This window comes from Salvia splendens, chromosome 19 (assembly GCF_004379255.2).
Source record: "Salvia splendens isolate huo1 chromosome 19, SspV2, whole genome shotgun sequence".
Lineage (NCBI taxonomy): Eukaryota > Viridiplantae > Streptophyta > Magnoliopsida > Lamiales > Lamiaceae > Salvia > Salvia splendens.
The window spans coordinates 6,161,938-6,216,401 of NC_056050.1; the positions used below are offsets into that span (position 1 = coordinate 6,161,938).

The 54,464-nt window shown below is 34.7% G+C and overlaps 3 protein-coding genes across 4 annotated transcripts; 2 read left to right on the plus strand and 1 right to left on the minus strand.

Annotated features, from left to right (window-relative positions):
• The first annotated feature begins 9,914 nt into the window (after positions 1-9,914).
• On the plus strand, positions 9,915-11,688 carry LOC121778722 (aldehyde oxidase GLOX1-like). The gene has a single exon (XM_042176125.1). The coding sequence runs from the start codon at positions 10,028-10,030 to the stop codon at positions 11,534-11,536; it is 1,509 nt and encodes a 502-aa protein (XP_042032059.1). The 5' UTR covers positions 9,915-10,027; the 3' UTR covers positions 11,537-11,688.
• A 22,311-nt stretch (positions 11,689-33,999) lies between these two features.
• On the minus strand, positions 34,000-36,549 carry LOC121778926. Its single transcript, XM_042176310.1, has one exon. It carries the CDS (start codon positions 36,547-36,549, stop codon positions 34,000-34,002), a length of 2,550 nt encoding a protein of 849 aa, XP_042032244.1.
• Positions 36,550-47,378: 10,829 nt separating this feature from the next.
• Positions 47,379-51,762, plus strand: LOC121778533 (probable 1-acylglycerol-3-phosphate O-acyltransferase). Of its 2 annotated transcripts, none has more exons than XM_042175907.1 (9): positions 47,379-47,741; positions 47,823-48,059; positions 48,284-48,330; positions 48,461-48,579; positions 48,695-48,855; positions 49,955-50,064; positions 50,166-50,241; positions 51,274-51,397; positions 51,502-51,762. In XM_042175907.1, the coding sequence occupies exons 1-9, from the start codon at positions 47,554-47,556 to the stop codon at positions 51,625-51,627; spliced, it is 1,188 nt and encodes a 395-aa protein (XP_042031841.1). In that variant the 5' UTR covers positions 47,379-47,553; the 3' UTR covers positions 51,628-51,762. The 2 variants fall into 2 exon arrangements, with proteins under 2 accessions (XP_042031841.1, XP_042031840.1); XM_042175906.1 differs by having other exon boundaries at positions 47,380-47,741; positions 50,142-50,241.
• The last annotated feature ends 2,702 nt before the right edge of the window (positions 51,763-54,464 follow it).

The following is a 54,464-nucleotide window of genomic DNA, read 5'->3' on the forward strand; positions in this document are numbered from 1 at the left end:
GAAACTGAACTTAAAATTACAACGGTAAATCGAAACAACTAAACCGTGAATTAGACAAGTCGAGGAGGCCTCTTCCCACAAGACAAAATGCGCCCCGGTAGTGCTCTCGGTTTGGCGTGTCGTCCCCAAAGGTAAAACGGCTACGTCTCTGGTGAAGCAGCACCGCAATCAACAAAGCTCCGGCGAACTGGATGGAGAAGAGGGCAGAGCTTTCGATAGAAAAACAATGCAGAGAGAGGGAGAGAGCTTATGAATCCAGAGAATGCTTGTTTGTGTGTAGTAATGCAGTGGTATGGCTGGCCTATTTATAGGCCAAGCGACCATGCAGGGTCAACCAAGCCATTGAAGGCTCATCATGGCAGATTCGTAACCGTCGTCGGTTACAGGCGTGTGGCAAGAGTGTGCCTTTCGCATGTAGATTTCTTATGTGGCAGCGTGACTGTGTCTCGCTTGACGATGTGTCAAGCCACTTGGACGGCTGACTCGGCGGTGGTCTAAAAAGATTAGTTTGGGCCAAGTACTAAGCCCAAAGACCACACAAAGACCAATTGCCAAGATCCAAGTCCAAGATCAAGATCAGGATCAGGATCGGACCCAGGCTCAGGCAGGCGGGCGGCGGCGGCGGCGGCGCGCGCGTGTGCGCGCTTGTGGGCTCTTTCACCCATCTTGGTCCACTATAATTATTAAGTAACATAAAGTCACTTAATTTATACACATTAAAATATGTGTTAATCCTCCAATGTGGGATAATTAACACTAGTTAATTATTCCCTAAGCTCCAACTCCGAGCTTTAATTAAAAGCTAATTATGCCCAACTTTAATCCACTATTTCTCACTCACCGGAAATCGGATTTGAGAAAGTGAATATACTACATTTATCTACGTAAAATGTAGATCGACGCTATGTCATTTAATTTCACAAAATTAAATGTCTAGTCACATTTATTATTTGGTCAAAATTCATTGACCAGGCATATTTAATCTATGATTTTTACAATTACTTGGTTGCACCTGATTTACGGGAGATCCTATTTCATGTTCTTGTTTAGGGGTCAGCAAAAAACTGAAAACCGAATATTCGAACCGATCCAAACCAAAAATTTGAAATTCGGTTCGGTTTTTTTTTATTTTTCGGTTCGGTTCGGTTTTGAAATTTTAAAAATTTTGCTTTTTCGGTTAGGTTCGGTTTTATAAAAAAGTCAAACTGAAAAACTGAATTATATTTTAATATTATATATATATATATATATATATATATATATATATAGAGAGAGAGAGAGAGAGAGTTGTGATCATATAATAACCATCAAATCACGTAATAACCCTATAACCAAATCTGGACCGCACATATTTTCTAATCTTGTGGTTCAGATTCAAACTTAGATTTACTTCATAAAAAAACGCGGGGTAAATATGTCATTTCCCTCATTTAATTTCTGAATTTCGCCAAATATCACGTAAAATGATAAAATGATATATGTTAGGTTTATTGCATAGAATGATAGTTTTGCCGGATAGAATGATACTCTGAGTTGATAAAATGATAATATGTCATTTCCCTCATTTAATTTCTGAATTTCGCCAAATATCACGTAAAATGATAAAATGATATATGTTAGGTTTATTGCATAGACTGATAGTTTTGCCGGATAGAATGATACTCTGAGTTGATAAAATGATACTTTTTGATTGACTGATAAAATGATATATGTTAGGTTTATTGCATAGAATGATAGTTTGCCGGATAGAATGATACTCTGAGTTGATAAAATGATACTTTTGACTGAATGATAAAATGATAAAATGATATATGTTAGGTTTATTGCATAGAATGATACTCTGAGTTGATAAAATGATACTTTTGACTAACTGATAAAATGATAAAATGATATATGTTAGGTTTATTGCATAGAATGATAGTTTTGCCGGATAGAATGATACTATGTGTTGATAAAATGATAATATGTCATTTCCCTCATTTAATTTCTGAATTTCGCCAAATATCACGTAAAATGATAAAATGATATATGTTAGGTTTATTGCATAGAATGATAGTTTTGCCGGATAGAATGATACTCTGAGTTGATAAAATGATACTTTTGACTGATAAAATGATAAATTGATATATGGTAGGTTTATTGCCTAGAATGATAGTTTTGCCGGATAGCATGATACTCTGAGTTGATAAAATGATACTTTTGACTGATAAAATGATATATGTTAGGTTTATTGCATAGAATGATAGTTTTGCCGGATAGAATGATACTCTGAGTTGATAAAATGATACTTTTGACTGACTGATAAAATGATAAAATGATATATGTTAGGTTTATTGCATAGAATCATAGTTTTGTCGGATAGAATGATACTCTGAGTTGATAAATGATACTTTTGACTAATAAAATGATAAAATGATATATGTTAGGTTTATTGCATAGAATGATAGTTTTGCCGGATAGAATGATACTCTGAGTTGATAAAATGATACTTTTGACTGATAAAATGATAAAATGATACTTAAATAAGATTTTACGTATTTAAATGAGCGAAATTTGTATATCATGGGAAATAAGATTTTACGTATAACTGAACCTCATACGTACGTGTAACTGAACCTCATACATCTATATGTCATGGGAAATAAAATTTTACATATTTAAATGAGCGAAATCTGGATACGTAAATTTTATCATGAGAGAAATTCAGAAATTAAATAAGCGAAATGACATATTTACCCTCTGCGCCTTTTTTATGAAGGAAAGCTAAGTTTGAATCTAGACCACGTGATTTTAAAAATGTGTGGTCCAGATTTAGCAATACCTTGTGCAATCATCTATGAAAGTGATAAAGTACTTTTTACCACCTCTAGTTTGCACCATCTTTAAATCACATACATCCGTGTGAATTAATTCAAGGGGTTTTGTGCTTCGTTCAACTGAGTGAAACGACAACTTAGTCATTTTTGCTTCAAGACAAATTTCACATTTATCTTGGGTATCCACTTCATTAGCCTTTAGTAAATCTAAATTCACTAATCTTTTAATGGCTTTTGAATTTACATGTCCCAATCTACAATGCCATAAATTTGAAGACTCGGTCAAATAAGAGGAAGTAGATGCTTTATTATTATTCGCCAATGGCTTTGCAACACTGCGAGTTGCCACACTAAGCTTGAAAAGCCCATCGGTTTATTACTTCATTCTTTACGTAATACCTTGAAACTACAACATGTTTTTACTTTCTTCCAATAGGTTTTGAAATGATTCAACATATGTTCTATTTGAATTCATTGACCTGAGTTTTTACTTTATTTACATTAAAAAATGCAATTTATTTAAGTGCGTTTATTACTTCATTCAGAAACGTTATTACTTCATTGGATAAGGTTTTTACTTCATTCCAGTAGGACTTCAAATGCTTCTACACATACTTCATTCCAATAATTTATTACATCATTCCATGTGTTTATTACACCATATCAGCGTTGTGGTGGTGGTGATAGATATTGTAGAGAGAAAGAACGGCACGCGACGGCGAAACCGCATTTACGTACTGGAATGAAGTAAAAACCTACTGGAATGAAGTAAAAACCTACTAGAATGAAGTTAAATCTTCGTAACATGTTAGTATGACTTATTTACCTTCGGATGAATTAAAATAGGCTCGTAATGAAGGCGAAAATAATTGATAAATTTGTGTCTCTCATCCATAAAAAACTAGATCTAAAAACCCTAATTTGGTATGGTTCGGTGGTTCAGTCTTTAAGAGTGGATTTGTGAATAATGAGACTCTATATATATATATATATCGGCCAAAATTAGACTCCATCTGTAAATTATATTTAATTTATTACGTATGAAAAGTGGTTGTAAAAGGTGGCATTAAAATTTGTAGCTCTACAAAAAGGGGTATTATATTAACAAAATTTTATATACTGTGGTATTTTTTAGTTGCTTAAACAATATAAAAGCAAGATATATGGCAAAATAAATTGTTTGGGTGGCTGTGACTTATTATCATAAAATTATCTATCTAAGATTAAATTATAAGATTCAATCTCATAAACCAAACATAATATATATATATATATATATATATATATATATATATATATATATAATTATGATATATAATTGTGAAATGGTACTACTAATCTTTCAAATCAAATGGATATATGTTTATTTGAAGACATCTGATTAAACATAAACTTGAATATTTGGTAACATGATCTGATTGCTTTGTGTGCATGTGGCATTAAATTTGAAAAACAAAGACATATTGTAATGATCCAAACTAAAAGGGACCATTGAAGAAGTCATTCTCATATAGATGTGCTGGTTATTGTCAATAAAAACACATTTCGCAATTCGTTATTCAAATATTCATTAAAAATGGCTTGGCTGTCAACCGGCTGGCGATATGGATTTCATTTAGTGACTCTATTTTCAGCCACCCTTCTACGTCCACTTTTATTGTTTAGTTATTTTCATGTTTTAATGTGGACTATTTTTTTTTTACCATAATTGGGTTGGTGAAAACAATTTTTGGCCTATACCTTGTGTAATTACAATCAAACATTGTAGATAAAATCCGTAATGTATGTGTTTCTAATATGTATGGGATGTGATGCGTTATAATGCTAACTTTTTAATTTGCTAATTCTGTTAACTCATTAATGCAGTATATTAAAAATGTCAACACGATGACATTAAAATATCAACACATAATGTCAACAAAATTATGTGTTGACATTTTAATGTCATTGTTTTGACATTTTTAATGCATTTTGATTAGTTAGGAGATTTAGCAACTTAAGAAAGTTAGCAATTGATCACACTCATATATTTGACGCTTTTGGTTAAAATTAAATGAGATTGTATGATAGTAAAAACAAATACTATCTTCTATTGCGAGAATAAAAAACACTACATTTGTCATATATTTTGTTTGAAACTATTCCTTGGATGAGTTAACATGCAACTATATTTGTTCTGAGAACTAAATTATTATTAGTAAACGTATAAGATTGTTGTATTCACGTAGAAATAAAATGCACTCCTGAATTTCTTTAACGATAAATCAATTATTTTTATTTCTCTATATATTCGTGTGTTCTTATCCCTAAAAAAAATAGTCTTAGTTATGTACGAAACGAATTTTAATACAAAATTGGTGATGTTTGAGAAATATAAATAAAACAATGGTTAAAGTGTTATTAATAAAAAAATTAGACAATCTTGTTAGAGAGAAAATACTAGAGACTAATTTTAATTGTTTCGAATTAGAACTCAAAATAAAAAATAAAACTATTTCCGTCTCAGTTATTCGAACAAATCAGGAGTGTTTGGCATATAAAAGCTAACTGTCTCAATTAATTAAATTTCCTAACGATAATCAATTCTTTAGAAAACATTTCGGTTGTCTATGAGAAAATAATGTGGCCAAAAAATGTCTCAATTATTTATTCTCTATCATATTTAGCCAAATTATTGACATGACGATATATACATCAACCAAGTTTCTGGCAGCATTGCATTAATTTGATTAGAAGAGCATGTGTATCCAAAACTTTGGAATTTAATCTCAACTTTGTTTCCTAAATAAAATAATTTCTTCTGTTCCAGCTAGCTACTTTCGTTGTGTAAGTATTTATGCTCTTGTATGTAGATCGATTTATTCATCACGGACCGAATAATCCAAAGTTGCAAACATTTAATTAAATTAAACTATTTACTGCTAATATTTTGTCACGCAAATAATTGTATACTTGTATTTTTTATGGGTGAATAAACATAACTACTGAAGGTCGTGTCACGGTGAACTCAGACTCGGTCATGAGCATTAATTACTACGTCTGTACCGCTTGGCCAACACACATTGTACCCCCGGTAATTATATTCAATTTAATTTTCGTCAATTACGAATTTCTCCTTCGAAGAAAAATAAAAAAAAAATCTAAAAATATGCCCATTTATACTTAATTGGCTCACACTATCAGTAATGTTTCAACAATTTTTAACTTTTAATTCTCTATTTTTTTGAACTCGTTGAAATTTTAACGACGGGCCATTATTAAAATCAAAACCAGTGTTGCTTCGGTTTTTTATTTATTGGAGAAATGGAAACGATGTGATAAACGTTAGTATGGATGTTTTATTGAATTAATGTATTTCATTTGGACGTATTTTATAATAACTCATATACATGTAGAAATTTTTCAAAATATTTTAAAAATCATAATAGCTATAGTTTTTATAATAAAAGGGCAATTCTGATACGTACATTAATTTCCACAAATTTTGTCTATATATAAGTTTGTTTTTTTCTTTGCATGACCTTCAATCGCATGTTAAATAACAATCATACAGAAATATTGACAAAACACATACACTAAAATTGAAGTAAGATATGTTCCTTGGGAAGTATAAGAAACATAGACAAAACACATATACTAATAGACAGTGGCGGACGCAGAAAAAAATATTCGCAGGGGCTTTACTGTATACTCCTTTTGTCCGTAAAATGTTGATTCATGTTTGACTCGGCACGAGTTTTAGAAATATGAAGAAAAGTAAGTAGAAAAAGTTAGTAGAATGTGGATTCCATAATTATATACTCTCCGTCCCAAGATAAGCGAGTCATATTCCTTTTTGGATATCCCACTATAAGTGAGTCATTTTCTTTTGGGAAAAAATCTTCTGTCTTTCTTTATTCTCCATGTACTTTATTCTCTCCACTCCTCTACTTTTCTCTCTCTCATACTTTATTCTCTCCATTTTAACTATTTAAATATCAATTCATTAAATTCCGTGCTCAAAAGAAACGCTTCGCTTATCTTGGGACGAAGGGAGTATTTGTTTTATAATAGAATATGAGTATAATGAGTTACTAGAAACTGAAGTACATCTACTAAAAATGAAAAAAAACAAATATGAATATTATTTTATAGATGGACCGAAATAACAAATATGCTATAATATTATATAGACAAAAGAAAGTATACTATATCTGAAAACATTAATATACCATACAAATAATCACAATTACAAGGATGACAATTAAATTCTATGTGTTCTCGTCTATTAAAAGAACAAAACATTTCATATTATAGGTGTGTTTATTTTCATGAAGTGATGACAATTAAATTCTATGTGTTCTCGTCTATTACAAAATTGATGAATTTTTTTATTGTTAATAGTTTGAAAAATATCATTATTGACATTCACAATTAGAATGTCATTTTTTACTCAGCTTCCATTATACTTTTTTCTCTCTCATACTTTATTCTCTCCATTTTAACTATTTAAATATCAATTCATTAAATTCCGTGCCCAAAAGAAACGTTTCGCTTATCTTGGGACGAAGGGAGTATTTGTTTTATAATAGAATATGAGTATAATGAGTTACTAGAAACTGAAGTACATCTACTAAAAATGAAAAAAAAATATGAACATTATTTTATAGATGGACCGAAATAACAAATATGCTATAATATTATATAGACAAAAGAAAGTATACTATATCTGAAAACATTAATATACCATACAAATAATCACAATTACAAGGATGACAATTAAATTCTATGTGTTCTCGTCTATTAAAAGAATAAAACATTTCATATTATAGGTGTGTTTATTTTCATGAAGTGATGACAATTAAATTCTATGTGTTCTCGTCTATTACAAAATTGATGAATTTTTTATTGTTAATAGTTTGAAAAATATCATTATTGATATTCGCAATTAGAATGTCATTTTTTACTCAGCTTCCATTCAATTTTAATACGAAGAATTTCTCAATAAAATTTGATAAGACTTGATAAAAAATTAAATCTTCAATTTCTCAATAAAATTTGATTGACTTAATAAAATATTAAATCTTCATTAATTTTTTGACTACTTCATAAGGAAATAAGGTGTAACTTATTAAGAGAAAGAAGGTGTAATTTTTTGACTACTTATTAAGAGATAGAAAAACATTTAATAAAAACGCTATCCACTTGATGTTTCTTCGCTACTTTTTAACTTTTAATAATATTTTATTAGTTAAATTTTTGTTCTCTCTCGTCTTCTTCAAGCATCAGGCAGCCATGGCTTATTTTTCTGCAAAAAATTTAATTTGAGCCCCTCCACATCATTTAATTTCCTACAATTTAGTCTTCAACAATGTTAGATTGGCGAGGGCCGAAGGTAGTTTTCCAAACTTTCAAAAATTTTAGAAGTAGAAAAAACAAAAAAAAAAACTTCTTGGGAGGGGCTTAAGCCCCTTCCCTCTCCTTACTGTGTCCGCCACTGCTAATAGAGATGTTTCCTTAAATTTATTTTATTTTCTACGTTAAAAACTCATAAAACTAATTCATACGTAATCATTGAATCAATTCATGATGAGTTAAATTGAGTTAAATGTTAGGAAAAGAACTGGAAGTTTGGAGACCAAAATATTACTAATAAATAGGGAAAGAGTGAAAAAGAATATTTTCTCTAAATATTTTCTACTCCCTCCGTCCATGAAAAATAGTCTCATTTCTAAAAATAGAAAGTTTCTCTCTCATACATTTTCTATTTTTTTATCATCCCTCTCATATTTTACCCATTTTTTCTCATATCTCTCTTACTTTACCTACTTTTTCCCCAATCTCTCTTAATTTACTAATTTTTTTTATTAAAACTCATGCCGTCCACAAATGAGACTATTTTTTGTGGACGTAGGGACTATAATAGAGTCTCGCTAATCTCGGTAAAAAAATGTACTACTATTTTCTTCGTCCTCAAACAATAGACACCTTTTTCTATTCTTGTTCCATAAAATTAGTTGATTTCCATTTTTGACACGTTTCTCTTTTATGGGTGAGCTTCATTTTCCATTATCAATACTCTAACAATTTTTTCTTTCAATAACTTTCCTATTTAACTTAACTAATTTTACATTAAAATCCGTAAAATATCAAAATTATACTCTCTGTTTCCTTAAAATAGAAACTCTTTCTTTTTTGGTTCGTTTCTTCAAAATAAAAAGTTTCCATTTTAGAAAACTTCTTTCTCTTTAATGAGATGAGATTCATTTTCCACTATCATGCTCTTTCTTTCTATCTCTCTTACTTTATCAATTTTGCATTAAAACTCATATCGTTTTAAAAGATTCTATTTTAAGGAAACGGAAGAAGTATATATTATGTGACAGAGAGATTAATAAATACACACATGTTTAGGGGCGAGCTATAATTGTGATGACCACATAGTGCGTTAATAGAATTAGTAGAGCCACTCATTGTGCTGAAAATTCCTCATAGTTTGACCCCAAAATTTGTAGTACTACATTATATGAAACAGGGAAAACAAATTCATTAAGACCTCATTAGTACCCTAAAAACTCTTTACTCCCTTCATAACTGAATATATGTTGACTGCATTATTACAAATATATAACCAATAGAAGACTATACATTAAAATTAACTGCCCAAATAGTATATATATAGTCACACGTGATATTATATATATGTATTGAGAGTTAGAAGATTCAAATAGTATAAAGGACAAAATGAAAGCCGATTTTGTATGCAAGCAATACTGCCCCAATTTTGACCCAATACTAATATAATATTTTTGATGAAATCCATTTTCAACATTCGAAAATTAATACTCCCTCTGTCCCGCACTACTTGCACGTATTTCCTTTTTGGGCGTCCCAAGTTACTTGCACTCTTTCCATTTTTAGTAAAAATTTGCACCTATAGCCGTCATTTTTGACTTTCCTATACCCTCATTCCTTAATCTCCGTGCCGAAAAGGAAATGAGCGAGTAGCTCGGGACGGAGGGAGTAATATCCACTCATTTTGCTTTCGTGTGGGAGTCTTTTATTCTCAATTTAAACCCCTGGCCGGTGACCACAATTCTCACTACCACTCTCCAAACATGACCACTCCACTTCTTATTCTCTCCTTCTTCCTCCTCTGCCTGCCGCCACTTGCCTCCGCGGCTGGCGGCGGCAAGTGGGACTTACTCCTCCCCAACATCGGCGTCTCCGCCATGCACATGCAGCTCCTCCACACCGACCGCGTCGTCATGTTCGACCGCACCGACTTCGGCCCCTCCAACATCTCCCTCCCCAACGGCCAATGCCGCCGCGACCCCAACGACAACACCTTACACGTCGACTGCACCGCCCACTCCGTCGAATACGACGTCGTCTCCAACTCCATCCGCCCCCTCACCGTCCTCACCGACGTCTGGTGCTCCTCCGGCGCCGTCATCCCCGACGGCACCCTCGTCCAGGCCGGCGGCTTCAACGACGGCGATCACGCCGTCCGCATCTACAAACCCTGCTCCGACAACTCCTGCGACTGGCGGGAAATCTCAAACGGACTCACCCAGCGAAGGTGGTACGCCACCAGCCAAATCCTCCCCGACGGCCGCCAGATCATCGTCGGCGGCAGGGGGCAGTTCAACTACGAGTTCCACCCCAAAAAATCCGCCTCCGAGGGCCCCTACAATCTCCCCTTCCTCGCCCAGACTCACGACCCTCGCATCGAGAACAACCTCTACCCATTCGTGTTCTTGAACGTAGATGGAAATCTATTCATTTTTGCCAACAATCGAGCTATATTGTTCGATTACAAGAATTCAAAAATCATCCGGACCTACCCGGTGCTACCGGGTGGGGACCCGAGGAGCTACCCAAGCACGGGCTCCGCAGTATTGCTCCCATTAAAGAGCAATGCCGGAGCCCAAGTCTTGGTATGCGGCGGTGCGCCAAAAGGAGCTTTTGTTAGAGCAAACAATCGTGATTTTGTGAATGCTCTCAACACTTGTGGGAGGATCCGAATAAACGACCCGAATCCCCAATGGGCTATGGAGACCATGCCCTCAGGTCGGGTCATGGGTGATATGCTGTTGCTGCCTAATGGCAATGTCTTGCTCATCAACGGTGCTGGCGCGGGCACGGCCGGGTGGGAAATGGGCCGGAGCCCCGTTTTGTCACCGGTTATCTATTACCCGAATAAGCAGCCCGGATCGAGATTCGAGGTTCAGAACCCGACCTCGACTCCTAGAATGTATCACTCTGCTGCGGTGTTACTTCGCGATGGTCGAGTTCTCGTTGGTGGAAGCAATCCTCATGCATATTACAATTTCACTAAGATAATATTTCCAACGGATTTAACTCTCCAATCATTTTCACCGTCATATATGGATCCGCAATTTGAGAATATACGGCCGAAGATTCTTTCGCCCGTATCTGGATCCAAAACCGGGTACGGGCAGCAGATTCCGGTCCGGTTCAGTGTTGCGCCGGGTCAATTGGTTAAAAGTACAATCATGGTAACAATGATTGCGCCGTCATTTGCAACTCACTCATTTTCGATGAATCAAAGATTGCTGGTTCTCGACCGTGGGGATGTGATGCCTGTTGGGGGATCCGTGTACCAACTCAGGGCCGGAATGCCGGGTTCGGGTAATCTTGCACCAGCTGGGTACTACCTTCTGTTTGTGGTTCACAAAGATATTCCGAGCAAGGGAATGTGGATCCATATCCATTGAGTTATTCGGGCTGACCCGGTTGGTTTGGATTGTTGTTTGGATGATAGATACGCATTACTATTATTTGTGTACAAAATGACTTGTTTATAGGGAAAATATATGTATACTTTTTTATCAAGATTATATAAATGAACATGTACGTATCCAACAAACGCTTATATATCAATAAAATTTCATGGTATATACTATATAGGCGTGAAATTGCATTGGTTGGCTTCCTACTACCACTAAGTTGAATTCATGACGTTTCAAACTTAAATTTTGAATATTAATGGTGAGATAAAGTGGTTATAATTTGTATTCTAGGTTATACATTAATGTCTAAAAAGAGAGCTAGTGGAGACTATTTGGGTAAGGATGGGGTTGCTGTAACTGGTAAAATTTAGTCAATGTATATAATTCGTTTCGTTAAAATATGTCAAAGTGTGACTTCTTTAGTTGTTTTACAAAATATAGCAGTGTTATTAATTTTTGTCAAACAATCTTTGTGCACCCACCATTACGAATACCCACCAAAGGTATGGTTAGTATAAGTAATTTTTTGGGATGAAAGTAATTATTATACTATCAAATTAAAGTGAATGAAGTGTATTTTATATAAAAATCATTGTCTTGCAATTTTAAAATTTATTTTACAAAAAAAACTAGATCGGTCGAGTGTCACTCACACAAAGTGCATGAAAGTGTGCACTCAAATTGCATCTCCTAATAATCAACATCGAATTAATGATTTGAAACCCCATGAGAGTTAGTTTTAGGTGCATCTAATTGCACTATGTGGCCGGTCCATACTCCATACTCCCTATATTTAATTAATTACGGGGTACTTATTTTCACTAATTAAGTAATTCAATCATTTTTAACAATATTTAGTTAAGTTAATTAATTTTTACAATTAATTATTAATAAATTATGAGTGTAATAATAACTTTTAATCAAGGAATTTTGAACCCTAATTAGAGATTTAAAAATTATTACTTATTCCAATGGAATAGTAGTACTTGAATATTGTACATAGAGCATCAAAAAATTGAAAAGAATTTAATCTGTAGTGTTTAAACTTAGAAGCTAAGAGCATCCCCATCCATGCTCTTGCCAAAGAGCACGGATGTTGGTCCAGACTCACTTTTATTCATTTTTTACTACCTGCTTTTTGTCAAAGCACAACACTCACATCCATGCTCTTCCGTAAGGACATGCTCAAGGTCCCACCATTCTATTATTCAATTTAAATAAAAATATTTTCAAAATATTAAAATGCATTAAAAATACCCAAAATACTATTACTAATTATTAAAAAATTAAAAATTACATAATTAAAATCTTAAAAATTAAAAATTTCATAATTAAAGTCCTAAAAATTAAAAATTACATAATTTAAATCCTAAAAATTAAAAATTACATAATTAAATTCATAAAACTAAAAAAACCCACTACTCGTGGCCGAATTTTGCCCAAATGGAAGATGAATGTGTGTATTTATAGATGATTTTGGGATTAAAAAAATTTAAAAATAAATTAAAAAAAATTTCAAAAAAAGGTAATAAAACGGCTATATTTTTGGGAATCCGATTTTTTTTTTGGTATTATTTTTGATTTTTTTAAAAAAGAAAAAGAAAATGCCAACGGCCAATAAAAACGCGCCACGTCGCCCTGCTCAGCGGCACGGTCGTGCTCGATGTATCGAGCAGAGCCGTGCCGTTGGTAAGAGCACAACAGCGGACAGGGGCGTGCCGTGCGAGCGGCATGAACGTTGTCCTCCGCATCGAGCACCGATGCGGATGCTCTAAAGAAGATGAATTTGTTTGGTTATTTGAATGCATTTATTGTTGCTTGTGATTTAATTATGTTACTGCTTATCATCATTTTAATGGGCATCAAATGCCAATTACATCATCTTCTTTGTTTAGGTAGGTCTTAGTTTAGTAATCGAGACCGATGACAGTAATGTCATTCATGGGTATGCTGCTATTGATATATTGTTGGATTTATATAAGTATTTTGTTTCTTTTAAGCAATGTTTTAAAAACCGGACTGGCCGGTGAACTGGTGAGGCTACTGATTCACGGTTCAACCGGTCCGACCAATTCAATTACTGGTCGAACCATTTTACCTTGTAAATATAAAATTAAATATACTCTTACAAAATATATTAAATTTAGTGAGTAATATATTATAATTAATAGTAACATATAACAAAAACATATATTAAACATTTTAAGTAAATTAAATATTAAGAGTATTTAAAATAAGTGAATGGTAAAATTTAAATAATTATTAAATACATAAATTTGTAATTAGTGTAACCCAAAAAATATATATTTTACATATATAAATAGATAAAATTCATATTATCTCAAAAACATTTATGTGGTGAAATAATATTATAGACAATATATAAAACTAAACATGATTTTTAGTTAATTTGGATAAATATATACTATAATAGTATTATTAGTTAATACATAAAATTAAACTTGAATGATTAGTAAGTTTGGAGTAATATTTAGTAAATATGGAGTAATAAACTATATTAATAATATATATAATATTAAATCTTAGGTAAAATTATTTTTTTCATATATATATATGGGTGCATTATAATGATAACCCCAATTTCCGTAATAACCCTATAACTAAATCTGGACCACACATTTTTAAAATCACGTGGTCTAGATTCAAATTTAGATTTACTTCATAAAAAAAAGCGCGAGGGTAAATATGTCATTTCGCTCATGATAAAATTTACGTATCCAAATTTCGCTCATTTAATTTCTGAATTTCGCTCATTTTATCAGTCAGTCAAAAGTATCATTTTATCAACTCAGAGTATCATTCTATCCGACAAAACTATCATTCTATGCAATAAACCTAACATATATCATTTTATCATTTTATCAGTCAGTCAAAAGTATCATTTTATCAACTAAGAGTATCATTCTATCCAGCAAAACTATCATTCTATGCAATAAACCTAACATATATCATTTTATCATTTTATCAGTCAGTCAAAAGTATCATTTTATCAACTCAGAGTATCATTCTATCCGGCAAAACTATCATTCTATGCAATAAACCTAATATAATCGGCACAATACATAATATACAAACCTACAAAGCAGTAAACGTATCATTTTATCAACTCAGAGTATCATTTTTATAAGGTTACTGTCATTTTATCTGCTTAGATTATCATTTTATCAGGTAAAAGTATCATTTTATTAAACAAAAATGTCATTTTATACACCAAAAATACATATCATTCTATCGGCTGAAAGTATCATTCTACCCGGCAAAACTATCATTCTATCGGCTGAAAGTATCATTCTATCCGGCAAAACTATCATTTTATGCAGTAAACCTAACATTTATAAGCTAAAAGTATCATTTTATCAACTCAGAGTATCATTCTATCCGGAAAAACTATCATTTTTATAAGGTTACTGTCATTTTATCCGCTTAGATTATCATTTTATCAGGTAAAAGTATCATTTTATTAAACAAAAATGTCATTTTATACACAAAAAATACCTATCATTCTACCGGCTGAAAGTATCATTCTACCCGGCAAAACTATCATTCTATCGGCTGAAAGTATCATTCTATCCTGCAAAACTATCATTTTATGCAGTAAGCCTAACATTTATAAGCTAAAAGTATCATTTTATCAACTCAGAGTATAATTCTATCCGACAAAACTATCATTCTATGCAATAAACCTATCATTTTATCATTTTATCAGTCAATCAAAAGTATCATTTTATCAACTCAGAGTATCATTCTATCCGGCAAAACTATCATTCTATGCAATAAACCTATCATTTTATCATTTTATTAGTCAGTCAAAAGTATCATTTTATCAACTCAGAGTATCATTCTATCCGGCAAAACTATCATTCTATGCAATAAACCTATCATTTTATCATTTTATCATTTTACATGATATTTGGCGAAATTCAGAAATTAAATGAGGAAAATGACAGTTTTACCCCCGCACTTTTTTTTATGAAGTAAATCTAAGTTTGAATCTCAAAACTATCATTCTATGCAATAAACCTATCATTTTATCATTTTACGTGATATTTGGCAAATTTCAGAAATTAAATGAGAGAAATGACAGTTTTACCCCCCGCGCTTTTTTTCTTATGAAGTAAATCTAAGTTTAAATCTCAACCGCATGATTAGAAATATGTGTGGTCCAGATTTGGTTATAGGGTTATTACGATATTTAGGGGTTATCATATGATCACGACTATATATATATATATATATATATATATATATATATATATATATAGGGATGTATTCATTTCTTTTTCCTATATTTCCTCCCTTTTCCTTCTTAATTTCAGCCATTAGATTAGAGAAATGGACGGTCAAGATCAACATTGGGTAATTAATTCCGTGTTGCATTATTTGTCCTATTTTGTGCATTATGAGGGTACAATAGTAATCTAATAATGGCTGGAAACCGCTACGAATAATGCACCACATGGTCACGAGTAATGCATATAATTGGCTATATAATGCACAATATGTAAACTGCAATACATACGAACAAGATGTGCTGTGTTATGATGTTTGACACACGTTTCTTGTTTCCCCTAAGGGTTTAATAAGCTTAGGGGCTAGGGTATAGTACGTAGACATGTATGTAATCTTCACATGGTAACGAGTAATGGATATAATTGACTATATAATGCACAATTTGTGAACTGCAATGCATACGAACAAGATGTGATGCGTTATGATGTTTAACACACGTTTCTTGTTTCCCCTAAGGGTTTAATAAGCTTAGGGGCTAGGTTATAGTACGTACGCATTAATAACAAATTATAAAACGATACGAATAATTCACCAAATTGTCACGAGTAATGGATGTTTTTAACTATATAATGCATAATATGTGAACTGCAATGCATACGAATAAGATGTACCATGTTATGATGTTTGACACACGTTTCTTGTTTCCCCTAAGGGTTTAATAAGCTTAGGGGCTAGGGTATAGTACGTAGACATTACTAAATGCACGTATGTATTCTTCAATCCGTTGAATAACCCATATACACAATACCTCTAATAATGCATAATATACTGAGATAATGACAATTAACAGCTACATAATGCACTACCTAAACCAAATAATGCACATACGTATATTCCAATAACAACAATTTGTTAGTAATGTCTACGTACTATACCCTAGCCCCTAAGCTTATTAAACCCTTAGGGGAAACAAGAAACGTGTGTCAAACATCATAACATGGTACATCTTATTCGTATGCATTGCAGTTCACATATTGTGCATTATATAGTTAATAACATCCATTACTCGTGACAATTTGGTGAATTATTCGTATCGTTTTATAATTTGTTATTAATGCGTACGTACTATACCCTAGCCCCTAAGCTTATTAAACCCTTAGGGGAAACAAGAAACGTGTGTCAAACATCATAACACAGCACATCTTGTTCGTATGCATTGCAGTTCACAAATTGTGCATTATATAGTCAATTATATCCATTACTCGTTACCATGTGAAGATTACATACGTGTCTACGTACTATACCCTAGCCCCTAAGCTTATTAAACCCTTAGGGGAAACAAGAAACGTGTGTCCAAATATCATAACATGGTACATCTTATTCGTATGCATTGCAGTTCACATATTGTGCATTATATAGTCAATTATATGCATTACTCGTGACCATGTGGTGCATTATTCGCAGATACCAAAATGTGGCAGTTACTTTTCCGTCAAATGTCAATAATAACCATGTAATGCATACAAACACCTTCTATAATGCAACACGGAACCAGTTTTATAGAATCAATCTGATCTGTTGATGCCTTAGATCTAACGCGTAATATTAAGAAGGAAAAAGGATCTAAGATGTGATCAATTGAGATTTTTTAGCCTAATTGAGAATTGAGATGCATTATTAGCCACTCATTTTTATTAAATGAGTGGTCCAGAATTTACCACATGGAAAATATTTTTACATTAATTAATTGTGAAAGGGCAGAATGGTAATTTCATCATACATTTTATTTAATATATATTTTTTTATTTTTTAAAAAAAAATAATTTTTTTTTATTTTTATTTTTTTGTCAACTACATATACAATTCATGTCAACTACACACATATAATGTCAACTACATATACAATTCATGTCAACTGCACATATATAATGTCAACTACATATACGATTCATATCACCTATACACATATAATGTCAACTATAACCTGTTGACATTTGATGTGCAGACTATTGACATTTGATGTGCAGGGCTATTGACATTTGATGTGCAGGCTACACATCGTAGTTGACATCGCGTGAAAATTAAAAAAATTAAAAAAATTTAAAATTTTTTTTTAAAAAATTTTAAAAAAATAAAAAAAAAATTTAAAAAAATAAAAAAATAAATTTTTTTTTAGTTGTTGACATTTGATATTCTGGCTATTGAAATGAAATGACAATAATACCCTTAGTTGATATAATCTACTTGTAGTTGACATTTCAAAATGAGTGGCTGAAAATGCATCTCAATTCTCAATTAAGCTAAAAAATCTCAACCTAACAAGACCCTATATATATATATATATATGAGAGCGTTATTCTCCTATTCATCCCTTAGATCCTTTATTTTTCTTAATATGAGCCGTTAGATCTCATTCATCAAAGGTCCAGATGATCTGCATTATTACACTATAACTAGTATTAACACCCGAGCTATGCACGGGACATAAAAGTTTCAAATAATGAATATAAAATATAATAAATATATAGAAAATCAGAATCGAAAGAAATATGGAGATTTAAAAAAACAGAAATGCACTTATCTTGTCTCACTCAAAATGAAGAATTTACTACTCCCCAGTGAATGAAACATTTATGCAATTTTAATTTATAATCTAAGTGAAGTAAAAACAATAAAATTAATGACAAAAATAAGATGTGTGACTAAAGATCAAAGAGTATGAATTAATTAGAATAAGATATACAAATAAAGAAAATATGTGTGAGTAAAGATGTTTATTGAAAGTGCTATGCAAGTCATTAATCCAAATAAAAGGTAAATTAATATATAAATTTAATAGCTTAATTTATAAAAAATTAATTTGAAAAAAATATATGAAATATTAAACATATCCACATTAAATATATGCATAATTTAAATCATATAAATTTAAAACTTATTTGAGAAGTCAGGTTAGAAAATTTGTATTATCCAATAATCACATTTTAGTTGACTGTTTATTTCTTTCTTTTAATTTCAGACCATAGCATAACTTGATATACATTTCCAATGACTAAATGAATTTTTTATATTGAAAAGAATAAATTTCTTACTTCCCGCCACATATACATATAAAAAGTAAATTACTACTATCACTTAAAATAACGATAATATTTTATGCATCTTGTTTGTTTTGAATAATGTGAGAATTTACACTACTCTTTATATTAAAAAGTATTGCAATAAATGATTAAATCTCAATTTTAACCTAAATAAATGGAAGACAAACTAACTCTCTAGCACAATTCCAATTTAACTCAAATATAAGGCTAATTAATATATAAATTTAATAACTTAATTATAAAAAAATTTAATGGTAGTGCACTATTTAAATGTGTTTTAACAATTCTTCAAGAAGTTAGCATTTTATTGGGCTATTATTTGTCCAATTGTTTTTACCTTAAAAAATTATTTTTTAATAGAAGACACCTCATCTTTCCATTTTCCCTCCAAAAAGGGTATTAAGGACTTTTCATGAAACTTGCACTTTAGATTAGTATAGATGGTGCATTATTAGCCGGTGTGCATTATTCAACTGAAAATCTGCATTATTACACTATAATGGTGCATTATTAGTCGGTGTGCATTATTCAACGGAAATTCTACATTATTAAATGACACGTGGCACTAATCTAACCGTCGGATGACAAAATCGTGGGGCTGAGATCAAGAAGGAAAAAGGAGAAAATATGCAAAAAGGAAATAAATACATCCATATATATATATATATATATATATATATATATATATATATAGAGTTGTGATCATATGATAACCCCTAAATATCGTAATAACCCTATAACCAAATCTGAACCACACATATTTTCTAATCTAGTGGTTGAGATTCAAACTTAGATTTACTTCATAAAAAAAGGCGTGGGGGGTAAATATGTCATTTCCCTCATTTAAATTTCTAAATTTCGCTCCATTCTTTCTCTCTTTCTCATTTCGATTCTTTCCTATTCTCCGCGATTTGGTTTCAGATTTCCATAATCTCTAGATTTCCATAATCTCCAGATTTCCTTCCGATTATTTCCATAGAGATTTCCTTCCGATTATTTCAATAGACTCCAGATTTTCTTCCGATTATTTTAATAGACTCCAGATTTCCTTCCGATTTGGTTCATTATTCCATAATCTCCAGATTTTCATTGATTATATGTTCAATAGCTGTCAGAATTTGCTTCGATGGAGAACGTAGCAAATAACGATGGTAACAATCATTATCTATTATTTAGCTTATTGATTGTGTTCATATTTTAATTTATTGATTGTTTTGATTCATGTATTGAATTTGATTTTTGATAAATATTAGTTGTCGATTGGTTTATGTTTCTGATGTACTGAAATTCTTATTTAATTAAATTATGTATTGCCGTTTTTGTGTTAAGATGATAGTTTTGGCTTATAAATTTTAGGTTTGCAGCATAAAATGATAGTTTTGCCGGATACAATGATATTCTGAGTTGATAAAATGATACTCTTTCTGATGATAGTTTTGCCGGATACAATGATATTCTGAGTTGATAGTTTTGCAACCTGTGCTATTAACAAAATGTTGCTTTCAGCACATAAAATGATACTTTTGTTTATAAAATGATACATTTGTCATAAAAATGACACTTTTACCTGATAAAATGATTAAGCGGATAAAATGACATTAACCTTATAAAAATGATAGTTTAGCTGACGAAATGGCATATAAGCTGATAAAATGATACTTTAACGTGACAAAATGACATAAAACTGATAAAATGATAGTTTTGCCGGATAGAATGATACTCATAGTTGATAAAATGATACTTTTGGCTTATAAATCTTAGGTTTACTGCATAAAATGATAGTTTTGCCGGATAGAATGGTACTTTCAGCAGATAGAATGATAGGTATTTTTTATGTATAAAATGACATTTTTGTTTAATAAATGATACTTTTACCTGATAAAATGATAATATAAGCGGATAAAATGACAGTAACCTTATAAAAATGATAGTTTTTCCGGATAGAATGATACTCTGAGTTAATAAAATGATACTTTTTGCTTATAAATGTTGGGTTTACTGCATAAAATGATAGTTTGGCCGGATAGAATGATACTTTCAGCAGATAGAATGATAGGTATTTTTGGTGTATAAAGACATTTTTGTTTAATAAAATGATACTTTTACCTGATAAAATGATAATTTAAGCGGATAAAATGACAGTAACCTTATAAAAATGATAGTTTTTCCGGATAGAATGATACTCTGAGTTAATAAAATGATACTTTTTGCTTATAAATGTTAGGTTTACTGCATAAAATGATAGTTTGGCCGGATAAAATGATACTTTCAGCAGATAGAATGATAGGTATTTTTTGTGTATAAAATGACATTTTTGTTTAATAAAATGATACTTTTACCTGATAAAATGATAATTTAAGCGGATAAAATGATAGTAACCTTATAAAAATGACAGTTTTCCAGATAGAATGATACTCTGAGTTAATAAAATGATACTTTTTGCTTATAAATGTTAGGTTTACTGCATAAAATGATAGTTTTGCCGGATAGAATGATACTTTCAGCAGATAGAATGATAGGTATTTCTGGTGTATAAAATGACATTTTTGTTTAATAAAATGATACTTTTAACTGATAAAATGATAATTTAAGCGGATAAAATGATAGTAACCTTATAAAAATGATACTCTAAGTAGATAAAATGATACGTTTACTGCGTTTGTATATTATGTATTGTGCCGATTATGTGTTAAGATGATACTTTTGGCTTATAAATTTTAGGTTTGCAGCATAAAATGATAGTTTTGCCGGATACAATGACATTCTGAGTTTATAAAATGATACTTTTTCTGATGATAGTTTTTCCTAATAAAATGATACTCTGAGTTGATAAAATGATACTTTTACTGATTTGTAGGTTTGTACATTCCTGTTTGTGATGATGCTTTGAAGCTAATGATTGGTATGAAATTCAATACATTAGTAGAAGCATCTGGTTTCTATGAACACTATGTCCGTTCAGTTGGTTTTGGCATTCGTAAACTGGGCAACAAATCAGTTCATGGTATTATTAAGTGGCAGTATTTGGCTTGCAGCAGACAAGGCTCTAAGAGTTTTATACCTGGTCATGCATCCAAATCAACTGAAGTGTCTGTTAAGAAGCGTAGGTGTCGGTCGTTTAGGTGTGAATGTCTTGCTAAGCTCAACTTGAGATATTTTTTAGATAGTATTAGCAGCGGGTATGAGTTTTCAGTTTGTTGAGTATCATAATCACTTAATGGTTGCGGATGAGCATAGGCATTTTATGACGGCCAATCGCAGTCTGGATCCTATCCATCGAAGTTTTATGGAGGACTGTGGCAGGTGTAATATTGGTCCCACTCAAACATTCAAACTTTTGAAGGAGATAATGGGTGGACCTGGAAATGTTGGATGTGATATTATTGATATTAGAAATGGTTATCGTGATATTATGTCCAATATTGATGGTTCAGATGCTCAAATGATTTTTGATTATATGCGTTCTCAGAAGGAATTATCTGATGCCTTCTATTATGAAATTGAGATAGGATCTCATGGAAAATTAACTAAACTCTTCTGGGCTGATGCTATTTCAAGACGAAATTAACATATGTTTGGAGATGTAATTTCATTTGATTCAACATACAACACTAACAGATATATTACTTTTGTTGCTAAAAGACCTAAAATGATACGTTTTGCTGATACAATGATACTTTTTGTTGATACAATGATACTTTTTTGCTGATACAATTATATTTCAGCGGATACAATGATACTTTTTGCTGATAAAATGATAGTTATATCTGAGAACTGATACTTTTCTGTATGCATGAAAATATAACTCATTTTTATGCTATGTTTTGAAGGTATTGCATGATTTTTGCTCTATTCACTGGAAAAGATAACCATTCCAGAGCAGTTACATTTGGAGCTGGATTGTTATCAAGTGAAGGTAGAGACTCATATTCTTGGTTATTTGGCTGTTTTGTTCGATGTATGGGGGTTGCACCCAAAATTATTATCACCGATCAAGATTGGAGGATGAAACTTGATGTTCAACAAGTACTTTTACAAACAAGGCACCGATGGTGCATGTGGCATATTATGGTTAAGGTGTCAGATAAGTTGCCCAAATCCTTGCTTGGTAGTGAAGATTTCAAAAAAGAGTTTAATGCATGTGTTTGGCCTGATTTGTTAGAGCCTGATGAGTTTGATATAATATGGAATGATATTATGGAACGGTATGGATTAGAAGACGTCCACTGGTTTGGATCGATGTTTGAAGATAGAGAATTCTGGGTTCCTGCTTATTTTCGAGATTTTCCCATGGGGTTGCTTCTTAGGACTACATCGATGTCTGAATCAGAGAATAACTTTTTTAAAAACTACACAAAGCCTCGTGCAAATCTTGTACAGTTCATCAATTTCTTTAACTGTGCTGTGGGAGATCAAAGGAATGCCAATTCACGATTGAACTACTTGGATTACTCAACTATTCCTGATTTATCAACCCAATTGCCTATTGAGAAGCATGCATCTACAATCTACACTGATTCTATTTTCAAACATGTACAAAAGGAAATAAGTATGGTATGTGAGATTGTTTCGATAATTGTTGAGGATAACATCAAGATGCATAAGGTCAAGGACCAATATGGTAGAACATGGGATGTTAAGTATGATTGTAAGCAAGACACATTCGACTGCAGTTGTAAGAAGTTTTCCAGAATTGGTTTGTTATGTTGTCATATATTTTGTTTGTTGAAGAATAAGTCTGCTAATCTCATTCCTGAGAAATATTTTGGTCGAAGGTGGTTGAAGAGCTCTTTACTAAAGGCAGCCCATGGTCTACCATTTGAACGTGAGCTCCAATTTTAACCTTATTTGTAAAAACTCTATTTTTCAGTCATTGAAATGATAGTATTTATTGTAATAATGTTATCTTTTACCTTGCAGATTTGGATGAAAAGCAGGAAGTTAAGAAAAAGTTGTTGGGAAGTATGGATCATCTGTCTTTGTTATGTGCTGGTCTTGATGATTTGGAAGAGCATATATTTGGAAATTGTGCAACACCTTCAGTCATCGAAAAGAAAAAGATGATTGAGAATTTTTATGGAATGGCAGTACCTGATGTAATTGATGTACATCCTCCAGATGTTATTCGTACCAAAGGATCGGCTAGTGACAGGGTATCAAAGAGGGAAAGTGCAATAAAGAAAGCAAATAAGCCAAAACGACGGTGTGGTAAATGTCATGAGATGGGTCATCATGATTCAAGAAATTGTGGTAGATTCAATGAGAAGGCAGATTGAAGCCATTTGATATAAACTGACACTTTCAGCCGATAAAATGATAATTTCAGCAAAAAATGATAGATATTTTTGGCTTATAAATGTTAGGTTTACTATATAAAATGATAGTTTTGCTAGATAGAATGATACTCTGAGTTTATAAAATGATAAATGTTACTCGCAGTAGATAAAATCATATTTCTAACCTATAAAATGACAAAATGATACTTGCAGCCGATAAAATGATATTTCTGACTGATAGAATGATACTTTGAGTTGATAAAATGATACTTTTGTTTATAAATGTTAGATTTACTGCATAAAATGATAGTTTTGACTGATAGAATGATACTCTGAGTTGATAAAATTATACTTTTGCCGATAGAATGATCCACTGAGTTGACAAAATCATAGTTTTACCGGATAAAATGACAAAATGATACTTGCAGCCGATAAAATGATATTTCTGACTGATAGAATGATACTTTGAGTTGTTAAAATGATACTTTTGTTTATAAATGTTAGATTTACTGCTTAAAATGATAGTTTTGACTGATAGAATGATACTATGAGTTGATAAAATGATACTTTTGCCGATAGAATGATACTCTGAGTTGACAAAATCATAGTTTTGCCAGATAGAATGATACTCTGAGCCGATAAAATGATATTTCTGACTGATAGAATGATACTTTGAATTGATAAAATGATACTTTTGTTTATAAAATATATAAGGGAAAAATTGTCATTTCATTTACAAATTGGCGCGTTGGTAGAAAACGTGAACTAGACGCTAAATTTAATTTCTCTAACACTCAAACCCTTCGAATCGCTTCCAACCCCTCCGAATCGCTTCCAAACTCTCCGATCGCATTCAAACCGTAGTTTCTTCAGTTTCAAAGGTAAATCCATCCAAATTCTATAATATGACGTCGGAAAACGCTCAAGGATCATCGAAGAAAGGTTGGATGAAGTTTTTTACTTATTTCACTTTTGTTTTTGCTCGATTTTATCATTTTGCCTGCGATTATCCTTTTTTTTAGATTCTATAGTTTTTTAGTGTAGATTTATAGTTACATATGACAACATGATGAATTTTCTTTAAATTTACTTCATACTTGGTTTTGTATCATCAATACATACCTTGTTCCATATCCTAACTCAGCGGTTTTTAGATTCTAAATCAGCGGTTTATGCGAAGAAGTTTATCATTATTTAGTATCTCAGTGAATAATTTTGAGCTATATTAAGTGTGTATTCATTAATTTGACCACTTTTTTTGTATGTCTTCCAGCCTCAAAGCGTGGGAGGTCACAAACCAACGATGAAGAAGAAATGCTTGCCAGAAAGAAACAGGATAAAGGAAAGAGCGTTAAAGATATTAGTTATAAAGTTCCTTCGTGTGATGAAATTAAAAGTTCAATTAGGGAGGCTGCAGATGCTATTAGTAAAATGATGAGGTATATAAAGGATGCTCCAGCAAATACCAATGACACCAATTGCTTCAAAGTTGCAGCTATAAATGCACTAAAGATGGTTGGTGTGGAGGTTGATCAAGGGGACCAAGCTGTGTCTAAGCCAATTGAAAACATGACACAAGCTATGGAAGAGGATCAAGAAGATGATCCAGAATGGATTCAGCTTATGGAAAAAATGATGGAAGCTCATGATAAAAAATGCAAATTAGTGAATGAAGGCACATCAATTTTGCCTGATATTAACTTGGGAAAGAAAACAGTAAGTTGAAGATTTGGGAAACAATTTATTTACTTTTTTGAGTTTTTATTCTTATGTTATATCACATTTCACTATTTGCAGGAGACAAATGATTATAATCCGTCAACCAAAATAGTAGTTTCCAATCCAGACATGGTAAGTGTTAAGCAATGATATATCTCATCCATTCACCAACACTTCTAACAAACACGAAGTGAACTATATGTCTTATATAGTGAAGTTTTCATATCATTCTTGCCTTGACAGACAACTGCTAGGATTGAACAAATGGAGAGGATGGTCCAGGCCAAAACCAAGTTTACCTTGAAGGAGTCACAAATCTTTTTGTGGATTATGACAACATATGAATTAAATGAGTAAGATTTATATTATAGTTCTGATTTAGAAGAAAAATATACAAAAGATGTGCTAACACACACACATCTTTGAACAGGGACGCCATAGTGTATGATAATAATGTCATAACGGTAACAAAAAGAGAATTCTGTTCACTATTGCCACGTACGCTAATAGAAGTGGGTGCGATCAGTGCATGGGCTTCTTATTTGAATAATATGGAAGGATACATGGCTCTATCTTTATCACGACGCCTCTTTTTCACAACATACCCATCCGTAAGAATAATATAAATTTTGAAAAATAAATTGCATGGTATATGTTCATTATAAAGCATGATTATATATATGCTTGTCTATCATCTTCATCAGCAGCAACATTAGGAAGTTTCTCTCCTAATACACAAAAGATTTCAGTGTGTTAAACGATTTATGTCATTATATAAAGTCAAAGTATCATTTTATCCCCTGAAACTATCATTTTATCCCCTGAAACCATCATTTTATCAAGTACAACTATAATTATATCAAGTGCAACTAGTAAGTTTATCATTTTACCCACTGAAACTATAATTTTATTCCCAGAACCTATCATTTTCAATTATTTCCATCCAGATTTGACTTGTCTCATCTTTCAGCTGTATACAATTGTTGACCGGCCTTATGGGGCCGACCTCATGACTCTATTTGATAGATTCTGTGACAATTTACAAACTAAGGTTGAACAAATTCCGTATTTCAAATGGGACGATGTAGATTTGGTAAATACTAAACACAATTGATTCTTTGTTATATTACTAATTGTTTTTATTCTGAAATTATTATTATTATCTATGTAGGTGTTCTTTCCAATATGTGCTGTAGAACATTAATATACCATATGCTTCAGATTCAGTACTAAAAGTATAGTGGTGATTGACAATTCGAAGAATGCTGACGATGAGGACGTATTAATCAAATATGGTGGCATACCTGGAAATGTGGTAAGTATACATGATATATAGTAAAGTATTTTTGTGATTACAGTGAAGTATAGCACTCTTTATAGTGAACTACATCTGATATTCATAATGATATATTGCAGAGATTGTTTTTTTGTCATTTTTTGACAAAAATGGGGTATCACAACCAAAGCAAATCAATAAAGTATGCGAGCATAGTAATGCTCAAAATTCCTTGGAGAACAACATCAAATGTAGAAGATTGTGGAGTTTATTTTATGCGACATTTGGAATGTTATTATGGTGAGCGTGAACAAGATTAGAATTGTGGATTAACTGCAAGAAGCAAGGGAATACTCCAAAGACTGAGAGCAAAGTATTGCAGCGCATTATTATTGTCGGAAAAAAACCATGAGGCATTGAATATCTTGTCACTAGCATCAAAGCATTATGAAGAATATGGGAAAACAAATAACACAGATGTGGAAAAAATTATTGTAAACTTCAAGCGTTCATAAACTATTGTAGAAAACTTCATTTAAATTCAATAGCAAGTACTTATTGTACATTAATATCTTGTTTACTATTTAATTCACTGTTGTGTTGTATCTATTTACTTCACTGAATAAGGAACTAGTGTTTTGTGAACAAGAGTGAAGTAAAATCCAAATAAGAGTGATGTGTTTTGCTTGATAAAATGATATTTTACTGATTTGTAGGTATGTACATTCCTGTTTGTGATGATGCTTTGAAGCCAATGATTGGTAGTTAAGATGATACTTTTGGCTTATAAATGTTAGGTTTACTGGATAAAATGATAGTTTTGCTTGATAGAATGATACTCTGAGTTGATAAAATGATACTTTTGCCGATAGAATGATACTCTGAGTTGACAAAATAATAGTTTTGCCGGATAGAATGATACTCTGAGATTATAAAATGATAAAAGTTACTCGCAGCAGATAAAATGATATTTCTATCCTATAAAATGATAAAATGATACTTGCAGCCGATAAAATGATATTTCTGACTGATAGAATGATACTTTGAGTAGATAAAATGATACTTTTGGTTATAAAATGATACATTCGTCATAAAATGACACTTTAACCTGATAAAATGATAATCTAACCTTGTAAAATGATATATAAGCTGAAGAAATGGTATATAAGCTGATAAAATGACATAAAAATGATAAAATGATAGTTTTGCCGGATAAAATGATACTTTAAGTTGATAAAATGATACTTTTGGCTTATAAATGTTAGGTTTACAACATAAAATGATAGTTTTGACGGATAGAATGATACTCTGAGTTAATAAAATGATACTTTTACTGATATGTAGTTATGTACATTCATGTTTGTAATGATGCTTTGAAGCCAATGATTGGTAGTTAAGATGATACTTTAGTCTTATAAATGATAGGTTTACTGTATAAAATGATAGTTTTACCGGATAGAATGATATTCTGAGTTGATAAAATGATACTTTTGTTTATAAAATCATATTTCTAACCTATAAAATGATAAAATGATACTTGCAGCCGATAAAATGATATTTCTGATTGATAGAATGATACTCTGAGTTGATAAAATGATACTTTTGAAAGGATTGAACTTTTGACAAATCCAAACTTTTAAAGGATTGAACTTTCATTTTATACCTAACACTATTTTTTTCATAAGTTGGAGTATTTTGTGATTACTTTAATAAAGTGGGGATAAATAATTAATAAAATATGTAAGGGCAAAATTGTTATTTCGTTTTCAAATTAGCGCGTCGATAGAAACGTGAACTAGACGCTAAATTTGATTTCTCTGACACTCAAACCCTCTGAATCGCTTCCAAACCCTCTGAATCGCTTCCAAACTCTCCGATCGCATTCAAACCGTTGTTTCTTCAGTTTCGAAGGTAAATCCTTCCAAATTCTGTAATATGACGTCGGAAAACGCTCAAGCATCATCGAAGAAAGGTTGGATGAAGTTTTTTACTTATTTCACTTTTGTTTTTGCTCGATTTTATCATTTTGCCTGCGATTCTCCTTTTTTTTAGATTCTATAGTTTTTTAGTGTAGATTTAGAGTTACATATGACAGCATGATGAATTTACTTCGAATTTACTTCATACTTGGTTTTGTATCATCAATACATACCTTGTTCCATATCCTAACTCAGTGGTTTTTAGATTCTAAATTAGCGGTTTATTCGAAGAAGTTCATCAGTGTCTATAGCAAATGTGTGACTATAGCGGCAAAACTCATATTGATAAAGCGAATAGTTGAGATCCGTTAGTTTATCAGTATCTGCAACCATATCCTAACCTCCTGACCTTATTAAAACGCTTTGGTTTAGAAAAATGTGTGCATCAGTAATGCAGATTCGAAGAAGTTTATTTGAGTGCTGATTTTGTGAGTAGTGTTTTGTTCTACTTAAGTGACAAGTTTTATTCTCTCTCCTGTTTTGAAGTCATTGAAATTTAGTAAATGATAGTTTCAAAAGGTAAAATTATATTTTCAGGTGATAAAATGATATTTTCATGTGATAAAATGATAGTTTCAGGTGCTAAAATGATACTTTGACTTTATATAATGACATAAATCGTTTAACAGACTGAAATCTTTTGTGTATTAGGAAACAACATTCCTGATGCTGTTGCTGATGATGATGTTAGACTCTTAATGATGGTTTCAGAAGGTAAAATGATAAATCTTTTGTGTATTAATGATACATCTCTAAATTGAAAATGATAGTTTCAGGGGATAAAATTATAGTTGCACTTGATAAAATGATGGTTTCAGGGGATAAAATGATAGTTTCAGGTGATAAAATGATAGTTTCAGGTTATAAAATGATAGTTTCAGTGTGTAAAATGATAGTTTCAGGGGATAAAATGATAGGTTCAGTGATAAAATGATACTTTTACATCATAAAATGATAGTTTTTAAATGATAAAATGATACTTTTGCATAAAATAATGATAGTTTCGGAGAATAAAATTATAGTTTCAGTGGGTAAAATGATAAACTTACTAGTTGCACTTGATAAAATTATAGTTGCACTTGATAAAATGATGGTTTCAGGAGATAAAATGATAGTTTCAGTTGATAAAATGATATTTTTACTTTATATAATAACATAAATCGTTTAACACAGTGAAATATTTTGTGTATTAGGAACAAACATTCCTGATGCTGGTGTTGATCATGATGATAGACATTTAGTGATGGTTTCAGAAGGTAAAATGATAAATCTTTTGTGTATTAATGATAAATCTCTACATTGAAAATGATAGTTTCAGAAGGTAAAATGATAGTTGCACTTGATAAAATGATAGTTGTACTTGATAAAATGATAGTTTCAGGGGATAAAATGATAGTTTCAGTGAGTAAAATGATAGGTTCAGTGATAAAATGATACTTTTGCATAAAATGATAGTTTCTTGGAATAAAATGATAGTTTCAGTAGGTAAAATGATAAACTTACTAGTTGCACTTGATAAAATGATAGCTTCAGGGGATAAAATGATAGTTTCAGGGGGTAAAATGATAGTTTCTGGGGATAAAATGATACTTTGACTTAATATAATGACATAAACTGTTTAACACACTGAAATCTTTTGTGTATTAGGTGATGCTGATGCTGCTGATGATGATAGACTATTAGCAGATGAAATAGAAAGTATAAAAAATAATAAGAAAAGAAAGAATGATGATGCAAGTAAGAAGAAGGCAGCTGCAAAGAAGTGCAAGAAAATAGTTGTTCAAGATGATACAACCATTCACTCACCGACTTTGGCAGGAAGAAGGAATACTGACTTCTTCGTAAACATGCTCGAAACTCTAAACAAGAATAAAAAAAGAGCTGTTAGAGAGATTGGGTTTGGCGCACTCCTAAACTTCAAAATAAGAAGTTTCCCAAGATCATTGGCTTATTATCAGATTTACAACTTTAACCATAAAAGTTGTTCAATTAAATTGAACAACGAGGAATCACTATTTTTAGATGATGAAGATGTTCATATTACTCTTGGGTTCCCGATGGGATCTTTACCTATGAGTAGGATCAAATTTTAGAAAAATATCAACATCAAAAGTGAAATTGCTAGATTCTGTAAAGGTGGAGAAAAAAATATGGTTCCAGCGTATGTTGTAGAGCAGATGATGAAAGACGAAGAAGGTGGTGAGTGGTTCAAAAAGAATTTTATGATTATGGTGGAGTATGCCTTGATCAACACCCCTGCTGATGGAAATCTGAGCCCACAAGTTTTAGATTACATAGCTGATGTGGAGAAGATCAAAGAATACAATTGGTGTAGCTATCTAGACAAATCGAAGGTTTGATTTGATTATAAAAAAACAATTAAACATAAACAAGTTAAAAGCACGCAACAAAGGATATGTTTCAAATAAGAGAGTGAAGTAGAGCTTTGGATCCAACTACAACGAACACAATGTGAACAATTCAACAACTTCTATTACTAAATTGAAGTCTCTAGGATTACTAGGAAAGCCGCTAGTCAAGGCTAAGCCCTCTCTCGAGTGCACCCAACCCGTTGATTAACCATTAACATTGAAGTCTCCTTCTAATACTTCACAATTAACTCCTTAAAACAAAAGGCTCAAGCCCTCACTCTAGAATTCCTTCTCTCGAATGCAAATTATCTAGGTGTTGTTCATTCTTTTATCAATCCTAATTAGGTATCTCTCGATTACTCAAAACTAGGTCAACAAACTCAATTGGTAGCTAAGCAATTGAATTGAAAAAGCTCAAGAATGGAACAAAGGAATCACAAGAGCATAGGTAATCAAAAGTCCTTAAATTAATCAAAAGTGTTCATTGTAGTCTTCACCAAAACTCTACAAGAGATTTAGCTACTCATATTCAATGCAAATTCACAAGATAAATCCATGGAAAGTGAACTAAACATAAGAAAACTAATAAAGATACTCCCAAAGGTGGATTGAGTGGGCAAATCGTCTTCGTCTTCGTCTTCAACCTTGTTGATGAATCGGACTCTTTGTCGCTTTAATCTGGTCTCCAATGCTCAAAAGCTGCTCCTGGGGGCGTGTGTATTGTCACTGGTGTCGAAACCTAGGTCTCATTTTATACCCGGGGCGGAAATAATAGCAATTAAGTCTCGCCGATCACATCGCCCGGCCGGGCGATTTTAAGTCTCCAAAACGCCCGGTCGGGCGAACAGTCGAGAATTATACTTCCTTCACATCGCCCGGTCGGGCGTTTCTCTTAAGCAAGAACGCCCGGTCGGGCGTTTCTTCTGTAATCCTCCTTCAAGCTCGTTTTCAAGTCATTTTCACCTGTTTTAGCTCTAAACACTCGACAAACTCATCAAAATACTAAAGTAGTGGATAATGGATGCAAACTCAAGTAATATGCTACAAAACACTGAAATATTCACGTTAAACACCCAAAATACTTGCTAAACCACGAGTTTATCAACTCGCCCAAACTTAAACACTAATTTGTCCTCAAATAAGAAGTAGAAAACATAGAATGTGAACTCGTGTAAGCATGTTGGATTGTCATCACTGCCTCAGTAAAAGAAAACAGAATCATCATGTATCAATAACTTCGCACACAAGTACACCAAATGAACATTGCTTCAAGCTACTAGCACGTATTCCACTTTGTCAATTTGCCCTCACAGGAAGCATATAGTGTATTTTTTTTCCCTCACTCTCAAAGTGTATAGGTATAGTATGAACCGCTCAAATCAATCAAAAATGTATAGCTTACCATAAGCTTGCTCGAAGTCTAGACTCTCCTCTACTATGTTGTGACTACAGATTTAGGATCCGAAAGGTCTTTTCCAAGGTTGTAATGTAGGGCTCTTTGGTTAGGTGAGGAAAATTTGGCTAAAGTGACTATAATCCCGAAATGAAACTACGATTACTTCACCCTTGTGCACTGCATTCCTTAGCTAGTCCTAGGCTTTGCCTAGACTCTTCTCAACTCCCAATTCTCCAATTTTTTCGGCAAAAGACAAAGCAACGAGCAATTCACTCTAGGCAAATCACAAAGAGGAAATACAAGTTACTTAGCTAAATCAACAAGTTTTCACAAACATTTTAAACCAAATCTCATCATAGGCAACTCATCCAACAAACCTACTCAATTCATCCCCAAATGTCTCCAACTCCCGATTCAATTCCACCCAAGGGAGCATACAAAAAGAAAACAAGACAAAAAGAAAAATGCACACCAACAAAACACACACTAGGAATGCTTCACAAATCATCAAAACAATTAAGGTACATGTCGGGGTCACTCAAATCAAGCACTAAATGCATAAACCAAGAGCTAGAGAGAGAGGTAGGAGGGGATCCACTAGACAACTCCCCCAAACTTATTCCAAGCAAAGCAAGGATAAGTTTGAAAGAGAGTGGATCTCCCGTGGACCTTCAATGCGGTGGAGGGGGCTAGAGTTTCGTTTTCAAATAGCGCGTCCGCCAAATTGCTCGGTCAGGCGAACTTTCTGTACTCCGACCGCTTTTTCATTTCCTTCGCTTTTCACCCAACCGAACCTATTTTCCTGTTCCAACAACTATAATACAAAACATACCCAGCTCAAAAGTAATCGGGTGCATCAATCAAACATAAAACGACAAACCAAAATTAAACACTAAGAGACCAAAATTAACCTACTAGGGGTTGCCTCCCCCATAGCGCAATTGTTTAACGTCGTTTGCCCGACGGTCTTCAAGCTTTACTCAACGGTCCAACCTCACTCGGATAATGTCATCGGGGCCCGTCTTTGCTTTAGCGGCCAAATAGAGCTTGTAAAGCCGCTTCTTCCACCAAGTGGCCTTCACATCTTCCCCAACAACACCTCCGTTAGATCTTCCAATTTTTCCAATTTGGCCACCTTCTTCTTCTTACCCCCCAATCTATGTTCATCTTCAAACAGCCATTCCGGCATAAATATCTCCTCCAAAGGTTTCTCAACCCCACCATCCCTAGCCTTCACATGTGCCACTTGTATCATCTTGCAATCTTCAACTTTCAAGGGCACCTCTTCCACTCTCTTGGAATCTTCTACTTCATGGCGTTTCATCTTGTCTAACAAAGAGAGAATGGCCGTCTTGTTTCCATGCCTAAGGGTGAGTTCTCCCTTAGTGACGTCAATTAGAGCTTTCCCGGTTGCTAGGAATGGTCTTCCAAGGATGAGAGGGACATTTGGATCCTCCTTCATGTCCAAAACAACAAAGTCCACGGGGAAGATAAAATCATTCACCCTTACCAATACATTCTCAAGGAGTCCATTCGGGAATTTGACGGATTTATCCGCCATTTGGAGGGTAAAGGTAGTTGGCTTCAAGACACCAAACTTCAACTTCCGGAAGAAGCTTAAAGGCATGAGATTTATACTTGCCCCTAAGTCACACAAGGCCTTAGTTTGCCTATCATTCCCGATCACACAAGAAATGTTGAAGCTCCCCGGATCTTTCATCTTTGCCGGCATCTTTTGTTGGATGATTGCACTACAATTCTCGGTCAAATTCACGGTTTCATAATCAACCAACCTCTTCTTCTTGGATATAATCTCTTTCAAAAACTTGAGGTAGCCGGGCATTTGTTGGAGAGCCTCAATAAGAGGAATATTGAGGTGCACTCTCTTGAAGATCTCAAGGAACTTAACAAGCTTCTCGTCCAACTTCTTCTTTTGCACCACTTGAGGAAAAGGGATTTTAACCTCTTTTGGCGTGGGAGGAGCAATTGCCTCGGGTTGAACCTCAGATTGTATAAGAGGTGATTCCACCTCAATCTCCTCTTCTTCTTTCTCTTCGGGTACTTCCTTAGCTTCCACTTCGGGCATAGGACTCTCATAGCTTGTCCCACTCCTTAAGTAGATTGCCTTGCAATCCTTGGGGTTCACATTTGGCTGTCCTGGGAACTGCCCTGGCTTATGCTGACTGCTCACAGCTTGAGCAATCTGACTCATCTGCGTCTCTAGGCCCTTCATATGGACTGTCATGCCGTGGACATCATTCTCAACCTTCTCTAGCCTTTGAGTGGTATGCTCCATGTTCTTGTGTGACTGTATCATGAATGCACTCAGTATGTCCTCTAAACTTTTCTTTTGCGGCTCAGTGATCATCCCTTGAGAAACTGTGAACCCCGGTAGTGGCTGCAGGGAATTGTTGGGGTTCCCATACGATAGATTAGGATGCACCTTGTTCCCAAATTGGTTGTAACCTCCACCCCCTTGATTGGGGCGGGAGTTGTTATAGTAGCTATTGCCCCCTTGGTGTATATAGTTAACATCCTCTGCACCCCCTTGCTGCTCTTGCACCGCAGGTCCCATCCCCATGAGATCTATCTTCTTGTGGAGGATCTCCATCTGTTTATACATGTTGTCCATATGGCTGCTCTCTGCGGCAGAGGCTACCCTGTGTACTCTGCTCCTCTCGTTGTTCCAGCCTTCATCATTAGAGGCCACTCTCTCAATCACTTCCATGGCCTCTGCTTCTCCCTTCTTCAGCAATGATCCTCCTGCGCTCAGGTTCAGTTCACGTTTTGCTTCAGGCAGACACCCCCTATAGAATGCTAGGACTTGATGCGTCGGATTCAGCCCATGGTTGGGACACCTCTTCATCAGTCCCTTGAATCTTTCCCACGCTCCTCGGATACTCTCTTGGGGAACCATCTCAAACGAAATGATTTCTGACTGTCTCTTCAAAGCCTCACTCGGTGGGTAGTATATTTCTAAGAACTTCTCAACCATGGCATCCCACATGCGAATGGAGTTAGGCTCCATACTGTCCAGCCAATCCTTGGCATCATCCTCCAGAGAAAAAGGGAACACCCTTAATCTGATCTGCTCATCTGTGACTCCATTTATCTTCGTCGTGTTGCAGATCTGGATGAATTTAGTGAGGTGCTTGTTAGGATCCTCTGTGGGTCGGCCTCTAAAAGCATTGTTTTCCGCCATCTGAAGTAGTCCTCTCCTGAGTTCAAATGTGTTGGCATTAACATTGTTGCCAACAGGTGGGTTTGCCACCCCATGATAGGCATACATGTTCTGGACAGGTACCACGTTTTGCCTTTGATCTAACCTCCTCTGCAAGTCTTCGAGTTGTTGTTGAAGCAGAACATTCGTTGGAGGAGGTGGTGGAACTTTATTCTCGTCTCCGTTCTCCATCAGGATAGGAGAATGTCGCTCAAACTGAATAGGGGAGTGAACTGGTGACGGAGTAGGTGACGGTGATTCTTGAACTGGTGAAGGTGATCGTCTTTGGACCGGAGAAGATACTTGGATCCTTTGATTTAGCCTTCTCAAAGCGTTTCTCCTTCTGTTGGATGCTTCGATCTCAAGATCGATAGGCTCTAATGGTAGACCCCTAGAGTGTGTGTGCATACAACCTGAAACAAGAAAACTCAATGTGAGAGCTCAAAAATAAAATATAAATTAAAGCAATAAAGTCTAAACTAGTAATCTCTATCTTCACCACGATATTGAGCTAAATTAACACAAATTGTCCCCGGCAACGGCGCCAAAAACTTGACTCGACTTATTTTATCACAAGAAAATCCCGCAAGTGTACGGGGCTAGAGTAGCACAAAGCAAGCAAGAGTATCGTATTCCACAGAGACAAGATGTATAAACTCAAGTACCACGGACCGATGTTAACTACTATCTAGACAAATCGAAGGTTTGATTCGATTATAAAAAAACAATTAAACATAAACAAGTTAAAAGCACGCAACAAAGGATATGTTTCAAATAAGAGAGTGAAGTAGAGCTTTGGGTCCAACTACAACGAACACAATGTGAACAATTCAATAACTTCGATTACTAAATTGAAGTTTCTAGGATTACTAGGAAAGCCGCTAGTTTAGGCTAAGCCCTCTCTCGAATGCACCCAACCCGTTGATTAACCATTAACATTGAAGTCTCCTTCTAATACTTCACAATTAACTCCTTAAAACAAAAGGCTCAAGCCCTCACTCTAGAATTCCTTCTCTCGAATGCAAATTATCTAGGTGTTGTTCATTCTTTTATCAATCCTAATTAGGTATCTCTCGATTACTCAAAACTAGGTCAACAAACTCAATTGGTAGCTAAGCAATTGAATTGAAAAAGCTCAAGAATGGAACAAAGGAATCACAAGAGCATAGGTAATCAAAAGTCCTTAAATTAATCAAAAGCGTTCATTGTAGTCTTCACCAAAACTCTACAAGAGATTTAGCTACTCATATTCAATGCAAATTCACAAGATAAATCCATGGAAAGTGAACTAAACATAAGAAAACTAATAAAGATACTCCCAAAGGTGGATTGAGTGGGCAAATCGTCTTCGTCTTCAACCTTGTTGATGAATCGGACTCTTTGTCGCTTTAACCTGCTCTCCAATGCTCAAAAGCTGCTCCTGGGGGCGTGTGTATTGTCACTGGTGTCGAAACCTAGGTCTCCTTTTATACCCGGGGCGGAAATAATAGCAATTAAGTCTCGCCGATCACATCGCCCGGCCGGGCGATTTTAAGTCTCCAAAACGCCCGGTCGGGCGAACAGTCGAGAATTATACTTCCTTCACATCGCCCGGTCGGGCGTTTCTCTTAAGCAAGAACGCTCGGTCGGGCGTTTCTTCTGTAATCCTCCTTCAAGCTCGTTTTCAAGTCATTTTCACCTGTTTTAGCTCCAAACACTCGACAAACTCATCAAAATACTAAAGTAGTGGATAATGGATGCAAACTCAAGTAATATGCTACAAAACACTGAAATATTCACGTTAAACACCCAAAATACGTGCTAAACCACGAGTTTATCAAAATCTGAGCCCACAAGTTTTAAATTACATAGCTGATGTGGAGAAGATCAAAGAATACAATTGGTGTAGCTATGTCATATTCAAATTGCTTGAAACACAAAAGAGATGGAAAAGAAACACAACAAAGATATTTACCGGACTAGTTATCTTTGTAGTGGTAAGAATATATTTTTTTTCCATTGTCTATGAATCTATTTACAGAAAAACTAATATTTAGTTTTTGTCAATTTAGGCCTGTTACGTCGACAGAATTGTGTTTGAAAAAAAATGGTGCCAAGATGTTATCCAACAGTTAAGGGTTGGACTGCCGAACTGCTGAAAGAAAGACAAAGAGCAAAAATGAGTGGTTCAGATTTTGGTCTCGGTCATAAGTATGACCGATATAAAAAGCAACCACACGAAGAGAACGATGAAGATGATGAATCTGAATCCGAAGATGATGATCCTGAAGATGTAAAAGCTTTGAAGATGAATGATCAGGATGAAGAGGGGACAAGCAGTGGAAGTCAAGAAAAGACTTTCATAGATCAATGGAAGGAAGCTGCCAGGGAGTGTAAAGCCTCAATGTCGAAGATGCTTGATGTCCTTGAAGCAGCGCCAGATGAACTCAAGAAGCTTAATAGCTTTAAGATAATATGTGATACGACAAGAAATGCAATGGGATTGAGAGAGGAAGGGGTGCAGAATGTTACAGAAAGTCAGAAATCAATGTCGCATGCTATGAGCAATGACGAAATTGATGATCCTGAATGGATCGATATCATGATTGAGCTGACTAAAGCTGCTGAGAGGACATTTATTCTGAAAAATAGGAATGAGTTCCCTACCTTCACTCTCATACCCGAATATGACCAAACTCCTGATGAGAATGAAAATTTTAATCGGAAAAAGGATATGGAGAAGGAAAAACCTCCAGAGAAGGAAATGGCTAATAAAGCAGCTCGAGAAGAGAAGGAAAAAGTTCCAGAGAAAGAAGTTGAATTGTTTCTCAATGATGAATTTGAGGTAACTTTTAAAATGATAGTTTAAGTACATAAAATGACTGTTTATATGGTTAAGATGATATAGGTTTGATGATGTTTTTTGGTTGCTCTGTTTTATTTGAAAAATGATACTTTTGGATCATAAAATGATAGTGTAAGGGTATAAGATGATAGTTTCAAATTATAAAATGATACTTTTGCATAAAATGATAAAAATGATAGTTTCGTTGAATAAAATGATAGTTTCAATGGGTAAAATGATAGGGTTCAGTGATAAAATGATACTTTTGCATCATAAAATGATAGTTTCAAATGATAAAATGATAATTTTGCATAAATGATAAAATGATAGTTTCTGTGAGTAAAATGATAGGTTCAGTGATAAAATGAAATTTTTGTTTCATAATGATAGCTTTAGATTTTTGGCTGATAAAATGATACTTTTGGCTGATAATATGAGTTCCATTGGGTAAAATAATATCCCTTATGTCAATAACAATTTATATTTTTGAATGAAAGAATGAAAGAGCATGTGCCATAATATCCATTGTCATGGGGGATATACATGGTGAAACCGGAGATGATGAAGTTTTAAAAGAGAGGGAAGAAGTTTTGGAAAAGGCCAAAGGTAAGAAGAAGGTTTCCAAAGAACCTCCTGTTGAAAAGGAGAAAGTTGCCAGAACCACAAAGAAAATTGTTGAAGCACTGTGCTCTCCCTACAATGTCAGAGCAGTAAGTATAAAAGGAAAACTGAGTAAAGAAGAGAAGGAAATAATGTACTGGTTGATGAAACATGAAGAAAGCGAATAGTAAGTTTTGAATTACATAATTATATTCTTATTAAATTCTTTTAACTAACATTAAATATGATTTTGAAATCAGTTATGAGATGGTTTATGAGAACAACATGATGAGCATGTTCAAGATTGATTTCTACAGCCTTGCTCCACGTATATACGTCAGTATCAACATCATAGATGCATGGGTTGTGTACCTTAACCACCATGAAAAATTCAAATCAAAGGCATCACCGAGTCGCCTTTTCATCAACACCACACCTACAGTACAGTAAACGAATAAATAAATAATAGTGTTACATTAAAAGTTAAATTTATTTACAAAAATGTAAACATGACAGGTATACAATATCACTGCAAGGGAATCTGGATGGACTCAAGCCGAGGCTCAAAGAAAATTATGCTCATCGCTGAATGAATTTGTGTCAAAGATTGAAAATTTCAAATGGGAAGATTATGACATGGTAAGTCATAATGAGATATACATTGCAGAACAACATTCTTATATTTTTGAAAATGACATTTGTATATAATGTTTTGAAAATTAGATATTCTTTCCGATCTGGGCGCACGAACATTTCTATATCATGTGCGTCAATCTCAAGATTCAAATGATGGATGTGATTGACAATGCTCTGATTAGTGAAGAGTTGATTAAGAACAAATATCAAGATGCACCAAGTATGCTGGTATGTTTAGTTAAACGCATTCAATATTTATTAGTTAAAATGCATTGAATATCATTTAGTATGAACATAATATCATTTTTACTAGTAATAAATATCATTTTTAATCAACCTCATGTATGTTTTGTGTTATTTGAATAGAAAATTTTCTTCCGGAATTATCTTGGAGATGAAGTTAATCCATCAATGGAGAGAATTGTCAAAATGTCAAAAACCAGACACATGACTTTGTCATGGCAGAACGATACAAATAAAGTTGACTGTGGAATTTATGTGATGCGCCATATGGAGACTTACATGGGTGGTCCTGTTCGTAACTGGAATTCTGGTTTAACGAAGAAGGGGACAGAGGCTTTCATAAAACTCCGTGCCAAATATACTGAAGCATTGCTTGTTGGAGATACAAACAAGAAGGCTTTTGAGACATTTTCAAATATACAGCAGAAGTTTCAGAATGATAGCAAAAAAGGGGAAATCGATGTTGAAATGATGATTAGAGAATTTAAACCCCCTAAAGAGAACTAGTAGTTGTAATAGTAAATTGTATGACTTGATACTATTGTTTTGTAATAGTGGTGTCGAATATAATCTGAGTTGATAATCTGAGTTGATAAATCTGATACTTTTGGCTTATATATGTTAGGTTTACTGCATACAATGATAGTTTTGCCGGATAGAATGATACTCTGAGTTGATAAAATGATACTTTTGACTGATAAAATGATAAAATGATATATGTTAGGTTTATTGCATAGAATGATAGGTTTGCCGGATAGAATGATACTCTGAGTTGATAAAATGATAATTTTGACTTATAAAATGATAAAATGATATATGTTAGGTTTATTGCATAGAATGATAGTTTTGCCGGAATCTATCATTTTATCGCATAGAATGATATATGTTAGGTTTATTGCATAGAATGATACTCTGAGTTGATAAAATGATACTTTTGACTGAGTTGATAAAATGATATATGTTAGGTTTATTGCATAGAATGATAGTTTTGCCGGATAGAATGATACTCTGAGTTGATAAAATGATACTTTTGACTGATAAATGATAAAATGATATATGTTAGGTTTATTGCATAGAATGATAGTTTTGTCGGATAGAATGGTACTTTGAGTTGATAAAATGATACTTTTGACTGATAAAATGATATATGTTAGGTTTATTGCATAGAATTATAGTTTTGCCGGATAGAATGATACTCTGAGTTGATAAAATGATACTTTTGACTGATAAAATGATAAAATGATACTTTTGACCTATAAAATGATAAAATGATAACTGACAAGAATTTATTATGCATCCACACGATTATGCAGACTGTCAAAACACAATTCAATTACTCTATCCATGTTGAATCTAGTCCACAACAATCCACATCAATATAAAAGACTCGGACGCCATATACATACATACATACGTATAACTGAACCTCATACATCTGTTTTCATGAATAATCATCAGAAATTAAAACACGAGTAGTCGCAGCTCAACACCTTACAAAACAGATATTAAAACATAAATCAATTAAATCCGAATCGAAGTAGGTGTTCATTTTATCATGTTATCATTTTATCATGAGCGAAATTCAGAAATTAAATGAGCGAAGTAACATATTTACCCTCTGCGTCTTTTTTATGAAGGAAAGCTAAGTTTGAATCTAGACCACGTGATTTAAAAAATGTGTGGTCCAGATTTAATTATGGGGTTATTACGGAAATTGAGGTTATCATTATACTGCACCCCTATATATATATATATATATATATATATATATAGGGTGCGTTAAAATGATAACCATATTTATGGTGATAACCTAATAACCTATCATTTTTACTAAAAATGATATTTATACACTATAAAATGATATTTTTTCAGCATGCATAGAATTATACTTTTAATCCATAAAATGATTTTCATTTAGAAAATGATATATTTCGTCCATAGAATGATAGGTTATTAGGTTATCACCATAAATATGGGTTATCATATGATCAAATCCCTATATATATATATATATATATATATATATATATATATATATATATATATATTATACTAATAAAAATAAAATTTAGTGGTTGATAATTAAAATTAAATATATCACAACTAACAATCATTTAAAAGTATAAAACTAAACACAAATTATTAATTTGTGTGGACCAAAAATTATACATTTAATGTATAACAATAATTAATCTTCACAATATTTGATTTAAGATCATGTGGTGGAGTGGCAGAAATGTTGGTATCTTACCTAGAGGTCTAGGGTTCAATCCCCTCTAATCTCACATTTTAAACATAAAAACCGGTTCCCGGTTTCCGGTTCAACCGGTCTGACCGGCCGGTTCCGACGGTTCAAGGTGGCCTAACATACAAACGGTTTTTGGGGCCGAACCGGACCAGGTGCCGGTTCGCGGTTCGACCGGTCGAACCGGCCGGTCTGGTCCGGTTTTTAAAACACTGCTTTTAAGTATGTTCGGATTTCAGTTTATTTCATTGAACTCAAAAAATGTGCGATTGTCTTAAAATTCTTATCGAGTCAAAATGAATTTTTAAATCATGTACGAAAAGAGGAGGTAGCAATCTATTTCACACACAATATCAATTTTTTCAGACACAATACCAATTATTGGCAATTTCTTCCATAACTATCTTAACTTTATTGGGCATTTGCATTATTGTATTTTAAAATCACATGGTCGATAATGGTGATTCCTGTAATCAAAAGATATACTCCCTCTGTTCGTGAATTGAAGTCTCATTTCTTGACATGTGCGTTAAGAAATGTTAAGAAAAATAAGTAGAAGAAAGTTAGTGAATATATGTCCTACTTGTATATATTAATTTTAAATGATATGTGAGTGGAATGAGTTAGTGGATAATGGAGTCTTTTTACCATTTATGGTAATTATAAAATGGGATTATTATTCGTGGATGGATCAAAATGAGAAAACGAGACTCCTATTCGCGGACATAGGGAAGTATGTCTTTTGATAACATTAGGTGTATTTAGAGGATGTGACCCAAACATAAGAATATTTATTTTTTGGTTCACTTGTTAGATGAAGTTTATACTATTATGATGAGTTCTCTTGTTTATAGACATATTTGTTGATGGAAATAAATGTTTTACTAGACGAAGTATGTATATTTCAATAGAGGCAATGTTTTATAAGAAAATGTCAATGAAGTTTTCTGTTTATAATTTATTAAATCATTTTCACTTTTCTTTTATTCCCATTTAGTTTTCGAAAATTTTAAAAATAAATGAAATTAGTATTTTTAGTGTATTTAGTAGTGTCGCTCGTTCGGTATACTGCGATGATATGTGTTGGATTTAAGTATGTCTTATTTTAGAAACATAGATAGATGGCAGTAATGTCATTAATGGGTATACTGCGATGATATGTGGTGGATTTATATTTTTCTATTTCTTTAAATATATTTAATTTAATTTTGCGGTGTATTTTATAGAATTGAAATAGTTGAAAATAAATATCAAGACTACTTTTATATTATGCGTGCACCATATGGCTCAAAGTCTCAAACCATGCCTGCCCCTTTCTCTAAATAATGGCTCACACATATTTCAACTTAATTTTGATTCTCTAAATCTTTATTTTTATTTGAGCTAGGTGAAATTCTTGTTTGATCAAAGCCGATTTTGTATTAGAGCAACACTTGCCAATATTTATCCGTACAGATATGAATATGAATATGAATATGATTAATTATTTCCATGTTTAAATATATTTCCATGTTTAAATAAATTTTAATTAGATAATACCCACACGTTTGTGTTGGCTGTGGGCCTGTGGCAGTCTCGTCTCATCCGCTATTTAAATTATCTAAACTATACGTCTTAATTATCAGGATCGAATTAGTGAGTTTAAAGTTTAAACCCAATAAGTAATTTTTATAGTACTCAAATTAAATGAAATGTAATTATAATTGTCTTTTATATAAAAATCATTGTGTCGTGTTGCCATTCACACAATGTGCATGAAAGTGCACACCTCTTAATTATCAACATCGACTTAGAGCATCCGCAATGACGTCGTCCGACCGGTGTGCCACACGTCCACACGGGACGTCTGCCATTGTGCAAATGTGACGCGGATACGGACGTCCGCTGCGGACACCAGAGTTCCACGGCGTTCCCGGGACGTCCGTGGCGACGTCCGTGGCGGGCGTCCGCCATTGCGTTGACCCCACGGACGTCCCGACTATTTTATTATTATTTTTTTAAAATTCTATAAATACGACTCGTTGAATTTCATTTCATTCGCCCCACTTATATTAACGAATATCTCTCTCTAATTACTTTTCTTTCGAAGATAAATGGAGCACCACGATAGTGATTCCCCCTCCACGAGCGAGTCACAGGGACCGATCTTTCCTGTTGGCGGAAGTACCCCAATGTCCGCCACGATGTCCGGAATGGCGGGGATGATGCCCCAACCCAAATGACGGCGGGGATGATGCTCGGGTACTACACCATGTACCCGCCTTGGTATGGGATGATGCCCCAAATGCCCGGAGTGAGTGCTGGAATGACCCAATGCCGGGGATGATGCCCGGAATGCCGGGGATGATGCCGCCCCAAATGTCCGGGATGATGATGTCGGGGATGATGCAGGGCTCGCCTGTCGCTGTGGGGGGAGTATGCAGGGGGTCCCCCAATCACCGGTGGAAAATGTCTATCGCCCCTATATGAATTTACTGTCAACGGACAACCCCCCGAGTACTACTCTCGAGACTCAGTTCATTGGCATCGAGACGTTCTCGATGGAGGAGTTGGGGCTATCTCCGATCCGGGATTCTCCCACAGACGCACCAACGGCGACAGGTGGGAGGGGGAGGACAGGGAGAGGGAGGGCATGGGACAGGGCACTACCTCGCCTGCGGCAGGGTACGATGGTGAGGCGGGGGCCGCTGAGGGGGGGGGGAAGGGATCCAGCAGGAAAAAGAGGACCGTCTGGAACACAGAGGAGTGCATCGTGCTTGCGAAGGCGTGGATCAGTATAGTGGAGGATCCATATATCGGGACTAACCAGCATATCGACAGGATGTGGTAGCGCATTAGCCAAAGCTACCTCCAATTCAAACCGCCAGGGGGGAAGCCTCACAACGGAGAGCAATGCCGGAAACAGTGGGAGCGGCTGAAGAGGCAGCTCAGCCGATTCGCCGGCATTTGTTTTCATGTTGTATGTGTTTGTGATAAAAAAAAATAACCAAATTCTAATGCATAACCGAAGACCTAAGCCGAACTACATGGCTGATAGTGCCCTCGAGTATCTAAATCATACCCAAAATCGTGTCCAAATCTATCTCAATCTTCTACGGTATCTTTTAATATTAGTATTTGATTTTGCATATGTCACACCTCAACCCCTCTTATGTACACATTTATAACAAACAAATATTCTTTCTGTTTCATAAAAAAAAGTTTTATAAAAATAGAAACAACACCATCTCTACTTTTTCCTCTCTCTTCATTAACTCACAAAAACAACGTATATAATCATACACAATACAAAACATATATCATAAATAATTTCATATCCATATGAATATGCATTTCTGTTCCTTTTTATTATTATTATTATTATTATTATTATTATTATTATTATTGTTATTATTATTATTATTATTATTATTATTATTATTATTATTATTATTATTATTATTATTATTATGTGACGGATCAAGTCAGGTATCTGCCCGCGATTTCGATTGTATATGACCCGTAGGTCCCTTTTATTTATTTGACCTTTCCATGAAGGTCCTTCTTTGATTTGACCTTTCCATTAAGGCTCCTCTTTGCATTTGTATTGACCTTTTCACGAAGGCTCCTCTTTCCTCTTTTTTTGACCCGTAAGTCTATTAGCATTGTATATGACCCGTAGATCTATTGTCATTGTATATCAGATCCAGGACAAGGCCGTCACATATCCTCTTTAATCTCATGATTCGAATAATTCCAATATCATATAAAAACATATTTATTACACCACTCACGTATCCAAGTCATATTCCACCAAATAATTCCAATACAACATATATGACATATTCACTGCATCAATCGCATATACGTATCATATTCTTCCACCAATATCATATAGCATATAGCCCTGTAAGGTTAATATCATATAATTCAAATATTCATATCAAGACAACACATAATAATCAACTATATAATACATGTAAAAATAAAAGCGTAATTTATACCTGCGTTATTGCTAATAAGTAATTTAGCATGAACCCTTATTCCCGTTCAACAATCAACGATCATCAACCCTCATAAAATATCTTTTTTATTCCTTTTCTTTTCCTCAGTCTCTTTACAGTCTATGCTACTATTTTACGTGTTTGTTTTTTCTTCCTCCCCTCCTACAAATACAATGATACTACGGTACTATATAAATACATTCATTAAAAGAGGCAGTTTATCTATATTTCTTTACATCACAACACGTGTACCATTATATTTATTAGTTTATTCCAACTGGGACTCTAGAGCGTGACGCCTGAAATTGATCAACTCGAAACTCCTAAAGCGGGACGAAGGGAGTATATAAAAATAAAACTTATGTTATACTAACTTTTTCAACTCACTTTTCATTACATTTTTTAAAATCTTTATGAAATTATTCCATAAAAAGATTATTCCATATTTTACAAATTTTTTAGTGGATTTTCACTTTCTCTCTTTGTGTTATTAATAGTGTATTAAAATTCGTGCTATCTAAAAATATGTAGTAGTAGTATTTGTGCGACGAAAAAAGCAAGAGCATGTTTTATTTCATATTAATTTCACAAAAAATTAGTGTTTTGAGCTGATTAATAAATTAAATATACACTATGTGACAACAATTTTAGACTAGTTTTACTATTATTATGTTAAAAATCTTGCTCGACAAGTAAGCCAATAGAAGGAAGCACTGACCTTCGATTCCCAGATGAATTTACATCCTTCTCTCTTCCTTCACAGTCAACCTCTCATTTTCACACACAGTTTCTATAAATTATTCATTTTGCGCTCCATTAATTCTAGAATATCTTCAATTCATTATTCTTTTCTGTTTTTCAATTAGAATTTTTTCAATCGTATGAGAACTGCCCTTCCCCGCTGGTCCAAATTGCCGCGAGATTTGGCTACTAAAATGGCCGACGAAATCAACTCATCCGCCGCCGCCGCCTCCAAGAGCCGCTCGCTCTGGCCCTCCGTTCTGCGGTGGATTCCGACCTCCACCGACCACATCATCGCCGCCGAAAAACGCCTTCTTTCTCTACTCAAGTAAGCATAACTGCAATTTAACTCAATTATGCTAATTTCAAGTCTCAATAATCGGATTTATTATTCATTTCGCTTCTCCAGAACGCCTTATGTGCAAGAGCAGGTCAATATTGGCTCCGGTCCTCCCGGTTCCAGAGTCCGCTGGTTCCGCTCGGCCAGCGACGAGCCTAGGTTTATCAATACGGTGACGTTTGATGCAAAAGAGGGGGCGCCGACTCTAGTCATGGTCCATGGATATGGAGCTTCTCAAGGCTTCTTTTTCCGTAATTTTGATGCCCTTGCAGCGCGTTTCAGAGTAGTTGCAATTGATCAACTTGGGTTAGTATATTTGATTGCTGATTTAAGAGTCATTGATATCAACTTGTTTTCTTTATTAATTTCTCATTTATAGCATGCCATTACTTAAATGGTGCACAGAGTTTGGTATAACAATTAACCTTGCTTTCTTCCTTTTAATCTTCCATCTTCTCAAGCAAAGACAAAAATATGTTACTACATACATGTTAACAATGCACTCATGTTTTATCTTCATTTTCGTGCAGTTGGGGAGGATCCAGTCGGCCTGATTTCACATGTAAAAGCACTGAAGGTCTGTTTTTCTGGTTTCTGAAGTGGTGTCGAAATGAACTCTCAGTTCTGTTATTATTGCTGAGGATAATTTATCAAAGGAATTTTATTACTGTACAAAATCTTTAACATTGATATTATGTATGTTGTAGAAACTGAGGCATGGTTCATTGACTCGTTTGAGGAATGGCGTAAAGCGAAAAATCTTAGCAACTTTGTTTTGCTTGGGCATTCCTTTGGAGGGTATGTTGCTGCTAAATATGCGCTTAAGGTAGATCAGTGTCAAATATTTTTTTTTCTTCTTGTATATACATCTTTAACAACTATTCCACTACAACCCTAGTCATTTGCTTTCATCATTGATACCATTTACATGTTAATTGCAGCATCCTGAGCACGTTCAGCATTTAATTTTAGTAGGGCCTGCTGGATTCACATCTGAAACAGAACATAGGTCTGAGTGGCTTACTCGATTTAGAGCAACATGGAAAGGTGCCATTTTAAATCATCTCTGGGAGTCTAATTTTACACCTCAGAAGATTGTAAGGTATTTGATATTTTTGTCGTAAACCTGTTAAACTGATGCTAGAACTATGATAAGCTCTATACTTCTCTACCTATTGGCTTGTTTTGTTTGTTACGCCTTTGTTGAGCTCCTTAAACTTCTTTTGAACCATGATTAACAATCACAACATCTACCCCTAGAAGCCACTTTATATCTAGTGTTGTGGACTGCAATAGAATGTAATGGAACCTAGCTACTCCATATGTGTGTCACTGTGAATGTGTGCTTAGTTAGTGGTTATACTTAGCAAACTGAGATTACAGCACATGTCATGTCTCACTTTGATTATGTGTACACTTGGAAACCACAAACACAAAGGCTTAAATATTGATAGGTGAACTGTGTAGCATGCCAGGTTCAATGTAGTTAAGTATCACATGACTACCAGAAACAAGAAGTCCACTTCTGACTGGTGAAATTGGTAATTTGTTATCCAGGACTATTGAAGAGCATGAGAACTCCTGTCCGAGTAAATTAATTTATTTGGAATGGCAAGGTTTTCTTATTACAAAGCACCATAAATTACATATATGTTGAACAGTTGGAACTGTCAACACCAGAGAGAAGCCTCCAAGTCTTACTCTTTCTTTTGTCATGCTTAGACCTTAATGTACGATTCAACTTGGCTTGGTGGTGCCAATATGGAGAAACAAGGAAGGGGAACGGACGGGACATTATCAGCCGTGATATTTTTAGATACTAGCTCTGAATTATGGCAACCATTTTTTTTTGGAGAGAATGGCAGCAGGAACATGGGGTATCATAGCAATGTAGGTCATGTATTGGTTAGGGTTTAATTAATTTTCTCGCTTTATTTGGGGTGTCATGATCCAAATAATATAAGAATATTTCATCTGGCTGGCTGTGAAAAGTAGATTCTTTTGCTTGCCTAAACGCTTGTTCCTTGGCATCCTTGATAATCTTTCCAAGGTTTATTTTAATAGTTCGAGTATAGCCCCAGTCATGTGAAGGATGCTTTATGAAGGATGTTTTGGCTGCCTAATGCTGTTATGCTTACTACCTATTTCGATTAGAATTTTGATCTTAAATGACTGCTAACTAGCATTCTGTCCTAATGAAGAGGTTTAGGTCCTTGGGGTCCAGACCTGGTTCGCAAGTATACCAGTGCTAGATTTGGGTCATATTCAGATGGAAGTATATTGACTGAGGATGAATCAAGACTACTTACAGGTATTTTTTATGTGTCTCGAGTAATATAAAAAATTATGGATTATAATCTAATCTCAAGATGTTTCTTCTATTGGAAGATTATATATATCACACTTTGGCAGCTAAAGCTAGTGGAGAGTTGTGCTTAAAGTATATATTCTCCTTTGGAGCCTTTGCCCGAAAACCTCTATTGCAGTGGTGAGTAGATTATTTCTTAATTTCTTAAATTGGAAAAAAATTTGGAGCAGCCACTCATGTATTCATGTTTGAATCTTGTCACCATTCATAAAAATGGTTACCATCTAATGTAGCATGTGGTCTTGCATATACAGATTGCAATTTACTTGCGTAGTTGCACTACCTTCGGATCATGTTTGTTTTATTGTTCACATTTAAATTTATCCACCTGCCACCTATACATATGAACTGCCTACCCTCCTCTTAGTCTACTTTCACCTCTCCTCCAGTAAGGAAAAACTCTCTCTCTAGCCGTAGATGCAGTCAATTCCAAAAACTTCCCCACCACTATCCTAGTTATAGAATAATAGAACTTTCTAAAGAAAATGTTATTCAATTTGCATATATCTGAAAATCGCTAATGTTTGTACTCGGATAGGATAACTAAGTCCTTGCTAGTTAATACCCCACCATCCATCGCTACTGATAGGATAACTTCATGTTGAGAACATCACCTTCACCATAGCAGCTCAGTTATATTTTGGTTCTGGGGAACTTAGGTAATACCTAAATAGATCCTTGGGGTATAAATAGGTGTACATAATGCTGGGTCGATGGCAGGGGGTAAGAGCACACTGCACAGCCTCTCCTCTGAGTCGAAGGTAGCGTACCACATACATGTAATCTTCAAGTGTCTATGATCTCTGCACAGTATCTTCCCTTAGCTGTTGATTCATAACCTTAATCCTGCTAATCCATTAGCTTCTATGCAATGAGCTGTGGCTGTGCTCAGTGTGGCCCAAAATTGAAGGATGAACCACCAAAATAGGAAGGAGAGAATAGGAGAAATATTGTCCCAGCAGATGAGAAACAACGTTAGGGAGGGAGGAAAAGGAAATGAGAGATTGAAATTGGTCAGAATATTTGGGATTAGAGAAAAAGCAATGATGACCACTTTGCAATTATTACATCATTTACATACTACAATGTTTGTTCAGCATTTTGTTTTCCTTTTCCCATTCTCGTGTTTAAGAACCCCGCTTTTGGGTACAGTGCTTCTGAATGGAAGGTCCCGACAACATTTATATATGGCCATCAAGATTGGATGAACTACCAAGGAGCACAGGAAGCACGCAAGCAAATGAAGGTTCCATGTGAGATTATAAGGGTTCCTCAGGTTGCTTTCTCTCCTTGTTACTCAGACGAGTAGAATTTTCTTCGTTTATACTCTTCCTCTTCATCTAATTGCATGAACAAAATATGATTCGGACTTCCTTGCAGGCCGGACACTTTGTATTTATCGACAACCCCAATGCATTTCTGTCAGCTGTGTTTTATGGATGCCGCAAGTTTTTCCCATACACCCCGGGTAGTAACAAACTCCCAGAAGGCCTGGATTCTGTTTAGAGGAAGGAGCGTAGGGTTTGTTTTCACTTGTAACTTTTGCTGTAATACCAAATAAATAACTGTTCCATCACATTCACGAATCATTCATTTGTAACTATCATGTATAAGGTAATTTTAAAAAATATGATTTGAATATCTGGTGTTGGTTAAAAATACTCATGGAACGATTAGTGGTAAAAGATTGTAGGGAAGTTGTAGGAGTATTAGTTTGCATTGACGCTCACAATTGTGATATGTCGTTGTGTGGCCATCTGCAACGCTGTCTCTTATTCGTCCCTTCACCGTCTCCTAAATTACTATTTTTGGGCCCCATTGTACTTTTTACCACATCTCTTAACTAAGGGACAGAACCTGTAACCCTCCATCTCTTAGAGCATCCGCAGCGGTGGCGAAAGTCGCCACCGCCGTCCGCGCCATTGGCAAGGCGAAGGACCGCCGCCGCTGCAGCCGCGCCGCTGGCACGGCGCTGCTCGATGTATCGAGCACGTCCGTGCCAGCGGACGCACACGTGTCGCCCTCCCATTCGTCAACGGCATAGCCGTTGAGTTTAAAATTTTTTTATTATTTTTTTAAAAAAATCGGTTTTTTAATTAAAAAACCGATAAAAAATAAAAAAAAAATTTCCCTTCCCCAAAAAAATATATCCGTTTATAACCGTTTTTTACACCTTTTTAATTTTTTTTTCATTTTTTTAACCCCAAAAATACACACTTTCATCTATAAATACCCACAATTTCACTCCCAAAAATTCACACTTTCACTACACAATTCTCATCATCATTCTCTCATCTCCATTCTCATCTTCAATCTCTCATATCCATTTTCATCTTCCTCTCACACCCTACAACACCACTATGTCCGGTCACGACGACAACCCAAGCGGCTCCCACGGTTGGAACCCCGAATGGTTCGGTTCGCAACCGTTTCCTAGTCCGGATGGGCGATACGGGTGGACTCCGGAGCCTAGGCCTCCCGTCCCTTCCCAAACGCAGACTCCTCCATCTCGCGCCGGTGTCCGCACACCGTACTCACCGGCGGAGATGGATAGATTGTTCAAGTCGTACTTGGAAATCTCCGAAGATGCGGTGGTTGGCACGAACCAATCCGGCGATCACTTTTGGTGGCGCGTCTCTCGGCGGTACAATGCAAACCGGCCGCCGGGAACGATCGAGCGCAACGAGAGTATGGTGCGCAACTGCATCGGCCGAGCCAACGACGAAATTGGCAAGTTCAACGGCTATTTCCTCCAGGAGTCGCGGAATGCCGGGAGCGGGCGGAGCGAGGTCGACATCATCACTGCCGCGCTAAGCACCTACCAATCCATGAACGGTAAGTCGTTCAAGTACCTTAATGTTTGGCAGGAAACGAGGACGCACCCGAAGTATCTGGGAGGCGTAACATCCTCCTCTAGCGGCTCCTCCAAACGCTCACGGTCGGCATCCCTATCCGACGCCGGCGAAGAAGTGGCTAGCCAACTCGCCGAAGCTAACTTGGGTAGCCCCGACGCCGGACCAAGCGGTTCCCGACGCCGACCGCAAGGAAGGAAGAAGGCGGCGGCCGAACGCCGTCGCGCCGCGACTCCATCTCCCCCCGCTCCCGAACCCGCACCCTATGTTCCACCTCCACCCCCGAACAACTCGTTGTGGACCCTTTTGGCCCAACTCAATATGGCCGATAGGTCAACTATGACCCCCACGCAACTTCAAACGCACGAGTCCATGATATTGGGTCTCCAAAAACAATTGGGGTTGGTGCCGTCGGATGCGTAGTCTTCCTCGGGTAATATTAGCCAATAATTATGTAATTTTTAAGTTTTAGGAGTTTAATTATGTAATTTTTAATTTTTAGTATTTTAATTATGTAATTTTAAATTTTTAGGATTTTAATTATGTCTTTTTATTTTATTTGTAATTTGTAATTTTTATTGTGGTTTTTTTAATAAATTGTAGTATTATGAAAATGTTTTTGTGTAATTGAATTTTATATTAATTGTGCTCGTCCTTGCGGAAGAGCACAGTTGTGGGTGTTGTGCTCTTGCCAGAGAGCAGGCATGAATAGTACCGCCCGGGCCCACAACCGTGCCACTGGCAAGAGCACGGTTGTGGGTGCTCTTATCCGTCTCTTGACCATCTCTTAAATTACTATTCATTCGTTTTCATTTTTTATTTTTATTTCCAACAAATTCAATTAATAAAAAACACACTGCATTAAATAAAATAAAAATACAACTTAAAATTCAAAAAAAAAACACATAATTAAAATCCTATAAAAATAAAAAGTACATAATTTAAAATACAATTTTATATAAAATAAAAAAAAAACTACTCCGCCGGCGAATCATCCTCCGAAGGCGGTGGAGGTGCACTGAAGCCACCTGGGGGCGGAATACCAAGTTGTCTTGCCATAAACTCAATTCCAGCAAGATAGGCTTGGTATTGGGGAGGTGTCATGCGGGAAGTGTCCGCCATTGTGGCAGTCATGTACATGGACATTAGGGAGTTCGAGGGTGCCCCCGAGCTCTAGCCCGCCTGGCTTGATTCGGCTCGGCCCCTCCGCCATCTAGCCACCTTTGCCGCATTTCTCACTTGCGGCCGACGGCGCCCACGGGAGGACCCCCGGCATCGTCTGTCGTGCCCTCAACCTCCTGCGAGGCAAACTCTTGTGCGGCGCTGCCCGAACTGCCCTCACTAGACGAGTATTGGCCACCCGCCGTGTACTTCGTGCGCTTCGAGGTCGAGCCCGAGTTGGACCAGACACCGCTGGCCCACCTTTCCTCGTCTTTGACGACCTCCCAAACATCGACATGTTTGAATTATTGGGCGGTGTCGTCGAAGTAG

Excerpts from the sequence above, each read along its gene's own strand:
- LOC121778722 (XM_042176125.1), top strand. The coding sequence starts at position 10,028 with ATGCACATGCAGCTCCTCCACACCGACCGCGTCGTCATGTTCGACCGC.
- LOC121778926 (XM_042176310.1), bottom strand. The coding sequence starts at position 36,549 with ATGCACACACACTCTAGGGGTCTACCATTAGAGCCTATCGATCTTGAG.
- LOC121778533 (XM_042175906.1), top strand. The coding sequence starts at position 47,554 with ATGAGAACTGCCCTTCCCCGCTGGTCCAAATTGCCGCGAGATTTGGCT. Across the intron at positions 48,580-48,694 it reads CTGCTAAATATGCGCTTAAG|CATCCTGAGCACGTTCAGCA; the intron begins GTAGATCAGTGT and ends TGTTAATTGCAG. Across the intron at positions 50,242-51,273 it reads CGAAAACCTCTATTGCAGTG|TGCTTCTGAATGGAAGGTCC; the intron begins GTGAGTAGATTA and ends TTTTGGGTACAG.